Raw genomic sequence first — 63,878 nt, forward strand, 5'->3', positions numbered from 1 at the left:
GGCCTTCAACTTAGGACACGACTTGATCAAGTGATCATTGGCTTTACAATAATGGCAACGCATCTTCTTTTTGCCCTTATCGCCAGAATTACCAGATGAAGTGCTGCCACCAGAAGCATTAGGAACAGAACTTTTGCCACTCGCAGCAGAACCATAAGAAGTGGCTGCATTACTGTTACCACCCTTTCTTTGAGAAGCAATAAAAGCCTGTTCAACTGCACGCTGCCTAGTGTTGTTTTTTCTAGAAAGTGACTCTTGCAACAGCAATGTGCATAATGCATCAAACTTGACAACTTCAGGATTTCCTTGGGTCATCGGTCTCCAAGTACTAGCAAAAGTCTGGTAGGAATCTGGTAAGGCATCAAGAACAGTCTGCACAAGGGAACTGTCCGAAATGACTTCACCTGCAGAAATGAGTTGCTCATTGATATCCTTGACACTAGCAAGGAAAGTGTCCATATCATCTTCCTCATGCATAATCTTCGACTCTAGCTCTTTACGCAGCAAAGCAATTTTAGCCTCATTGCGGCTTGCATAAAGACCTGCTAGAATATCCCAAGCCTGTTTTGCAGATTTTGCTGAACGGATGTGAGGAATAATGGTGCGCTTCACAGACAATGCAATCAATGCATGAGCCTGCGCATCCTTAACATCCCAACGAGCTTGTTCTGCCGTAGGCAAAACAACTCTAACAGCTGCAATCCTTGCAGCAAGACCTGCAACATCCTCAACATCGCCTACATCTTCAGAACCAAGACGTACATCAATGCCTTGCACAATGTTCCAGACACCTTTTGACACAAGAACATGTTGCATCATATAAGCCCACATAGGGTAGTTGTCCCCATCCAACCTGTCCTCAGCAGCAAACATCTTGAACACATCTGTGTTGTTGTTGTCAGCCATGGTAAATGCTGCACCTGATGTGAAAACTGCCCGAAAATAGGAGAAATGGAGCGGGAACAACTTGTGCTATATAGCACAAACCGTAGAAGACTATAAGGCACCTGTTATGCAGAAAACGGCACTGACAGAAAATCTGCACAAAATGACGAAATAGCATGTGCAATACTGCCCGTAGTGGAAACGGAGGCCGAAATGAGCCCAAATCAAAATTCTGAGCAGATCAAGCTCTTCGAGCTTGCCCAAAATATTTGTCGACCTGCGAACGCTCGCCAAAGCTCACTGAAAACGGAGAAAGTGAGCAGGCGTGTGCTGGAGCAGCTGGCGACTAAGCCCGGGAGGACGTGACCTGCTCTGATACCAATTGTTGGAATTAGGGTTGCAGAGAAACACACACAGCTTGGAGAAGACGAAGGAAGCTCAAGGCACACAATAGAGAGTGTGTTACTTAGTGTGCAATGGAAAGATAGATAGCCCTAGAGTGATGGGCGTATATACAATGCACGGGGGAAAAAACCTCCTAAAGAGGGAAAAAATGCCCCGGCGGTCCTAGTGTGTTCACACACATCACTACCACATGTATATGGTAACAGGCTTTTGATGGGTATTACTTCTAATATAATAGTACATATCTTGACTTGGCTATATGCTTCCTATGCTACTGGTTATGATACTTACACTCTTATCTTGATATGATCATATTTATAAGATCATATCTATACCTCTATATTGCTGGTTTTGATAATATGATCCTTTTGACTTGTTACTTTGATAAATGTTTAAACTTCCTGATCCGATAAGTTTTACAGCTCTTTTTGATTGTTTTAGACTCTGTATTAGCTTGGACATATGCTTGAAATATACATCAAGCCTACTATACTATATGATCTTGATTTATGCTTGGCTTCGGGAGGATTTGCTGAGTTGATGACTCGTTCCTTTCTGTTGTGAGACCGAATTTATCTTTTGCTTCATAAGTTAAGGTTTTGGGATTTGGCTACTACAACTTTTTTGCCATATGTTCGTGAAAATTGGCTTTCTGCTAACCTATATAGGCTTGGCATGCTCTGCTTGGTGTGCTTTATGATCTTGCTTTGACTAATGCTTCAATACTAACCCTTGTTGTGTTGAAACATTTGGGTAATCTGGGATTTCTAGGTGATTTTGTATTGGCCATTGAATTCTACTATGGTTAGCTGGTTTTGGCAGAATTTTCTCTTGCTTTTGGACTAGGGACATCAAGCTTTGAGAAGCTCATATTAGGGACATTGATGTCTACTATGGTTAGCTAGATCTGCAATAATTTTACTTTTTCTTTTTGGAATAGTGACATAAGTATCGACAAACTTGCACGACCTGGCAGTTATTTTGGAATACTTGAGACCTAATGTTACCCTACACTTTGAAATTTTGTATTCAAGTTGTGGATAGCTTAAGGTGATTAGACAGAATTTGAACTTTTAAAATAAAGTAAAAGGGTACTATCAATGAATGTTTTCAAAATCATGTATGTACTACTTAATATATGCAGTTTTGGCTTGGATACTGCAACTTTGGAAGAAGTGGAAATTACTTAAGTTTTGCTCATACTTTTAAGTACTATTTAGGACAATAGCTAGTTTAATAGTTTTTAAGTTTGACATGGATAACAACTGATAGGTTCTTTGAAGCTTTCCATACGTAGCCAAGTCTAACATATCTATTGACTTGTCTATATGGATGTAGGTGAGAATTCTATCTTGACTTAAAAAGGTTTAGCGTGTTGCAGTCCGACTCTAAAGAGTTCTGATGATTCAATTGGGATGCCCTCAACAACTCTACTACTTTTGTATAAAATCATTAGAATGATACCTCATTCTTATTATGTTGTACATTAATGAATCAAAGACCGAGTCATTTCCGTACAAATCTTTGTTAAGCTAATTAAAGTCAGTTGTCTTTTGAACGCTACGTTCTTCTGTGTATATGTATATAGTTTAATACAACAACACACACACAGGGTGAAGCCCACACCCGATATTGGATACAATTTAGCCTCCAATCTCAAACCCAATTTTTGTGATGAAAATAGTTATGATGTTGTACTTGGAAGGAAAATTCAAGTCATCAAGGGTTAAGGACAACATAGAAAGAAAAAGTGAATCATTTTTTGTTGTCTAACCTTTTGCCTAAGATAAATGCACAGTGAAATCCATTGAGGAGCTTGCAAAGCTAGTCAATGTATTTGTCACAAAGTAGTAAAAAGATGAAGCTCATAAAGACCTTAAATGCAAAGGTAAAACCTTACAGGTCTATTGTTACCCAAGCTGGCAATGCAACCACATGCTAAGAAGAATCCCAAGGATGGTACTACTAGGACTATCCCAAGCTCAACAAAAGCTCGACAACATTGTGGGAAGAAGTCAAGATTGAAACTCTCAAATGTGAGTGCCCAAGAACTCTGTACCAACTCAAGAGGAGTAGCTACTGAACAAAGTTCAAAGACTTCATAGCCATAGGTCCCTTCTCAATTCAAGGCCCAAGGCACAACAAAAGTAGCACTCCCTAATGCTTGTAAAGTTGAGATCCCATATGCATCTACATAAGTGCGTGTCAGATCATGCCCTTGGAGGGGTGGGGTGGGGTGGGGGGGGGGGGGGGGGGGATGACACCCCCTTTTGACGAGGGACGGTATGGGCCGTTCATTGCTTCAAGGAATCAAACGAGAGTCTCTCATGGCTTGGACTCAATTATTCCTCTCCCAACTTGAGGGCCCTACCATCAGGCTATCGCGTGCTAAGTGTAAGGATCATGCGAACATACAACTATAAAAAAAAACCCCAAACAGAGAGAGCTCATTTTGAGTCTACAGGTGAATACATGCACTTCCCATGCTAATCGTACGGTTCATCTGAAGTTCGTTTGCAAACACATGGAGCATGCAAATTTTCAATTCACTTTGGGATTGCTTGCAATTTAATCAGTGGCCACTTGAAGTTCAGTTTGCAACGGATGAGTGGTGTTCCCTAGGAGTTTGATCCCATCTATACGTTTTCTATAATAGTAGTTCGAGTACCCTTTACACGTGTCAATGTCTGCAAGCTGAAGGCTAAATGCCAAGCACGAGATAAAGAGGGGCAACGAAAGAGAGATAGAGAGGCGCCTTCGACAGCCGGCCGTACTCGTATATGACAGTGGGCATTGATTCCCGCGTGTGGCTTGCATCGCCTATTGACCCCACTTGAGAGGTAAGGTGTCAAATAGTCACGAGGCCCCAATCTATGTGCGCTAGTAGGGAATTGGGATGCATGCCCTTCTCCTCCCACAACACTAATTGACACCTCCTTTTATTAGAGGGGATCTACGGTCCCTGATCATCGTTGATCATGGACCGTTCGATCCCATTTGGAGGAAAAATATGGATTGGTCTTGGCTTGACCTCATGACCCCCTTGTCCACGAAGCGGATGTCTTACCACTATGCTAGCACACGCGTTTTGTTATGTTACAACATGCGATGCCGATTTTAATTTTTCAACCATACATCCCTCTTAAATGAGGTGCCATTTAGTGACGAGGCTTCTCCTCTCCTCAATTATTATGGTTTGATAGCTTTTAGGGGAAATTACCAAAATACCCCTCTAATTTGAGGAAATTCCCAAAATACCCCTCAAATTTCAAAAATTCCCAAAATGCCCCTAATATTTTGTCATAAATTCCCAGAATGCCCTTCAAATTTTCCAAAATTCCCAAAATACCCCTGGTTGTGAGACTAAATTTCTCGAAAAATAAATTTTTCTGTAGGTGTTCACAAGAAGAGTGATTGTCTATCGTACAAGATGCTAAAACTACAATTTGAGTTGGTTACGTAGGCTTTGGAGATGAATTGCTTCATTATTTTTAGACATAATTGCCTTTTTTGCGATGGTAACTGGTGACAAATTACATGCTGAGCACTCAAAAACGGATCTCAATTGTCAAAAACAAATGAAGATTAGAAAATCTTGAACATTCCAACCAAAATAGATGCAAGGGTATTTTGGGAATTTCCTCAAATTAGAGGGGTATTTTGATAATTTTCCCTAGCTTTTATTATGTTACGGCACCCATGTCAACCATAGATCCCTTTTAAAATTGAGGTGTCATTTAAGTGACGAGGCTTCTGTTTTGCGCACTAACTATGGTTCGATAGCTTTTAGTGAGAACTGCCAGAAATTGTCATTGCCAAAATTTTATATTTGACTTGAGCGCGGGAGTTTTTCAAAAGTGGGCAGCTAGCCGGTCAGTAACCGGGAATAGCCAGCGCTCCCGCCATGACTGTTCGCTTCTAGCTTACTAGGCCTAGGGCCTCTTCCTTCTCGGCTCCAGCGCCTTCATTTCACTTCACTTCACTACTTTCACTTCCCCAACGTCTGATTAAGCTGGCCCGCGGCGCTGCTACTCATCGCCATCTTCTGCTCAGAAAACGCTCGATCAGGTTCATGCCTGCAAACCTTGCTCCTGTACATCATCACCCTGGCAGCGTTTTTGCATCTTCCCTTTGTCGCCATAACTAACCTCTACCTTCTCTTCTCAGCTGTTCTCATTCTTGACCGCCTTGATCTCAATGGCAAGTAAAAGGAAAGCTGGATCCGCCCAGAAAAAGGCAAAGAAGGCAAAACGCGGGGACATGTCCTCGTCCGCAGAAGGCATGGTTGAAGTTGCGGTCATCTGCCCCAAAACATCTCAAGGAGTCATTGATTGCGACATTGCATCCATAGAGATGGTTCGTGAGCAGTCTGCTGCAGATAATGAAGAGCAACAAGGGCAATCATCTTCTTTAAAACTCTCCGGTTCTGGAGGAGGAGATGGAGGTGATGATATCAGGCAAGTGGGTGAATCAAGGGCAAGTCTTGCTGATGGAAACACAATGGTAGTTCCACGTCGCAGAAGTTCTCGCATCCAAGACTTTGAAAAGAAGGTCCAGGTATCTTCACAAGTACTCACAGCAATCTCTCTCACACGGAAAAATGAGGAGGTGGTGGTAAAAGAAGAGCTACCTGCAGATGCAAAGGAAGTGGAATCAATCAAGCAAAGTGTCACGAGAGTAAGGGTTTCTGCCTCACAGCAACAGAAGCTGCCGGATTTGCCTTCCAATTACTCTGCTGCTCAAATTGATGACCCTGAAGCTTCTCAAAAGGTGAAGGAGACCTTGAGGTTATTCAACACCTACTATCTACGGGCTGTTCAGGTTAGTGGCCTGTTTTTGCTCTTGTTTAAGTTACTTGTAGACTGTCTTGCATATGTCCTTGTTTTCTTGTTTTGAGATAAATAGGCAACTACATTTCAAAATAAAATTTGAGTCAGAATTGCATCAGAGGTCAAAGAGAGAATGATCAATCTAGAGACAGAATTGCATCAGTATAAATCTGTTTCAGACAAATTCCTGGCTGCAATGAATTACTGGTCCCATTTGGTAGCCAGAGACTTCACTTCATGTACAGAATCAAATTAGTTTGATCATCATTTTGACATGTACTTGTTCTCTATCAAGATTGAAAAATGAAGGCAATTCAAAATGGGGGTCTTACCAACGTTTTTCTAGTTCTCAAGCAATTAACCTTAACCAATGTGAAGGCTGACCCCCTGTTTGTTCTCTTGTGGTTTTACACCCAAAGTATACGCAATGGGTTCCCAATGTTTTGTAAGTAGCTAAGAAAATGCTAGCAAGATGGTCACTGTCAGCTATGCAGCATTTAGTAACCAGCTTTGATCTTTGCGTTAAACTTTCTTAGCAATATTTCTTGTGGTCAAATATATTTTTAGGTATACTTATGGCACTACTACCTTGACATACGAACATGGAGTTCGTTATCAAAATTTGAATGTGAAATCTGTTGGGAAAGCTAAGTGCTCATAAACAATTTCTTTTATTGTAGTAATTGATTAGTGCAAACAATAATGTCACTGTAATGTAAATATCATTTTTGTGTCTCTTATAAGCACTTGGACTCTATTCACTAGAGTTGCAACCCCCGTTGGTGCATTTTGTATAAATAGCCTCTTCCAAAGCAAACTTTATGGCGACTCGGGAGGTGTCTGCATCTTCGTTTTTTGGGCAACATCTGTGTTTTTGCATTTCCATTTGAGGTTTGCAATCTGCACTCTAAAAGTGACCTCCCAAAGGCAGAATTCATTTGCCTTTTATCCAATTTATGTGCTTTTGATTGGATTCATTGGAGCGACTGTCTGTCTGCCCTAATTGCTTGCTACTTGTACATACTGCTTGTATTTCAGCTGATTCTTCACTGTGAAGCCAAAGCAGTCCCCAATTTGTTTTTTCCTCATCTAAATCAACCCCTACATGCGCACTTTGCTGGTTGTTTGGGTGAGATTGGATGCAGATCTTCTCCTTGCTTGAGTTTCTGGTTGCAAAGTTGATTTTCAGATTCTACTTATCAAGTGCGACTTTTCTACTTTGGTGGTTTTGTATGACTACTTAGTGAGGTATACTAGAATTTCAATTCTTTCAAAGTATGTGTCAATTTCTTTCTCCTCTTTGTGTCTATTTTTTGGTGGATTCTCTTGGTATTTCATCTTATGTGACAAAGATAAAAGACCCAACAAGAAACCTAATCCGCAACAACTTAGGTAATCTTCAGCAATCTGAAAATCAACATCTTCAGCATTAGGTAATCTTCCGCAAAGTCGAGGACCGTGTGACGTCCACGCTACGTGAACGACAACGACAAGAGAATATTTCCCTCAATGTTCGCATTGGCGGGCTCCCAAATGATTGGAAAGGGGAGGGGGACCTCAATTTTCACGAGTCCTTTGTCCGCATTCAAACAACAATCCACATGGTACAATGGGATCCAACAACAATTAGTTCTCTTACACACGAACATTGCACCAACCATGCAATCCTCACCTTCAAGACCAAGGCAGACCGAATTAAACTCCTCGAGCACTCGAGGCTCCTCAAGGACACTAAAATATGGTTTGCAGAAGATCTTACACCAACTCAACTCAAACAAAAGAAGATAGAACTCCATAAGATGCGAGAAGTGCGCTCAACAAGGAAATGGGTAGTTTACTGAGGAGGTAAAGCCATTATCCAAGAGTTTTGAATTCCCAAACCGGCTCCCTCTAAACCTACCCCTCAAAATCCTTCTACTAAAAAACTTTCAAAAAAGATTAGACTCATGGTATGACAATTGGTTTATTTGACCAAGCAACCAAACTATGGATGATTGGATTGATTTGGAGGTTTTGCACAATTATTTGCATTATTCTTATCCTTGTGTTACTCCTACCTCTCAACAAATTATAGAGATTCACTCTTCTCTTCCTCTTGTCCTTTCTTAGGATCCTTGTGCTCCCTCTTCACAATAGAGCTTTGAAAATGTATTTGAAATTCTTGGGAGGTGTCTTTGAGCGTATGGCATTTGGAGAATGACCTTATGTTACTCTTGAAGTGCAACCATCCTTGCCTTTTAGACTCTCATCTTTGGCTCCATCACCACTCCTTGCTACTTGTCATGCGCACATTTAACTCTGTGGATGTAGACAAGTTGCAACTCCTATTTCTAGGGTTTAGGATAGCCTAGGAAGTGTTTTGGCCTCCTTGTGAGCTTGTACGTAGGACATGCATGTTTAGGCACTCTAGAGTAGTTGCATATTTTGTAATTCCACACGAGCACAACAAATGTCTACTAGGTGTACACATTGGGGAGTGTTCCCTCACAACACCATTAGTACCAAGCCTAGGTAATAACCGCATACGAAGCACTTCTTATTAGTAGTTCGTCAACTTATTAATAAGTGACATGTTAGCATCATTTAATAAAGTCATGGGGCTTCAATCTGACATTGTTCGACCCAAACTTTTGCACCTATATAGTAGACCCTAGGGGTCATCTCCAATCATCCAACCTTAGTACAAGTACTCCTAGCATAAGCATCTTCAATGTTTATCAGCCATCAGTCCATCGCCAGCTTTGGCAACAAAATCAAACCAATGTTTTCAGATTTCAGCCGTAGCCTCACCATTAGATCGCAATTCCAAGCTAGATCAGCCCTAGCTTTTTCAGCTTCTAGGCCTTATCGTCTCATATACAAAAATCTATCCCAAGATCCCATCAACATCTAAGCATTTAGGTCTTTTATATCAACCTTTGTGTAATCTAAAGCAAATACCTCTTTAGTGATTGAGAGGGGTGGGTCCTTGGAGGGGTTTCTGGGACCCCATCTGGTGTTAGTCTTCTCTCTCTCTCTCTTCACTTAGAACCTTTACTCACAATATGATTCTCTCTTCTATCTCTAGTCTTTGCACTTCATGAAGTAAAATACACTCTCTTATTTAGTAAAAGGAACCTTTTTGCACGGAGCACTTGTCTTGAGTATTCACTTTACATCACTTTTGTTGCACATTACTTTGCTCCTTTGGCTTTCTCTGATGCACAACATCATCACTATTATTAGTATTATCTGGCACCTTCTATTGATTTGGGGTAAAAAATCTTTTGATCCTTATGTAAAATTCTTAACATTTTTGGGTGTCCTAGTTTCTTGACATGCCCTCAAAATATTGCATTGGTTTGACGTTTTCTTCCACATTGACAATTTGATTGACGAATTTAGTAACGTCTTTCCTCGAGGAAAGCACAATGACACGATGGCTACCTTATTAGCTCGATTTGATGGTCTTAAAGCTCTGCATGATTTTGAAGTTGCTTTCCACTCTAGTTTCCTTGATAAAACCTTTAAGTAGAGGTTATTTCAGCTTTGTCTACCTTAAAAGTATATTCCCAAGAACCCTCGTCATACAACCAAAGATTCTTGGGTACTCTTTTGCAAGTTTCTACATTTCTTTCTTAGATCAAATAGAGAATACATAACATGCTTGTCTTTTCCTTTATGTGGTTATTGCATTGGGCAATGGTTTTCAACATACGTCGGCATAGTGTCAATCCAAAGGAACATGTTACAAGTGTAGACCTAAAGGTCATATTTTTTGGGACTATCCGATAACTCCAAATAACAAACGACCACTTATATTCGATAATGAAGACACCAAGAAGCCTCGACCTTCAATTGGATTCATTTCTAGCTTGTAAGGCTTCCCTATGAAGCATGTAAAGCACTTACTGTCTTTGATGGAGGATCGATGCAAAATTTATAGTTAGTTGCAAGATTTTTGTCAAGGAGATTCACATTGAATCGCAAATGGCTAATGGAACTTACACATCATTGACACCATCGATTGGATCACTTTGGATGATTTTCGAGATGGCTTTAGTTAACAGGATGATTGTGATACAGGATTGCAGACCTACACTACAACCAGCCATAGAGATCATCCCCCAAGAGTGGAGCAGGGATAGAGGTGTTGGGAGCTCATTTGAAGTCTGACACTTTGGTTCATTTGGAGAGCCTATTGATTTTGCATTTTTGAGGCTCATCGTGTACCTCCGGTGAAGATTGTTCGCGACCTTTGGCTAGAGTTGGTCCACACGCTCAAGGGCCAATGCGAGCGGCTCCAAGGTAGCTCTGATCGCATGCGGTAGCATTGGGAGGCTTTTTTGAGATTGTGGCAGCTTGGACCATTTTTCACCATGGTTCAGGGTGCGCCTCGATGGCAGTACAAACCACCAATGTGGCTTTCCCCCTCACCTATCTCTTGATTTAGCCTTTGTATATATATTTTTTTGTTGGGAGAGTCTCCCCATTTGCTGATGTAGTCGGCAGGTTTGTTAACTAATGAAGGATCTTTTTCTGTAAAAAAAAAGGAGTGGAAGAGTCAATTGAAACATAGAAACAAGGAGCTATTATTGGAGTATACTAGTAGATTGAAAAGTGACGATGACTTAGGAATGAATTTGTAGTTCTCAAATTAAAGAAAAATTATGAGTTTTGTTTTTAAGCTCTAGAATTCGTATGCATGACGTCTGAGTGAATGTATGAATGATGACATGATATTTGTCCGTCATACTATGAGGAGGACCTTCACTAGGTTTACTGTCCATCAACTTTGAATGGATGATGGCATGCAACTTGAGAACTTTCCCTTTAATGAGATGCAATGTCATTTGCATATACATTGCAACAATGTACATATTTTTGGCATTGGTATGTACTATGAAATTTTGGCCAGCACCCCTGTCTTTTTTTTCTATTGTATCTAGCAAAATTGAGAGAATAGATGTCACGTGACACATCCAACCCTACGTGTCCGTGGACAAGCTACAACATGACAAGGGTTCAGTCAATCTAGTCAATCTAGCTTAGAAAGTGTTTTGGCACTTTTGTGAGTCTGTTCGCAGACCGTGCGTACCTAGCACTTAGAGTAGATGCATATCCTCTGGTTGCACACCGCATGATCATTAGCATTACCATCAGAATCCATTAGGAGCTTTTTCTAGTGCATTAGACCTATTTTCCCTATTTTTGACATTTTTCAATTATTATTTTAAGTGACTTTTGTTGGGAATTGAGTAGGGCAATTTGGGTAAGATAATATATAAGCAAACCTAGGCTAGCACTATTTGGCAGAAGGGCAAGGAGAACACAAGCCAAAGGTAGCAGGTTCCCCCATCTTTCTCTCAAGCAAGATTCCCCCCCTTGGGTGGCTTTTTTCCTCCAAGCAAGCGACTCCCACTCTACTGGCGTTTTTCATCAATAGCTCATCACCATAGACTCCCACTTTGTTGGCTATTTTCAGCCAGCCATTATCGCTCCCCTTTCCCTAGCATTTTCAGCAGTACCATAGTCTCAGCAATTCAGTGATAAGACCTCAGGAATTCAGCGTTTAAAGACCAGCCAAAACAGCGTTTTCGGAGGACTTCAAAGGGCAGCAAATCAGCGTTTTTTAGGGCAGCCGAAGGCACGGAAATTTTGCAGCAAACCAGTGTTTTACTTGCTCCAGCACTTGCGTTTTTGCAGCAACAGATTTCAGCCTTGGCGTTTTTGGACAGCAGAGCAAGCCTACCAGTTTTCAGCCACCGATTCGGTCTCGTCATCCACGTCGTCGACATCGACATAGCTCTAGACTTGCATCAGTTCTCATTCATCCACTTTGTATCCGTTTGTGCAATCAATAGTAGACCACTCTCGCCAACGAGAGTGGGGCCTTCGGAGGAGGGTTTTACGACGTCTCTGGTGTCATATTCTCTTCTCTTTCTATCTCTCAGTCTCATACACCTTCACGCATAGTGTCCATTCACTTTTGTTGTGTACATTGCACTCTCTCATTAAGAACGGAAGGCTCTCCCTTCCATAAGAACAAAAGGAACCTTGAGCACAGTTCAGAGCACTCATTTTCAGCAAAGTTCCAACATTCATTCTGTTGCACCTTACAAGATAGAATTAAGCAATCATACTTTCAAAACCCTTTGTTCTTTCCTTGCATTATTGAATGTAACTTTGGTAGTGATGGTTCCTTTTAGAGACTTCAAAGAGAGATGGGAAGAAAGATGCATCAATGGGGTCCCAACCAACCCACTCAAGGCCCCCCTCTACACTATCATCGATATGGTGGTATTTACTTCAGATTGTACACAGATCCAATATCTCAATGCAAGACTCAACTCGGCTCGCATGGATTATCAAGTATTATCAGGTGCAACGGAATTGAAATGGTGAAGATCTAGGTTTTGTATATTCAAAAATTCTTTACTTCTTCCCCTTGCAGTAATGATTCCTTTTAGCTTGAATGATGGTCCTTTTTACTTTTCCTTGAATAGATGGAATGAGTGCGGTAGCGATGTGTAGGTGGAGAAAGAGAGAGAAGAGGAGAATGACACTTGCTGGGGTCCTAATCAACCCTCTCAAGGGCCCCCAACACTGAGGTGGATGTGGTATTTACTCTTGATTGCATGAATGGAATGTACACACATGCAATACCTCAAGTGCAGACTTTATTGACTCGAATGGGGAACATCGCCATGGTAACTCCTCAAGACGAGGCACCTCTGGGGCTGATTTGATGCTCCTTTGGATCCTTCTCGATGTGGGTTTGCGAATGGCCACCAAGGGTAGATCTGGGGCTGAATTGTGCTCTTGATATGAGAGGAATGAAAGGATGAAAACATAGATCTTGATGATGCCCGATGATGGATAGCAACGGAGCACTCAATGCCTCTGCGAAGGAACGACCGAGGGGAGGCTCAATGGGTTGCACCGCATCTGGGAGAGGCTAGCGTTAGCAAATTTGACACATTCTGACGATAGAATGGGTTGAAAATGAAAACGTTGGCTGATTTGTTGTTGGAGAAGGAGCGCTCGGTTGCACATTCCGACGACAGAATGGGCTGAAAATGAAAACATTGGTTGATCTGCTGTTGGAGAAGGTAGCCTCGGTTGAGATTTGCAAAACGCTAGGGCTGAGAATGATCTGTAGAAAATGCTCTTTGATCTATGGGCCAAAATGTTGGGGTTGCTCTGCTCCTTTTGCTAGCGTTCCCCAAATTTGAGATGATGTGCTAGGTTGAGTGCTCCTTTTATAGGGCGGAATTTTGAGTGAAACTCCTTTGGGTTTCGATAGGGCAAACTGTCCACTATGCCCAATAAAATAAATCATAAAAATGATTTATTAATAAGTTTGGCTAGGGGGTTAGTTTTTGGGTGAATCTGTCGCACATCTGCCACTCGAGAATCTGATCGACAGGGGGAGTGGTTCGTTGGATTTCTTTAACCTAAAACTATATGCACTCGAGAATCTGATTGACGTGGGTAGTGGTTCGTTACGAAGATCGGCACACCACAGATACAAGTCTATGCACTTGGAGACGCACATTCCTCGAATATAGTACGACTTTTGAGATCCCACCACAAATGAATCCTGTTTACAAAGGTTGGTGGTTATTGGTTGCTCGGATTAGTATCTCATGTGTCATCAAATTGGGCACGTGGTCAAAGATTGTTCTACCCATCCTCATCGCCTCGAGCCATATCCCCCCCCCCACACACACACACACACACACACACACACACACACACACAGAGAGAGAGAGAGAGAGAGAGAGAGAGAGAGAGAGAGAGAGAGAGAGAGAGAGAGAGAGAGAGAGAGAGAGAGAGAGAGAGAGTGAAATGAAATGAAATGATATATTAATGTCTTCAAAAGGCCAAAATGACCTATAAGACCATCAGATACAAAGTGGTGAATCTAATACAATGTCTGAAGTACAAGTACAAAAAGTATTGAAAGTAAACTGAAAATGAAGTGTGAAATGTGAAATGTGAAATCTAAAAATGTAGAATAGGCCCTCAATGACAATCTGGGTGTCGTGCTAGAATGCCTCTGATCCTTTGCTGGAGTCTCCGTCGATGTAGTGTGCTCCTGTGTCTCGGTTGTGGTTGTCTCGATCTCTCGAGCTCAATCGCCCTGTCAATGAGGGTGCCTCTCGTATGAATGCGGGTACAACCCTGTGCTGGTGGTTGGTCTCTTGGCTCCCTCGATCCAAAGAAGTCTGTGATCTGTCTTTGCGACTGTCGTACTCCATGTCTCCTCAACAGACTATCTCTATGTCGGTCTAGCTCAAGTACATATAGGGCCTAGGCCAAGGCATCTCTGATCCTGATACCTCATGACTATCTAGGGGTCCAAAACCCTCCCTGAATAAGCAATGGAAGCGCCCTCGTATCTCATAATACACAGTGCAGTGGCATATGTAATGTAGCTTTGTCTCTGGCTCTCTACCGCATAGTTGACATATCCTAGACTCCGGCGGTATCCCTCTGAATCTACCCGTCTCAGTCTCCAGCTGGTGTGAGGATGTGCGAATCTGACCAATAGCACATTGCAGACCATGAGACAAATGAGTGTATGTAGCTTGGACGAGTCACAAACCCATCTCTTGGACGAGAGAGAGAGAGAGAGAGAGAGAGAGAGAGAGAGAGAGAGAGAGAGAGAGAGAGAATGAAATGAAGTGCCTTGTTATATTAAACCTCTTGAAAAGGCCAAAAGAACCTATGAGACCAAAATTTACATCCCAATATAATTTGCTACTTTGTTTGAAAAGCTATTAAAATAGAAAATGAATAAAAAGTCTAAAATCTAGGTCTTCATACATTGATGGGTAGGTGGGAGGGGTAATTGAGTAAACATGGTGAGCAAGGCAGACAAGGTTGACACGTACGGTCACGTATGACGGGTATACGTACGAAGACATGTGGTACTAATCGAACTTAAAAAAATTAGGCATACGTTGACGTAACGTATGATGCAAAAAATAAATAAATCCTTAAAATCTACAAGAGAGACTAAATCAAGAAGTTCTCAAACTCTAAAGGTAGAACATGATAGGTCGTATGAGTCATGACATAGACCTTAGTACTTAGTACTAAGTACTTACAACTTAAGTCTTACAAGTTAGGAAATGAAAGATTTGTCCATGGACATTGGAATCGGCAATGTTTGAAAAAAAAAGAATCATGATTACATTACATAAGTAGAGAGATACAAGTGACAAAAAGTAGAACCAAAAAGTAGTGATACAACTCATGGCCCATGGGTGCAAACTTTAAAGCATAAAGAGAGATTCCTAAGTGCTCATATTGCTCTCATCATCGAAGTTGTGATTCGAGCTTGAGCTTGAGCTTGAGGTTCATCAATACATGAATCAGATGCACTAGATGCAAGACCATAATCTCGCTCACTAAGGATGTTGTCCTCATCATCAAACTTTGGCTCTCTAGGATCCGTAGGCCTAGAAATGGGCACATTCTTCAAAGTGGGCCGCCAAAGTAGATCCGCTACCTGAGCCTTGTCGCACCTAGGTCTTGGGTTTGTGCCAATGCTCTACCACTCCCACGAGCAACTGGAGTCGAACCTCCTTTACCTCTAGTTGCCGAAGCTCGCACAACTATCTTCTTGCAGGACCGTGTGTGAGAGAGACGATGATCAATCTCCTCCGACTCCAAGTAGAGGTCTCGAAATATTTCCTCCTCTAATTCGCGCTCTTTGTTGAGACTCGTAAGAGTCAATGGAGAGCTTGCATGTATCTACATTGATCTATTTTTCATTTACAACATGCAAGAAGGTAAATGGAGTTAGCAATTTGGCATGGCAAAAATATGAGCACATCATACATGTGAAATCATAAATAGAGAGTAGGTTGTAGCCAACTTGATTTGCGGATCTTGGTGTGTATGAGAGAATATGTTCACACGCACTCGATGAGCAATCCTAGAGATTATAGAAGAGGCATGAGAGAATATGTTCACGCACTCGATGAGCAATCCTAGAGATTATAGAAGAGGCATGAGATTTGAATTATGGGAATTGAGAGATGATTCATGACATGAGTGAGATTATAAACTTAAAATTTATGGTGTATCGTATACCTATCCAAGAACCCTCAATTGAAGTTGAGGCAATTGATAGCCAAAACATTCCCACCAAAAAAGAGGCCTCACTCGGAGGAAGCAAATGCGGTATCCCTTTGGTCTCCATAGTTTATGAGCTCTTTGAGAAACTCTCCATGGTGCTCTTTGACTATATTTGGAAGGTACTTGTCCCACTTCTCTCAAAGTGCTTGATCCACATAGATGGACAACTTTTTAAAAGCCGGATGCAAGAGGGTGGCAAAGCCATGGATTGGTCGCCTTATCCAATCCCACCGCTCTTTAACAAGAAAGAGGATGTTATCTCTCTTTTGAGAGTCCTCCAACACGTCACTATAAAGAGAGAGAAACAGAGAACAATTAGAGTTGTCATTGGTCAAGCATGGAAGGGTAGGTGGAACAAATTACAATGTAGATAAATCATTGCACTGGGTAGTTATTGTTATATAGAAAATAGTATAGGATTGTAATTGTTTACCATGATCCATAGGGTGCTCCATCAAGAATGGTGTACCTCTCAATCTCCTTGTAAGCCTCCTTTATGAAGTGGTAAAGGAGATCTATGATAGACCCTTCTATGTTGGTCATCCGAAGCACCTTGTACAATGGCAAGAACACAATGACAAGGCCCTTAACGTCTTGCCAAAACTCCTCCTCAAGCACAGTTGTAGGATGACCTTTGCACCTTGTTGGACCGAGGGTGTGTCTCCTTCCATCCATGCTTTGGATTCATCCGAGACCATTGTCTTTTGCACCTTGGTTTGCACGTCATAAGAGGCGCTCAAGTAGGAGCCACATAGTGGCAAAGCGTGTTGTTGAAGGCTTCTTCAACTCCAAGTCAGAGTAAGTGCGATATATGCAAGTACTCTCATCTTTTTGTTGATGAAGTTGACAATTGAGAGGGCTTGGGTTAGAATGTCCTTCACCCAAGGTAGGTTACCAATGTCTTCCATGAGAAGGTCAATGCAATGAGATGCACATGGAGTCCATACTATGGATGGAAACTTGGTTACTAGCTTTTTGGCCATGGGAGCACAATTGGAGGCATTATCGGTGATTGCTTGAATGACGTTGCTTGCATCGATCTACATATGGAGAAAAAGGGAAAGTGAGAAGGGCCAAGGCAAAAGACAAAAGAGATAAAGATAGTAGATACACGAAATTTGACCTCTTTTATGGCTTGACGGATGTGGCAATATATAAAGGCACCCGTGACCTTCTTCCTCTTGCTTAAGCAATGCATGCAAGAAGTAGGTGCCAAGAAGGCATGAGACAAGGATATTAATGATGCCGCTTTTCTTGGGGTCACTCCATCCATCGCACAGAATAGAGCATCCATACTTTTCCCATCCGGCACGCACGGGCTCAAGAGACTTGTTGATTCACACCCTCTCTTCATCCGGCACGCACAAGCTCAAGAGACTTTGATTCACACCCTCTCTTCATCAAGCTTCTTGGTGCGCATGTCATGGTATGACACTCCGGTCCACCCCTCACATGGACCAACCGCAACAATAGCCTTCACCATGCATTTCCAACGGTCTACCCAAAGAATATGGAAAGAGAAATTGCACTCAATGATGGTGCGTGCAATCTCTATCTCCGTTTGTCGTTGCCTCTCTTTGAGGAAAGACAATGGACCGGAAGTTTCACCCACCGCTTGTGCAAGAGTAGCTTGCTTTGGAGGCCGTCCACCATGACTTTTCGTTGCTCTTCTTTGAGACGCTACCTCTGTCGATGGATGCCACGATAGCGGCGTTGGATGCAACGGACATTCATGGAGAAGCTTACTCTCCTAAGTCGGAGACATCATAGTTGGGCGGCACCACCTCCTTCAATGCCTTTGCAACCCCCTTGTGTGTCTCCAAGGGGAGACGCTCTGGTTTGCACTCTTTGAAGATGTCGTTGGGGATATTCCGACATGGGCCCGCTTGCCCTCCCTTCTTGGTCAAGTGGATGATAAGGCGCGTGGCACTTGAGGTCATGGTCTTGGGACAATATTTGCAATACCAATGGCAAACGTTTTGCTTACTCTTCACCCTTTCAAAGTAGCAACAATGCTTCGTGAAGGCTTCATGAAGAGCGAGCGGCATTATGGAGAGCTTGAAAGTTAAGAGTGATGGAGAGTTTGAAGGAGATGGGTAGTGAGGAGAGAACTTGAGAGTGATGAAGAGCTTGAAGGAGATGGGGGTGAGGAGAGAACTTAAGAGTGATGAAGAGCTTGAAGGAGATGGATAGTGAGGAGAGTGATGGAGGGCTTGAAGGAGAGGAAGGAAGGATGATGGAGATGAAGGGAGCTTGATGGAATGATGGAGAGCTTGAAGGAAATGAAGGGAGCTTGGTGCTTGACTCTTGAGGGGGTAGAGAGAGCTTGATGGAGACGGACTTTGAAGGGAGCTTGATGGAGTAGGGGACTTGATGAACGGAGAGAGCTTAAGGGAGATAAGGGAGGTGGTAACTTGTAAATTGATGGAGAAGAAGAGAGTTGATGGAGAAGTGGGCATCCTTGTTTCACCCCTATATTGGAGTGAATTGGTTGTGATAAACCTTTTGAGGTCTATACTCATTCACCCCTATATTGGAGTGAATTGGTTGTGATAAACCTTTTGAGGTCTATACTCATCCGACCACAATTTAATAGAGTGCCATAATACACCATATCAGCTCACAGGATATTCCTAATGTAATGTGCAACGGAAGTGATTTATGGTGAATGCTTATATGCAAGACCATAAATCAGTTACAACAATAGGAGTTTAGGCTCACAAGGGTGCTAGAACACTTCCTAGGTTGTCCTAAACCCTAGAAATGGGAGTTAACCTGTCCACATGTAACTAATCTAAAGTGCTTGGACATGTAGGTCTTGCATATAGGCTCACAAGGGTGCTAGAACACTTCCTAGGTTGTCCTAAACCCTAGAAATGGGAGTTAACTTATCCACATGCACTTGGGTTGAATGTGCACGTGACACCTAAAGCTTGTGGTCTATGCATCAATCTAGTTCTTCGTATCATGTCAAAGGCTTGCAAAAATTCACAAAGCCGCAACATGCCCTTCTATCATGTGCTCTACCCTCGATGATAGCTCTGCGAGTAAATTTACGATCTAGAGTGAAAAATCTTCTCGGAAACCTTGCTTGTTTCAGGGCACGAATCCCCTCTCTTTGTCCATTTGTTCAACTCATGTTCCAAGATAGATTTATAGAGTTTGGACAATGAGTGTTCTGCCATAATAGTACGATAGTTATTCGGAAAATTGGGATCTCCAGATTTGAAAATCGGTACGATTGTGGACATACACTAGGTGTCAGGAAATCCCTCATACAATTGTGTTAAACATGAGAGCTAATAGCTCTGTTACTATGTCTTTAACATGTATGAAATGTTGTGCTACTAGTCCATCATGGTCCTGTGCTCTTCCTGTACTCATCTTGTCAATGGCTTTTTTAAACCTTTATGTGGTAAAGAAGGTACAAGTGCATGGGCATGGTTGTGGGGAATGGGCAAAGGGGCTTGATGTGGCATGATGTATAGTGAGGTTGCGTACTCCATAGTCTCCGGAGAGGTAATATCAATAGGTGTGGAATGCTCCCGAAGTATCCTCTAGGTCTCCCTCGAATCTTGACTCAAGAACAATTAGTACATGTCGTAGGATAGTCTCCTACGACGTTAAAATTCTCTTCTTCTTCTTCAAGCTGGGTCTAGAATGCTCGCTTCTTCCTTCGCACAAGGTGCCAAAAGATGGTACTGTATGTGAGTGGTCAATCCAATAGCAACCTCTCTTTGTAACTAAGCATTCATCTGTTTGCATTCCTCATCATACCAACTATTCCATGGCATGTTCCCATAATGTTGTTGCACCCTAGGCTGTTGGCTATGTGTGGAAGATGTTGCCATTGTTACGTGTAGAGTCTCAGTGAAGATTTGCATGAGCTCTACCAAAGACTGCCATGGATCCTCCGTACTTAGAAGTCTATATCTTTGATGTGTAGACTCCAAGATACACATGATTTGCATGATGATAAGTATGATGATGAGCAGCATGATGATTTGCATGATGATCACAGTGTGATTTCTCACGATTATGATGGTTTGCATAATCAAGATGTCATTACTCATGAGCATGATGAGTTATATGATCAAGATGTGATTGTTCACAAGGATGATGGTTTACTGCATACTTTTTCTAGTAAAGCTAACCTCATTGCCGATTCGATCACTCACGAAGAACCGATATTGGCTCTCAAGTGGAGGTCCAAAGAACCCCCACAGGAAGATTCGATCAATCACGAAGAACCGATCTTGGCTCTGGAGCCTAGGTCTAAAGAACCCCACAAGAAGTATTTTGTGTTCGAATGATTAGTCAGCATGCATTGTTCAAGTGTTTCATTCGTGATGCTTTCTTGTATTTTAGTCACCGTCCTTATGTGATCCCTTTTCACAGGCATGACATATTGTACGTTGAGCACGATTCACTCATGAATGAGCACGAATGTATGTAGATTATTCATGAAAAGATGAAATGTTTGCATTCAAGGAATTCACATTCCATGTCTCTTCCTTGGCATGACACAATATCCGAAAGAGCACAAGAAGGATTGAGCATAAAGCAACGACATTTCCATTGTGTTTTGCCACAATTGATTGATTTAGATCAAAAAGTCGAGATTTGACCCCATTGTTTGCGTGTGTTTGATGAACGGTTTGGCACTCCGTCTATTTGTTCATCTACATTGCACACAATTTTTTAAGAAAACTAGAATTTTTCCAATCACTTTACATGGAATGGGTATGCAAGTATCGTACGATCCACACATCAGAGTGGGCCGGCGAAGAGTCCTTCCCAGGATTCAAGACGTTGTTGGCGATCTCCCTCGACGCCATATAGTTCGGTACCAGAACCTCACTTTGAAAAGGAGTGGATGTCACGTGATACATCTAACCCTATGTGTACGTGGACAAGCTACAGCATGACCAGGGTTCAGTTCGATCAAATCAGTCTAAAATAGGAAGTGATATGACACCTTTGTGAGTCTATTCGTAGATCGTGCATGTCCACACACGTAGAATAGATGCATATCCTTAGGTTGCACATAGCATGATCATCAAATTTCCATCAGGACCCATCAGGAGCATTTTTACAGTGCATAGACTTATTTTCTCTATTTTTGACATTTTTCACTTATTATTTTTAAGTGACTTTTGTTGGAAACTAGGTAGAGCAATTTTGCTAAGTTTGTATATATAGAAACCTAGCACTAGCACTTTTTGGTAGAAGAGGCAACAGGAGCACTTGCTCAATACGCAACCTCTCAGCAAGACCAACCCTCGCAATTGACCTAGCGTTTTCAGCCCATTTGAGAAGCTAGCATTTTTGCAAGACATATCAGCCTTGGCGTTTTGTACAGCAGATCAGTCCCGGCGAGAACAAAAGATAGCAGATTCCACAGCCACAGAGTAGATCAGCCCAGCATTAGCAAATTTCCATTGCAGGAAGACATTCAGCCCTAGCGTTTTGCAGTTCCATCGCGACAAGATCAACAAGTAGATCAGCGTTTTCAGTTTTCAGCAGTCAAGCATCGCAGTAGAAACCCCAAACCTCGCAGATCTCACCTTCCTATAGCAGATCCTCGCCACATGGTGAGATACATCAAGGTTTTACAGTTTTCAGTGTGTCGTCGTCGCATCATAACCATCGACATAGAGTCAAAATTCAACAGATAAAGATTTGTAGATTTCAATCATTAGCGTTTTCAGATTTCAGCTTGTCTCGTCGTCTTCCTCATCATCGTCGACATCGTCGGCACGTCCAAGCATTGTAGAGATTTGTGCAATCAATAGTAGACCGCTCTCGCCATAGAGAGTGGGGTCTTCGGAGGAGGGTTTGACAACATTCTGGTGTCGTATTCTTCTCTCTCTATCTCTCAGTCTCAGCATCTTCATTCACAGTGTTCACCACTTTGTTTGTGTTCATTGCACTCTCTCACTAAAGGAACGGAAGGCTCTCCCTTCCGTAAGTAAAAGGAACCTTGAGCACAATTCGGAGCACTCAGCTTGAGCAAAGTTCAACATTCACTTCCGTTGCACTTTACACCTCTCCTCAATCGTGGCACAGAGAGAGAGAGAGAGAGAGAGAGAGAGAGAGAGAGAGAGAGAGAGAGAGAGAGAGAGATATGTTTTTTGAAGGAAGAGGAAGCTCGATGCCAGAAGGAGGCAACAAAGGAAAATGCCGCTGCAAAAAGAAAAGATAAAAAACAAGATGACAGCGAGGGGCCTCGAAAGTCTAGACGGCCTGACTTAAAAGCAATATCTCAGGTTCTGATTGACTTTCAACACTTAATCTTAGGATCTTTTCTTTGATTGTGATCTTTGGTGGGTGTTTACAATCATCTTGAATATATATACTCACAATGAGCTTTTGTTTATGACAGATGAAGAATGATAATAAAGTGTATAATAGTGGGAAAGGGTTGGGCCATGTTCGAGGTAACACTGCATGGAGTGCTCCCTGTGCTCAGAAGTAAATGCAGATTATTGATTACATTCATAAATGCAGGTGTCCACGTTGGAGATCACTTTTTCTCACGATGTGAGATGATGGCTGTTGGACTCCATTTCCATTGGCTTGCTGGGATTGATTACTTAGGAGCTGCCTATAAAAAATCAATGGTATAGACATTACAGCTTATGCTTATCATGTCTTTCCCTATAACGCATTGTGCAAATTTATGATGACCTTCTTTTTTTGCTGAAGCCAAACTGGACTTTCCCAGTTGCAAGCTCCATTGTTTTGTCAGGCTGTTATGAAGATGATGTAGACAATGCCATGGATGTAGTATACACTGGCCAAGGAGGTAACGACCTTCTTGGGAAAAAGCATCAGATTGCAGATCAAGTAATGGAAAAAGGGAATCTAGCACTGAAGGTAGGTTTTTACTTTGCATCTACACATTGCATTGATGCGTATGAAGCTCTTCCCTTCACTCTCCACTTTCCTTGCTAGAAATGTTCAATTATTTTTGTAGCTGTTCAATATTTTAGATTCTACCGCTTTTTATCACATTAGTCCCCTTTTTGTTCGCACTGAATGACACTGAATGAAAGATGCAGTTCTATTCCTCAGTCACTGTGTTTTGTTAAGCAACATATCCGCACATTGCAAGAAGACTCCCATCACATTTTTGATTTGTTTTTCGTTTTGCAGAACAACATGGAGCAAAATTTACCTGTAAGGCTCATCAGAGGAAACAAGACAAAAAAGAGCTACACTGGAAAAGTATATACGTATGATGGCTTATACAAGGTGCTGTATTTGCTTTACAGTAAGTAAAGCTGCATGTGGTTATTTGAAACAAAATAGTGAAGTTGGCATTTTGTTGCACAAATTACCTACAATCACCATGTTGCCATAGTTGGAACTTGGATTTATGGTTATCTGGCTCCTCATACCATGCTTATATATTTTCCAATTAGTTGCAGTGTAAGAGTGCAAAGTTTAAGAATCAAGGTCTGCATTGTTTCTTTTCCTTGACCTGTTTGATGTTAAAGTTGTGGTTTTGTAAAGGTAGATAAATTTCAGTCAAGTAGGCTTCTCGTTTATTTACCTATCTCTTTTGACAATTTATTTGTATAGTGTATGAATATGGCTTTTTAAAGTCTAGTTGATCAACTTAATTGAATAGACCTCTCTAGTATGGGGCATTTGTGCCTCTCTTGTTGTGCATGGGTTTTATCCCTTTATATTTTTCATTTGTTGACCTTTCACATGCTATGAAGGCTTTAGCTCATCTTGAGCACCATTTGAAGTATCTAACTTTATGCTTTGCCCTCCTTCTAAATTGCTTTTTGGCCTTCTATTGGGAGTCGTCTGAAAGGTGTATGTCTTGCTTTAAAGGCGGAATCAAAAGATAGTGCCATCTCTCCACCAATTATCCATCGGCATCTCATCAACAACTTAATGTTATCGTATGTCTTGCATCATGTCAGAAACTCCCTCCAAAGCATCCCGGAGCTAATCTTTGACACGGTGTCACACTCAACTTCCAAAACCTCTAGGTCGGATCTAGGAAAAATCCTTTCTTGCAAGCCCAATCAATGTGGGAATTCGACTCACAATTCATAGAAATTTAGGTTTCTTGCCAACTACTGCCGCCATCTATTGTTGTGACGATTGATTTCGTATATTGATGGATGCCTTGGAGTCTTAAATTGATCCCTTAATCTTAAAATTTATAAGATTCTTCTACTCTCTCCATTGTTTATTATCTTCAAGGCCTTTTATTCTTATGCTTAGCCTATTTGGGATCTTTGATATCCTCAAAAAAGAGATTGTAAAACCTTCATTTGCCTCCTATCTTGGAGTCGTTAATAACGAGGTTCTCCAATTTGCCATTTGCAAATTGGAGTACCATCCATGTTCTCAATCGCCTCCTCATGGTGCGTCTTCCTCCTCTACTCCTCATCTACCTCAACCTCTCGAAGTACCCCTTTTCAACATGGTATCTCCATCAAGGGTCATTGATTCGTCATGCATGACCTATGATGGCTCATTGTTGCTGATGGTCAGTGAGCTATAGCGAGCTCCTTGTGGTCATAGAGGCATCATGTGTTATGAGCGTGTATAGAGCTAGAAGAGAGCAAGTGGAGGCGTTCACAATGTATAAGAACTTGGGACTTGATGATAAGCTTAATCTTGATTACAAGACTTAATACTTTACTAAGAGAGCTAGATACAAGACTTTGATTACATGATTTGAGTACAAGACAAGGCTTGATTGCAAGGACAAGACTTGAACATAAGACAAGAACTAGAAGAGGGATTTCCTCATAGGAGGCTCACAATTGGTGTTGGCAAGATTGAGGGGCTTGTGGCCCAAGACCCCTATTTATACTAGTGGTTGAGGAGGTTACTTGAGGAGGTTAGGACTTTCTAGGTTCTTCTTGAGGAGGTTAGAATCTTCTAGAACCTTCTTGATCCTTCTAGTTCTTTTAAAACCTTCTGGATCCTTCTTCAACTTTCTAAAGCTTTCTAGAAACTTCTAGATTCTTCCGGAATCTTCTCCAAGCTTCTAGAAACTTCTTGATCCTTCTAGTTCTTTTAGAACCTTCTTGATCCTTCTTCAACTTTCTAGAGCTTTCCAGGAACTTCTAGATGGTTCCGGATTCTTCTCCATGCTCCTATAAACTTCTAGAATCTCCTTGATACTTTTAGAACCTTCTAGAATCTTCTAGATCCTTCTAGATTCTTCTAAAGCCTTCTAGTGATGATGTAGGCGATGACACAGGCGATGATGCAAGTAGCGATTGACTCAAGCATCCATGACATTACCCCCTCCTAGCAACGAGTTCCACGAGGAGCAGTGGTGTTCCTTGACTGGGGCTTCCATGGATGCTGTTGATAGAACTCATGAATTTTGGACCAATGACAAGGCTTCAACACTGAAACACAAAAGACTGGATAAATTTGCATAGACTGTGGAAACTGGAGATAATATGTGAGTGGATTCACTTGGCCAACTATCTTGAATGGTCTAAGTCTTTGATAATTCAGCTTTTGGAAAGGGCAAAACGTATGTAGATCATGGCAGAGAGGCCACACTCGATCCTTAACCTTGCATGATAGTTGTTGCATTTTGTGTTCCTCTGTGTTGACCGTATATCTTTGTTGAGCTCTTCTAATATTTATCGTCAATTCTTTATGATTGCTTTGGAGGTGTATGGCTAGATCTGTGGCAGTTCGATTCTTCACTTGATGATTCATGTGGACATCCATCCTTAGGTGTTGATGGTAGTTGATTGTGCATCGATGATATTGTTCTATGGCTTGATTCACCTCCTTTGTTTGTCCATCACTCTGTGGATGATTGGATAGAGAAAGATTAATCTTTACAACTTGAAGCTTGAACAAGCCTCTCCAAAAGCTTGATATTAACTCTGGTCCTTGGTTTGAAACAATGTCACATGGAAGCTCATGATAGCGGTAAATATCCTCAAAGAAAATTTTTTCCATTCCTTCCCCAATGAATGAAGAAGGATGATAGCCTTGGTGTAGCTTGCTAAGCTTGGTTTCAAATACTACTTCTCCAAAGCATGTTGAGAGAAGTGTGGCAATGAGATTAATTTGAGAAGCACCATCCGAATAAATTGGTTGTATGCATATAAACAGCTCCGCTTGTTGGAAGAAGCCTCTAAACTTTGATCCTCTCCCATCATACTTTAGGTAGGTTGTCCTCATGCTCCTTCCTTTGTTGTGGTGAACGAGATGAAACCACGAGCAAATTTTGGCACATATTGGCTTCTTGGATTGGTGGTTGAGGCTCTTGCACCACTGGACTTGGAAAGCGTGGTTTCTCTACTTGACCCATTGGGCTAGCCAAAATCATGGGTGGATTTTGACACATAGTGGCTTTATGGAGTTCTTGCATTGGGAGTTGAACCTAGTGTAACAGGGAACGGGGGGTACATAGCCCAAACGTTCCAAAACGGCGTTTTGGACGAGTCCCATTTTCAAAACGGAGATGGGAACGGAATGCCGTTCCGAAACGGGGTATAATCGGAACAATGTTCCGGCGGTGTTTCGGAATGAGGGGAACGGGGCGGAACATGAGGCGGAACGGGCAAAAGTAGGCATTTGGGGGAAAAAAAGTGGGCTTTTGGGGGCAGATTTAGGGTTGTTTGGGGAACATTTTTGGTGCAGTTTGAGGGCAGGGGGCAGATTTGGGGGCGTTTTTCCCATCCCGTTCCGGACCCTCCCGTTCTCGTTCATCGTTCCCGTTCCGGGTAACTATGAAACTTGAACCTCTTGGGAATGGGATTTTTGAAGCTCTTGCACCACTAGACTTGAAAAGTGTGATTTCTCTTCTTTCCGTTGTGCGTGTAGCTCTTGAATTTGTTGTTGCACCTTTTGCAAGGTGGATGCAATGCTTTCTGAAATAGATTGTTGCATGGCTAGGTAAGCCATGATGTTGGTGTTGCCAAACTGTTATGAGCGCGTATAGAGCTAGAAGAGAGCAAGAGGAGGCGCTCACAATGTACAAGAACTTGGACTTGATGATAAGCTTAATATTGATTATAAGACTTGGTAGTTTATTAAGAGAGCTAGATACAAGACTTTGATTACATGACTTGAGTACAAGACAAGGCTTGATTGCAAGGACAAGACTTGAACATAAGAACTAGAAGAGGGATTTCCTCATAGGAGTCTCACAAATGGTGTTGGCAAGATTGAGGGGCTTGTGGCCCAAGATCCCTATTTATACTAGTGCTTCAGGAGGTTACTTGAGGAGGTTAGGACTTTCTAGGTTCTTCTTGAGGAGGTTAGAATCTTCTAGAACCTTCTTGATCCTTCTAGAACACCTTCTTGATCCTTCTAGTTCTTCTAGAACCTTCTAGATCCTTCTTCAACTCTCTAGAGCTTTTCAGAAACTTTTAGATTCTTCCAAAATCTTCTCCATGCTTCTAGAAACTTCTAAAATCTCCTTGATGCTTTTAGAACCTTCTAGAATCTTCTAGATCCTTCTAGATTCTTCTAAAGCCTTCTAGTGATGATGTAGGTGATGACACAAGCGATGATGCAGGCAGCGATTGACAAAGTGAATAGGAAAAATAAGTTAAATGCACTGAAAAATTCCCAAGAAGGATTTTGATGGGAATGCTTATGATCATGTTGTGTGCAACCAAAGGATATGCATCTACACTAAGTGTTTGGACATGCACGGTTTGTGAACAGACTCACAAAAGTATCAGATCACTCCTAAATCTAGATTGACTGGACTGACTGAACCCTTGTCGTGCTGTTGCTTGTCCACGGACACATAGGGTTGGATGTGTCACGTGACATCCCCTCCTATTCAAAGTGAGGTATTGGTATCGAACTGTATGGCGTCGAGGGAGATCGCCAATAGTATCCAGAATCTTGGAAGGGACTTTTCGCCTGCCCACTCTGATGTGTAGGCCGTGCGGTACTTGAACTTCATAAAGGTCTGCAACGCTTGCTTCTCTGGGCCGCGTTGAAAGCGACACAAAGTCTTCTGTGGCTCCTTCCATGCTTCAACTTCGTCAAGAGTCATGATTCTTTCTTCTTCAAGAATCTCCATGGCTGAAAATTCTTGAAACCATTTCCAACACAAAACCATGAACATACCTATTGCATGTAAAGCGAGTGAAAAAAATCTTGTCGTCCTAATAGACTGTGCATGCAATGTAGATGAACAAAGAGACGGAGTGCCAAACCGTCCGCCACACATACACAAACAATGAGATCGTATCTTTTGCTTCTGATCTAAAGTAATCAACTGTGGCAATTCACAACGGAAATGCCCATGCTTGGTGTTCATACTTTCATGTGCTCTTTCTACAAATGTGTCATGCCAAGGAAGAGACATGGAATGTGACTTCCTTGAATGCATACTTTTCAGTTTTTCATGAACAATCCGCATACACTCGTGCTCAATCAAGAACAAAATCAGCTCAACGTACAATATATCATGCCTAGGAAAAGGGATCACATAAAGACGTTGACTAAAATACAGGAAACGATCACGAATGAAACACTCGTACAATGCATGCGTACTAATCATGCGAACACATAATACTTCCTGTGAAGGTTCTTTGGACCGAGGCTCGAGAGCCAAGATCGGTTCTTCTTGAAGGGGTGCTTTGGACCTAGGCTCGAGAGCCAAGATCGATCCTTCGTGATTGATTGAATCTGCAACGAGGTTAGCTTCGCTAGAAAAAGCATCAACTAACTCATCATCCTTGTTGACAATCACGTCTTCTTCATGTAACTCATCATGCTTGTGAGAAATCACATCTTGATCATGCAAATCATCATGCTTGTCATTGTCATCCAAATCATCATGCTCATCAGTATCATTCAAATCATCGTGTGTATCGTCATGCAAATCTTGTGTGTCATACTTTGGAGAAGAAGAGACTGAGAGAGTCTTCTTCTCCTGAATCTCTTGCATCTCTGCTTGCTCTTGAGAAAAGAGTCGCAAGAACTCTTTCATGTGTTGGTCGCTCTTTTCTTTTCTTGCTTGGTTCTCGCGATCAAATTTGGCTTGACTTTATTTTTCTGCCAAGTCGTACTTACGCTAGATGGTTGCCATTTCTTTTTCGTAGGCCTTTCTGTCTGCTTCTCTTTTTGCTTTTCGTGCTTCACGGTCTAACTTCATGTCCATCACCATCTTGTCGAAAGCCTCCATAGGAGTTAGTGCAATCTTTGATGTAGATGAGGAAGGGGGAGGGTCGGAAAAACCTCCTGGTGGGGAAAATTCTTCTTCGCCTCTCTCATGCTCATCACCTCCAAGCGAAGTATCCATTCCGCTTCGAGTGATGACCATTTTGAAGTCGTGGGTTCTTGTGGTCTTGGGTTCTTAAGTTCGGGAGGAACTTGGGTTCTTGGGGGTCTTGGTTCTTGGTTCTTGGGGTTCTTGCGGGTCTTGAGGTTCTTCTTTCGCTTGCAATCTGTGGTAGAGAAGGATCTTCTCTTCACCCGAGTTTTGCTCTTTTTCGCGGGCGCAGCCTTGTGCTCACACCAAGGTTGTTTTTTCCCACCTCACGTCGATTGGTTGCTAAGTGCACAGTCTGTCCTCAATGAGTGAAAAGAGGCACAAGGGGAGGTTGGACAAGTCCTTCTTTTGGAGGTTGGACAAGCCTTGCTTTTTTGGGATTCTTGTCACTCTTCAAAAACACGATTAGGAATCGACACGCCCAAGCGAACTTTGGTTCGTGCAATCGGAACAAGCAAAAAATTTTTTGTGATTCTTTCCTTGAGTGATACAGAACTCTGCCAAAGATTTGATACCAATGTTAGGTGCAATGGAATGAATGTTTGAACTTGGCTCAAGATGAGTGCTCCGAATTGTGCTCAAGGTTTCTTTTTGTTCTTATGGAAGGGAGAGCCTTCCGTTCTTAATGAGAGAGTGCAATGATCACAAGAAAAAGAATGGACACTGTGCGTGAAAGTGTATGACATTGAGAGATAGAGAGAGAAGAGAAATACGACACCAGAGGCGTTGTAAAACCCTCCTCCGAAGGCCCCACTCTCGTCGGCGAGAGTGGTCTACTATTGATTGCACAAACTGGTACAAAGTGAATGCATGTGACTGATGCAAGTCTAGGCTAGATCGACGACGACGGCGGGGATGGCGAGACCGACCTAAGGGTTGAAATTTGACGCTTATGTACTGCTGTCCAAAAACGTTGTTGGCTGAATTCTGCGGCTGAATTGCTACTGTCCCAAAAACGCTACTGGCTGAATATCATTTGGACCAAAACTGCTGATGGGTGCTGATCTCGGATGGCTGAAAACTGCTGGTCTTTATGGTGGTCAAGGCTGAAATCTATTGATCCCTTATCTGCTCAAAAACGTTGTGGGTTGAGGGTGCAAATCCGGAAACGCTAGGGGTTCTAGCGATGATTTGCTGAGCTTGGTGGCGATGGTTTGCTGAGTGCTGAAAACGCCAGCAAAGGGGGACTTTTGGCGATGGGGCTTCTTGATGAAAACGCTAGGGAAGGGAAGTCTTGCTTTCTTGGAGGAGAAAACGCCACCAACGTTCTTGCTGAGAAGTTGCCTATTGAGCGATGGTGCTCCTGTTGCCTCTTCTGCCAATTAGTTCTAGTTTAGGTTTGCTTATATACAAACTTACTCAATTTGCCGTACCTACTTTCCAACAAAAGTCTAGGCTCAATGTCACACAGGGGGCATGTCCGCATAGGATGGACCGACGGCCACAATAGCTTTCACCATCCTCTTCCACCGCTCTAGTCGAAGGATGTTGAAAGCAAGATTACACTCAATGATGGTGCGTGCAATCTCAATGTCAGCAAGCATTTGTCTCTCTTTGAGGAAAGACAATGGACCGGAGCTCAAACCCACCGATTGTGAGAGAGAGGCTTGCCTTGCTTGCTTTGGAGCACGGCCACTAGCACTTGTCGATGCCTTCTTCTTATTGGTAGTCATTGAGCTTGCCGTCGCGTCACCGCTTGCAATGGAGGTAGAGGGAGAAGGGCCGCTTGTAGTTGTATCCTCCTTCGAGTCGGTAACATCAATGTCGAGCGCCACTATCTCCTCTTGGGCTCTCTTCATCCCCACCTTGCGCTTTTTCAAAGGGAGATACTTCTTCTTGCACTCTTCCAAAATGTCATCGGGTATATTGGGACATGGACCGGTTTCACCTTCCATCTTCGTCAAGTGGATGATGAGTCGAGTGGAGGAGGAGGTCATGATCTTGGGAAAATACTTGCATGTCCACCTACAAACGTTTCGTTTGTCCCTCATTAAATAAACTTCTTAGGAGCATTCTGGGTGTTTGACTAGAATGCTTCTAATCCTTTGTTGTAGTCTCCTCCGATGAAGTGTGCTTTTGCATCTCGGTCGTGGTCGTCTCGATTTCCTAAGCTCCAATCGTCCTATCAATGAGGGTGTCTTTGGTATGAATGTAGGTACTCCTTTGTGTTGGCTGCTTACCTCTATCTTCTCCTTCCACTCTTGCTTCTCTCGATTCGAAGAAATCTGTGATTTGCCTTTGAGGTTGTAGTGCTCTTTGTCTTCTCATTGGATTATCCTTGTGCCGGTGTAGTTCTAGTAGATACAAGCCTAAGCATCTTTGATCTTGGTATTGCATCACTCTATCTAGAGGTCCAAAGCCTTCTTTAAATAGGCAATGGAAACGCCCACGTATCTCATAGTATACGGTGCAACGGCATATGTAGTGTAATTCTGTCTCCCGCTCCATTCCGCATAACTTGCAAATTTTGCTCTCAGGTGGGATTTCCCTAAATCTGCCAAATTAGATTTTCCAGCTGGTGTGAGGATGTACGAATCTAACCAATAGCACATCTCAAACCATGAGACAGGTGGGTATCCATGTAGCTCGGGCGAGTCACAAATCCATCTTCAAATAGTTGTAGGAAGTTTTCTTAGTAGTCGGCCATCTTCATGCCCGATTCTTGTGTAGGGTCTACACTTGTCCTCTTAGTATCCAACTGTATAAGATCTTGACGGATGATTTTATTAATCTATGTTCGTGTAATTGCCAGTGATGGAGCCTCAAGAGAGTATTGGAAGGGGGGTAATCTTTCCATACTGAACCCGTGTCTCTGAAACCACGAGGACAGTTGCGCATACAAGCATGATGTATCCCCTTTCATTGCTAATTGTTGAGAGGATTCGAGGGCCAGTCTAGTATATCGGCAATTATTTGTATCCCACAAACCATGTATAAAGGACATTGACCTAGTAAGACCTTCAATTTCTATCGGAGGGGCAACTAGTTCCGCTTGGGTAATCGCGTGGTACGGAGGCCTTGGCTCTAATCATTCGGGAAATCATAGATACCAAAGGTCTCTCCATTGACTTCCAATTATCCTGATCCACAGATGGTCCCCAAATCTGGACCCCATAAAGCATAGCCGAAGCCACCACAGTTTCAAAGAGCCAAAGTTTTGTTCGTGGTTCTTGAAACTGCACTTGTGAGCACATCCTCTCCAACCCTCCCAAGGCCGCAGAGGCTCTGGACAATCTAGCATCCGTTGCTTTCTTAAGAGTAAACATCAGTCTTGCAAATACCACACCAAGGTATGTGTATGCATCTTTGTACTCTATTGTAACCTGGCCATATGCAAATGTAGGTGCCGATCTCCGAACCCACTGAGGTGTAGTGTTAAACACCATAACTTTGGTTTTATCCAAGTTTACCGACAGTCCACTGTCCTCCGCGAATTTATGTAATGCATCTAGCTACTTCTGCATTCCATCTGGTGATTCTGCTATCAATACAATATCATCTGCATACAACAACAAAGGGATCCATGACCCTACAAGTTGAGCACCCCTGTCACCCTCTCTATCAATGTAATCTGATACCTCATCAATGTACATACCAAATAAAGTAGGGGACAGTGGGCATCCCTGCTTTACTCCAACCGTGGAATGAACAATGTCGGAATCCCCTTCTGAAGTATGTACATAACCAGTTATTGACCCGTATAAGGCCATGATTCCCCAAATAATCTCTTCGGGGACCCCTAACTCTTGCATCCTGCGCATCAATCTGGCCCTTGATACTGTTTCAAAAGCTTTCCGAAAGTCCACAAAGCAACAATACATTCTTCTCCCGCTTGCTCTCCCTTCCTCAATAATGGCTCTGAGCGTAAGAATATGATCTAAAGTGGAATAACCCCTATTGAATCCAGGTTGGCATGTTGCCCTTATGCCCTCATTCTCTGCCCATCTACTCAATTTTTGTTCAAGAATGGATGCGTACAGTCGGGTCAATGTGTGACCTACCATAATGGTACGGTAGTTCCCAGGTATCATAGCATCCCCTGACTTGAAAATAGGTAGGATAGTAGATAATTTCCAAGATTCAGGTAATCCTTCACACATGACCCGATTAAACAAACGAGCAAGGACTTCTGAAAGTAGATCCCTGGCATGGATCAGATGTTTTGCTACTAAACCATCATGATCATATGCTCTTCTTGTCTTCATCTTATCAATGGCTTTTTTCACCACTTTCGTAGTAAAGAAAGTACTAGTAGCAGGGCATGGCTCTAGCGGATCTAGTAATGGAGGCTATCCAGATACCATATATAATGATGTTAAATATTGACCCCAAATCTCAGGAGAAGTAATCGTCAGAGGCGGTGAGTGCGGTAATCTCCTCCACAGTATATATTGGCTCGGCTGCCCACATCCTATTGTAGATCTTTTCCACATAAACTGAATCAGTCTCTGGCGTGAAAGTATATCTTGTGTGTGTCTTCTTCCTTTGTACTTGAGAGGCATTGTATTGGAAGGAGATTGATAAGGTCAAGAGAGCATGATCCATTGCAATCCCAACCGGTTTGGGTCCCACCTTAAAGTCCTCGATACTAGAAATAAAGCTTGGTGAAGTCATGACATAATCCACTGTACTGGTCCCATGCTCGTGCGGGAAGCATGTGAATCCCCGAGATAAAGGGAAATTCTCCAGACCATTAAGTATGGCCCAACCATGTATAGTTGCCATCTCCATGAGATGTCTCCCATATTCAGTGTGTTCTTTATCCTGTGAGATTCTAGTAAGCTCCCGCTGTGATAAATCTACTTCTATGAGCATTTTCTGAAGTATCATAGAATACTGCTTGAGAGTTGGCCGTTCTGGCATTAAAGTCTCCTAAGAGACGATGTCTCCATCTCTAGAGAACTCCCATATGTCATTATTCAATATGGAGAAAGGGGACTGTCCTTTAGGTGAGGAGTAGACTGATGTACTTGGAGGGAAGTAGCATATAGCGATATATAGAAATCTACCTGTCTCGGCTCTCATTCTCACCCACATATACCTTGCTTGCTCATCTTTCCTGATAATCTGTAGTAATGGTTTCAGCTCCTCTTTAAATAAGATTGCTACTCCTCCTGAACCCCGGCTACCCCGTAGAGATCTCTTGTTTGGTCGACCAGCTGTTTCCCATAGATAACCCTTCACATATGGCATAAGCTGTCCCGGCATTTGGTGTGTCTCCGAGTAAAAACTATGTCTCTGTCCCTAAAGCTGTCTTCAAAGGCACCTACTTCTATCCTATATGATCCATGACAATTAAACGCCGCTATCCGGAGCGTCGCCCCATAGGTCTCGCACGGGCCTTGTGGGGCATAAACTTTGCAAACAAGAGAGTACAAGGCTCTAGACACAATACAATTAACCCCCCCCCCCCCCCCCCCCCCCCCCCCCCCCCCCCCCCCCCCAAAACACAATCCTTAATAGATAGAAGCAGGAAGATAAGCATCTCAAAATTTTGGTTGTAGTCATCAAGGGTTTCCGTAGGGTTTATCATTAGCTGGCTTCAAGCAAAGAGAATTTTTAATATCATGTGAAATAAAGTTCTTATGTTTCCCACGTGATATCTTTATACAGGTAAAGGAATATTGGGCAGAGAAAGGTAGAAGTGGATTCACAGTGTACAAATTTCGTCTAAGCCGGATGGAGGGACAGCCTGTTTTGACTACAGATCAGGTTAAGAGTGTCATAATTATAGCAGTTACTGTACCCCAAACACGCAGATTTTTGAGTTTAAATTGCCATTTGTAACAGGTTCATTTTGTCTCTGGTGACATCCCATCCAAGCCCTCTGAATTGAGAGGGTAAGCCAAAACCTTATATGATGCTCTTAATACAGGACTTTGCAGACCTTTTGGAGCTGCTTGTTTCTTGAGCTGCTTTGAGTTTATTTCTTTGTGACAAGAAACTCGTCTTATTATTTGGAACAGTAAGAGTAGATGATAATCAGTGAGTGGTACATTTCGGAGATAGGAGCCGCTAAGGTCATGCATGCTCCTAAATGGACTCATCTCCGCAAGTTTTGCACATGTGAAGCATGTGCCTATGAAGTGCACTTGTCTTCTTCCTTACTGATATTGACTAAGTAGTCCATAGTCACAAGGAAACGGGCATGCTTTGGGGAAATGGACAACTTTTAGAATAGGGCACAAAGAACTAAAGTAAAAGGAAATGAAATTAGGAATACCCCATCATTGCATAAACGTCAATAAATTTGCTTCCTGACAAAGTTAGACAAAAAAGTTGAATAATGTATGTGTGTGCTATACATGTAACCAGTCCACAAATATCTGTCTCACTTTTTTTTTGGTATTATTTCTGCATTGTTTTCCCATATTTAAGAGCTTGGAACGGCATTGCACTCGATTGTTGACTGGATTATGGAATTAAATTTTCAGATTTATGTGTGGAAATGTTGAATGTTGGAAAACCGAATTTCCAAAATTTTAAGACTGAATCGTTGAATTTCAAACCTTCTATGCTTGTCTACCCAAACCAGCGTCAAAAAAATTGATATTTGATGCAAGGCTTCCTACAGAATGTGACACACTCCCTCTAACAGTAGCTGCACGTGGATTGTATTGTGAGAGAGAGAGAGAGAGAGAGAGAGAGAGAGAGAGAGAGAGAGAGAGAGAGAGAGAGAGAAAGAAAAGAAAGAAAAGAAAGAAAGATTTTTAACGTCTATGTCAAGCCGAAATCGGCCTATGAGACAAATCAAATGTACATGGTGTGTATGTCATCCGTCTATCGGAAAGACAAATGAAACAAAACTGATATAAAACTGAACTGAATGTAGGTAGTGGAGTATCTGAGGAGGGATGGAGCTCTATCTCTAGGGGTATATGCATGTCTATATGCTCAATGTAGTACAATCATGAGAATGCATCAAGCTATCTAGCTCCATCCTGTACTAATGGGGGGATGTAAGATGTGGTACATGGGCGGGTCTGGTGCCAAGGCTACCCGGATGAAAGCTGTCGGGTCGGCCCTCATCTGAGCCAGTCGCTCCTCAGTGGCACGGCGCTCCCGAGCTCGGATCTCCTCGATCTGTCGGTGGTGGGAGCTCGCGCCCCTGTAGCCTGTGACTCGTGGTCGTCGTCTAGCTCGGCTCACCTCCGCCTGTGGGAGTGTCACTCCCCTCTGAGTGTCTGGTGAGGGAGGGGCGGCAATCCTCTGAAAGAAGTCTGTGAGCTGCGACTGTCTCCCCTCTGTCTGTGTAGCTGTGTGTGGCTGTAGTAGTGTGTCCCGATGGCTCTGTATCTCTAGTAAGAAACGTCCGAGCTGTCTCTGATCTCGAGAGTCCATGATCTCTCGGAGAGTGGGCTGTCCTTTGAATAAGGCCTCATACCTGCCTCTGATCTCAGTGTATGCTCTGCATCTACATACAAAGTGCTCCTCACTCTCCACCTCCTCTGTGTAGGCTCTGCAGACTCGCTCCTCCCTGGGAACACCAGTATGTCTCCCGATCTCAATCTCTAACCTGTGTGAAGCCACTCTCAGCTGACCAATCGCCACCCGTGAGCTATGTGGCATATATGTGTCCATGTAGCGTGGTCTTTGTATGAACCCCCCAGACAATATGGTGAGAAACTGGTCTCTGTAATCTGACATCCTCGTCCCCAAGCCAAGTGACTCCCAGACTCTCCTAGTGTATAGCTGCCACAGATCCTGTCTCAATACCAAGTTCCTCTCACTGCGAGAGAGGCGAACATATGGTGAGTGGGGGTCGTACTGGAATGGTGGTAGGCTCTCCATGTCAAGACCATGTCCCTCAAACCATGCTTTGACCTGTGAGTACCATGCTCTCTCATGCCCACTCTCTGATAGCTGTATAGCTGCCTCAAATGCTCTACGAGTAAGTCTGTCAGGAGGTAGCTCTCTCATCCTCTGGATGAAGCAGAGAGAGAGAGAGAGAGAGAGAGAGAGAGAGAGAGAGAGAGAGAGAGAGAGAGAGAGAGAGAGAGAGAGAGAGAGAGAGAGAGAGTTATGATGAAATGAAATGTTATATTAACGTCTTCAAAAGGCCAAAATGACCTATGAGACCAAACTATTACAAAATTGTGAATTTGATACCACGTTTGGGTACAAAGAGAGAGAGAGAGAGAGAGAGAGAGAGAGAGAGAGAGAGAGAGAGAGAGAGAGAGAGAGAGAGAGAGAGAGAGAGATGATGATGAAATGAAATGTTATATTAACGTCTTCAAAAGGCCAAAATGACCTATGAGACCAAACTGTTACAAAATTGTGAATTTGATACCACGTTTGGGTACAAAGAGAGAGAGAGAGAGAGAGAGAGAGAGAGAGAGAGAGAGATGAAATGTTATATTAACGTCTTCAAAAGGCCAGAATGACCTATGAGACCAAACTGATACAAAAGTGGTGAATCTGTTACAATGTTTGGGTACCTTAGTACTAAAGTACTAAGTGTGAAAAGTAAGAAAGTTTGAAAATAAATGTGAAAAAACTAAATACAAAGTATTAAATAAACTTCTTAGGAGCATTCTGGGTGTCTGGCTAGAATGCTTCTAATCCTTTGTTGTAGTCTCCTCCGGTGAAGTGTGCTTCTGCATCTCATTCGTGGTCGTCTCGATTTCCTAAGCTCAATCGCCCTGTCAATGAGGGTGCCTTTGGTATGAATGTGGGTACTCCTTTGTGCTGGCTGCTGGCCTGTTGCTTCTCCTTCCACTCCTGCTTCTCTCGATCTGAAGAAATCTGTGATCTGCCTAGGAGGTTGTAGTGCTCTTTGTCTTCTCATTAGATTATCCTTGTGCCGATGTAGTTCCAGTAGGTACAAGCCTAAGCATCTTTGATCTTGGTATTGCATGACTCTATCTAGACGTCCAAAGCCTTCTTTAAATAGGCAATGGAAACGCCCACGTATCTCATAGTATACGGTGCAATGGCATATGTAGTGTAATTCTCTCTTCGGCTCCATTCCGCATAACTTGCAAATTCTGCTCTCAGGTGGGATTCCCCTAAATCTGCCAAATTCAATTTCCAGTTGGTGTGAGGATGTACGAATCTAACCAAAAGCACATCTCAAACCATGAGACAGGTGGGTATCCATGTAGCTCGTGCGAATCACAAATCCATCTTCAGATAGTTGTAGGAAGTTTTCTTTGTAGTCGGGCCCAATTCTTGTGTAGGGTGTATCCATGTCCTCTTAGTATCCAACTGTATAAGATCCTGACGAATGATTTTATTAATCTCCGTTCGTGTAATTGCCAGTGATGGAGCCTCAAGAGAGTATTGGAAGGGGGGTAATCTTTCCATACTGAACCTACGTCTTTGAAACCACGAGGACAGTTGCGCATACAAGCATGATGTATCCCCTTTCATTGCTAATTGTTGAGAGGATTCGAGGGCCAATCTAGTATATTAGTACTTATTTGTATCCCACAAACCATGTATAAAGGACATTGATCTGGTAAGAGCTTCAATTTCTATCGGAGGGGCAGCTAGTTCCGCTCGGGTAATCGCGTGTGGTACGAAGGCCTTGGCTCCAATCATTCTGGAAATCATAGATACCAAAGGTCTCTCCATTGACTTCTAATTATCCTGATCCACAGATGGTCCCCAAATCTGGACCCCATAAAGCATAGCCGAAGCCACCACAGTATCAAAGAGCCAATGTTTTGTTCGGTGTTCCTGAAACTGCACTTGTGAACACATCCTCTCCAACCCTCCCAAGGCCGTAGAGGCTTTGGACAATCTAGCATCCGTTGCTTTCTTAAGAGTAAACTTCGGTCCTGCAAATACCACACCAAGGTATGTGTATGCATCTGTGTACTCTACTGTATCCTGGCCATATGCAAATGTACGTGCCGATCTCCTAACCCACTGCTGTGTGGTGTTAAACACCGTAACTTTGGTTTTACCCAAGTTTACCTACAATCCACTGTCCTCTGCGAATTTATGTAATTCATGTAGCTACTTCTGCATTCCATTTGGTGATTTTGCTATCAATACAATATCATCTGCATACAACAACAAAGGGATCCATGACCCTGCAAGTTGAGCACCTTTCTCACCCTGTGTATCAATGTAATGTGATACCTCATTGATGTACATACCAAATAAAGTAGGGGACATTGGGCATCCCTGCTTTACTTCAACCGTGGAATGAACAATGTCGGAATCCCCTTTTTAAGTACGTACATAACCAGTTACTAACCCGTATAAGGCCATGATTCCCCTAATAATCTCTTTGGGGACCCCTAACTCTTGCATCCTGCGCATCAATTTGGCCCTTGGTATTGTATCAAAAGCTTTCTGAAAATCCACAAAGCAACAATACATTCTTCTCCCGCTTGCTCTTCCTTCCTCAATAATGGCTCTGAGCGTAATAATATGATCTAAAGTGGAATAACCCCTTATGAATCCAGCTTGGCCTATTGCTCTTATGCCCTTTGCCCATCTACTCAATTTTTGTTCAAGAATGGGTGCGTACAGCCGGGTCAATGTGTGACCTACCATAATGGTACGGTAGTTCCCGTGTATCATAGGATCCCCTGACTTGAAAATAGATAGGATAGTAGATAATTTCCAATATTCAGGTAATCCTTCACACATGACTCGATTAAGCAGAGGAGCAAGGACTTCTAAAAGTAGATCCCTGGCATGGATCAGATGTTTTGCTACTAAACCATCATGATCATATGCTCTTCTTGTCTTCATCTTATCAATGGCTTTTTTCACCACTTTCGTAGTAAAGAAAGTACTAGTAGCAGGGCATGGCTCTAGCGGATCTAGTAATGGAGGCTATCCAGATACCATATATAATGATGTTAAATATTGACCCCAAATCTCAGGAGAAGTAATCGTCAGAGGCGGTGAGTGCTTGTGAAATAAACGCCAGGCCTCATGTGAGTCCTGACTCAAGAAGAGCTGATATAAATCCTTCTCCAGTTTGGCTAAAAATGCCCTTTTCTTGCGACGTACTATACGCCGAAGAGCAATCCGAGAGTGGTTATATGTGTTGATCCCAAGTGTAAGCTCTTTCTAGACCTGGGTTCTCGTCTTTCTCTGCATTCGTCGTCATACCAATTGTTTTGAGGCATGTTTCCAGATCCTTTCTTTTGATCAGGTTGAGTGTGTGGGTATGCCTCTTGTGCTGCTCCATGTAGTATCTCTGTTAACTGAGAAGTAATCTCCTCCACAGTATATATTGGCTCGGCTGCCCACATCCTATTGTAGATCTTTTCCACATAAACTGAATCAGTCTCTGGCGTGAAAGTATATCTTGTGTGTGTCTTCTTCCTTTGTACTTGAGAGGCATTGTATTGGAAGGAGATTGATAAGGTCAAGAGAGCATGATCCATTGCAATCCCAACCGGTTTGGGTCCCACCTTAAAGTCCTCGATACTAGAAATAAAGCTTGGTGAAGTCATGACATAATCCACTGTATTGGCCCCATGCCTTTGCGGGAAGCATGTGAAACCCCTAGATAAAGGGAAATTCTCTAGACCATTAAGTATGGCCAGACCATGTATAGTTGCCGTCTCCATGAGATGTCTCCCATATTCAATGTGTTCTTTATCCTGTGAGTTTCTAGTAAGCCCCCTCTGTGCTAAATCCACTTCTTTGAGCATTTCCTCAGAAGTATCATAGAATACTGCTTGAGAGTTGGCCGTTCTGGCATTAAAGTCTTCTAAGAGAACGATGTCTCCATCTCTAGAGAACTCCCGTATGTCATTATTCAATATGGAGAAAGGGGATTGTCCTTAAGGTGAGGAGTAGATTGATGTACTTGGAGGGAAGTAGCATATAGCGATATATAGAAATCTACATGTCTCGGTCTCATTCTCACCCACATATACCTTGCTTGCTCATCTCTCCTAATAATTTGTAGTAATGGTTTCAGCTCCTCTCTAAATAAGACTGCTACTTCTCCTGAACCTTGGCTACCCGTAGAGATCTCTTGTTTGATCGACCAACTGTTTCCCATAAATACCGCTTCACATGTGGCATAAGATGTTCCGGTATCTGGTGTGTCTTTGAGTAGAAAACTATGTCTCTGTCCCTAAAGCTGTCTTCAAAGGCACCTACATCTAGCCTATATGATCCATTACAATTCCACGCCGCTATCCGGAGCGTCGCCCCATATGTCTCGCACCGTTATGATGAGCGCTTTTCTAGAACCACTAGTTTCCCTCGTCTATAAAAGGCGATTTTCCCCTTTTCTCTTGTTCCCCTGATCTCTAGCATCAACTGTTGCATGTGTGCCACTTGTGCCAATGTAAGGTCATCTCCTTGGAAAATACCGGTTTTCTTAAGAGTTGGCCTCCTCTCTAGAAATTCTTTCCTTATTTCTATATTCGGGAAGCGGAGAATAAGTGCCCTATCCCTTACGTTTCCGTTCTCGTCGATTCCTTTCTTGCCCACTCTCCATGCACTTGTGTGAGTAGGCTCTGTGATGCCCATGTGTTGTAGTAGTTCCCTCACTTCTTCTTCTTGGAGAGAGAGAGAGAGAGAGAGAGAGAGAGAGAGAGAGAGAGAGAGAGAGAGAGAGAGAGAGAGAGAGAGAGAAGCTTCCTGTCTTGATCATCTCTTCGAACTATGTGCAGTAGTGGTTGGAGCTCTTCTCTGAAAAGAACTGCTACACCTCTTGATCCTCTAGTCCCATGCTCAGATCTGGTGCATGTTCGGCATGTTGTCTCCCATCTGTATCGTGATATATGCGGCATCAATTGTCCCGGAGCTTGATGAGTCTCTGAGTAGAAAACAATGTATCTGTCTCTGAAGCTGTCCTCAAGGCCCCCACATGAAGTCTATACAAACCATCACAGTTCCAAACTGCCATCCTGAGAGTGGTCCCATAGGTCTCGCACCGTCATGTAGAGCGGTGCTCTGTAATCAGTACACGCCCATCTGTGTAAAAGGTTAACTTTTCCTTCTCCCTTGCTGCTGTAATCTCCGGCATGACCTCTCTCATATATGCAAGTTGTGAGAGGGTAAGGTCATCTCCTAAAAAGATACCTGTTTTCTTGAGGGTTGGCCTCTTCTTTAAAAAGTCTTTCTTTTCTTCCATGGAGGGAAAGCGCAAAATGAGAGCCCGTTCTTTTGAACTCTCCCCATTACCTTCATTCTTCTTGCCCACTCTGGAATCTCGTATGTGCGAGGGCTTCTCCACCCCCATCATTGACATGAGGCTCTTCACCTCTTGGTCCACCTTATTTGAATCTTTTAGGCCGGTCACTCTCACGTGTAGAGCGCGTACCGTTCTTCGTTGTTCCTCGTCAAGTGTCTTGTTGATGATGTCGAGGTGTAGCCGGAATGTCCTTGCCCTTCTCCTTCTTGACAACTTCAATCCACTTTTCAGCCTCTTCCACCTTCTTTTGCGCTTTGGAGAGAACCTCCACTCATGAGGTCTTCTTTTCTCCTTCCTCCTTTATCTCTCTAACTTTCGCTCGTATAATATTCAGCTCATCTATCATTGATGGCTGAATTTCTCCATCTTCAAGGGGTCCTCTCTCTTTAGTTTCGGCAAGTTCCTTTTGAATGGCGGAGATGTTACCTTTTAGAGCTTGAATTTCAGCCCGGAACTCTTTGCGCTCTAGTTCCCTCGCCTTTCCTCCCTCTTTTTCTATTCAAGAAGTGAGCTCTTCTCTTTCTTCCACTCTTCCATGTGAACTTTGCAATCTTTCAACTCTCTTTCAATGGCTGTCATCCTCTTGCTTGTGACCATGAAGTGCGCCGCCATCTTTCTTGCTTGTTTGTTTCACTTCCTTGTGTCATTCACTTCAGCTGAATCATGGCAGGTATCTTCTGTGAGTGTCTCTCTATATGTATTTTTCTCTGCACTTTCTCTTGCTCTGTGTGCATTGCACTGTAGCTATCAGCAGCACATAGGTAGGTAGTGGGCAGCAGTACAACAGGGGCCAATTGCAGCAGCAGCAGGTCGTGGGATTATTGCAGCAACGGGTGGGGAAAGGCAGTAGGTACATGGGGTGGAGCAGCAGCAAGTACGCAGGAGGGAGCTGCAGTTGGTCACAAACCTACAGCAGCAGCAACATGTACGTGGGGGGGAAGAGCAGGAGATACGAGAGAGAAATGAAATGAAATGAAATGTTATATTAACGTCTTCAAAAGGCCAGAGTGACCTATGAGACCAAACTGATACAAAAGTGGTGAATCTGTTACAATGTCTGAAAAGTGTGAAAATAAATGCGAAAAACTAAATACAAAGTATTAGATAAACTTCTTAGGAGCATTCTTGGTGTCTGGCTAGAATACTTCTAATCCTTTGTTGTAGTCTCCTCCGATGAAGTGTACTTTTGCATCTCGGTTGTGGTCGTCTCGATTTCCTAAGCTCAATCACCCTGTCAATGAGGGTGCCTTTGGTATGAATGTGGGTACTCCTTTGTGCTTGCTGCTGGCCACTCGCTTCTCCTTCCATTCCTGCTTCTCTCGATCCGAAGAAATCTGTGATCTGCCTCTGAGGCTGTAGTGCTCTTTGTCTTCTCATTAGATTATCCCTGTGCCGATGTAGTTCCAGTAGGTACAGGCCTAAGCACCTTTGATCTTGGTATTGCATGACTCTATCTAGAGGTCCAAAGCCTTCTTTAAATAGGCAATGGAAACGCCCACGTATCTCATAGTATACGGTGCAATGGCAGAGAGAGAGAGAGAGAGAGAGAGAGAGAGAGAGAGAGAGAGAGAGAGAGAGAGAGAGAGAGAGAGAGAGAGAGAGAGAGAGACGGTTGATGTATGCTTTTGAGGTTTCAGATTCATTATTGGTTGATACATGAATTTACATATTGTCTCTTGGAATGTCAATGGCTTGCATCACACTAGCATCAGTGGTCCCAGACAGAATTTACTTCGTAGAGATTTGCGCTCTCGTGTAGATCGAGATGTGGATATACTTCTTCTGCAAGAGCACAAGTTATGTATAGAGTACCAAAATGCGTTCCTCTAGCTGGGTCGTTCGAGACGGCCGAGGCCTCACAGATCTATGCATAGGGGGCGTGCACACATGAGGATACATGGTATCATTGCTTGAGACCGAATGAGACCTTCCCGGCCCCCCCCCCCCCCCCCCCCCCCCCCCCCCCCCCCCCCCCCCCCCCCCGCGCCGCGCGCACACACAAATTCAATCATCAAGAGATATTGGTTGGCAGTCCACAACCCCTTCTTCCTTCAATATCTACCGGGGCAACAAGAGTTTCCAAAAAATGATGAGTCAAATATTAGTTTGGTAGACAGTGAGTGGAAGGAGTAGTCACTTGCAAACTGGCTCCTTTTGATTATATATAATAGTAAATGCATGCTGATAGCAGAAAGTTAGGGTACTCTGTATTTGACTATAAAGTAATAAACATTTATGTGGAAAGAAGCCAGTCATTATGATATGACCGTCTCTATTTGACTTTTTGTGTTTTGTGAATCCAAATTTGTAGCTTAGTGTCTGCGGCCTAGCCATTTTAAGTCATTAGGGTATGGCTATCTGAAGCTTTCTTTAGGTGTTTTGAACTTGAAAGAATGTTGACATGTAATTGTTTGCTCAAAAGGAATAATAATGAGAGGTGGTGTACGGTTTGCTTGCAAGAGATAGCAATTGTAGTCATGTTGGTGGTAATCATATCGAACTGGATAAGAATATAATACGTTAAAGTTTACTTGCTGCTTCCTTTATGTGTGCTGTACTTATTCTTGTTACAGGCTTGTTTGTGCCGATATAAGCAATGGCTCAGAGAGGATTCCCGTGCCAGCTTCAAACGGGGTGGATGCAATACCATGTGCTCCTGGTAAGAGAAATTGTTTCCACATTGTTCCACTCTTTGTATCTATTAGAACTTGGAAGCACTACTTTAGTGATTATAGACACTAAAAGTTTTTTGTTTTTAAAACAAAGGTGTTCGATATCTGGCCACGAATGAAGTTGACAAGAATGTACCGAATCCTATTCCTGCAAAGGGGTGTAAATGCAAGGGTGAGTGCTATGATGTGGCAAAGTGCTCATGTGCTGCACTCAATGGGAAGAAGTTTCCTTATGTCTCCTTAAATGGTGGACGGTAAGAACTCACAACATTTTCTTTCTTTGAAGATTGTTGTTCTTGGTGTTCCATTAGGTCTCCCCAATCTCGGAAAAATGAAAAGTCTTTCAAAACATCTTAAGTGCATAATTGCAGGGTGAGTTTAGGAAATGAAAAGACCCATGAAAATGGAAAGTCAAAAGACTTTTGTTCTCATATAATGAGATGGTCGAGTGCACATTGATACGTATGTGTTTTTCTTTTGCTTATTTTCCCTTTAGTGTTTTCTTCTCTTTAGAGTGTGTCCTTGCACTATATAGGTACTGATTATATATTTTTTGAAGCCATTAGGAGAGCCATTGTTCTTGGTGTTCCATTATTGCATGTATGCCATTCAATTCCCTCGCCAAGGGAACTGTCAATGATAACCTTTTTGTATTGTATGCGCATTGAACAAAGTCTATCATCTCTACTTCAATTGGGGCCGGTAAAGACCTGGATTTTTCTTGTATTATCCCTTGGATTTTTCTCTTTTCCCTTTTTTTATATAAGAAATAATGAAGCCAGAAATTTGTTCATTGTATTTAACATTTATACGAATTCGCTGGTGGTAACTCTTTGATATGTATTAGTCTTGCTGCTGAACATCAGTGCACACCTTGCATGTCAGTGGCGAATTGCCACTGCCTAAATGCATCATTGGTGACCAGATCTGGGGTAAGTTGGCCTCCTTTATTAGCATTTTAAGGATGTAGCACTACATATGACAACTGCTTTTTGGAAGGCAGTTTGCAGCCTCAGGTGTCAGTCCAAACATCTTCCAAGCTCTCTGTCAAAGCTCAGAAGCAGTCCCTAAGCCCTCAAAATAAGATCAGTCCCTTAGATCTGCATTTTCAGCTTACTGCGGGCCATATTCAGCTTAGTACAAACTAAACAAATCTAGCCTCCCTAATCAAGTAGACAACAGACCCAAAAAGAGCCTCTCTTGAGAAGTAACTTGGAGGGGAGTTTTGCAAGCAAATACGAGTCTCACAAAGAGCAGACAGTTGGTGCCAAGTTGTCTATTAGTTGGATCCTCACCTATAACTCCGTCGTCATTGCATGGACATCAAGCCACGGTCCTCATGGTTTATGCAATAAAGAGCCAAGTATCACTTTGGCAACGAGTGCGGCGGTATAATAATGTGGGACGGGGATGGGGTTCAGGAACTAGGTGGTGAATGGGGTCAAGATGATGAAAGTTAAGGAACAAGGTTAGGGAAAAAAGGGCTTTTTTTTTCTTTCCCTTTTGAAATTATTGAGCTAATGTAGAGCATAGTTCATCTTCTCCTTAAACACTTAAAAGAATGGATGATCGGTGGAGCTTAAAAAATGGATACTTGGAAGCCTTGGAGAGCACGCTCGATACTTGGATGCTTGGAGACGTTCAGGTTCTTGCACTTAAGTTGGCTCAAAACCCCTTGGTGCCCCCAAAACAAGTACAAAGCATTTGTTAGTGTTTAATTGATTGACTAAGAGAGTCGTGTGACAAGACGGTAAAATATTGCAACCAGGCCACATTGGCACACTCTAGTCAAGAGACTTAGTGGCAGTTCACTCTTAAGAGAGATTGGTCCCTCAACAAGCGGCATTTGCTTTAAGAAAAATGATAATAATATTGATGGGCTATAATTGTGCTTGGAGCCACTCACATAATCTGAGGGGCTAATGACACCTTAGCTTCTTACCCCATAGACACTTGATCCCAAAGAGAAACTCTAGTGATTTGCATTTTAGGATTGTGTCTAAAAGCTCATAAAAACATTTATTTTAAAATAATTGGCGTCCAAAGTCAAGCTAGCCATGTCAAGCCATGGCCAATCTAGCAAAGCAAGTCTCGTAAAGGTTGCCCGAGTGGAATTCATGTATAGCCCTCTCTTGGAGACCAATCAGGCGCAGATGACTAAGCAATCCAAAATAGAATTGTCTTGTCAATTGATCAACACTTAGAAAGCCACACAAATTCTCAAGAGCTTGCTTTCCCTTCTCTAGGTTGGCGTCATGGTACAACGGAGTGTCATCGGCAAACACCACATCCAAAAGCTCCTCATGAATAGACATATGGAGTCTTTTAGAGCTCCACCTTTGGAGCCGTGATATACCTACTATAACCGGCCTATACAACGTAGAGGGCCGTACTATTTGAATTACCTATTAACTTTACACAGAGCACTGAGAAGGGAAGAGAACACAGTTGCGTCCAGCGACTAGAATGTCATTGCGCACACAAGACCGACACCTTGTAGGCCCCAAAGACTGGTGTCACTAGCGTGTGACTACTATCTATCCTTTTTGTTGATTTCTTTCTTATTATTTATTTACTTTCACTTTTTGGAAACACCTCTCGGGAAATCTAACTACCTTGCATTGCATAGCTAGTGTGGAACTGTTCAGAGGAGTCCAGGCTTGAGGGCAAGAGAGCACTAAGGTTGGACAAGGACTATGGTTAGCCAAAGTGGGGTCATTGACTAGCCAAAGTGGAATCCTTTGCTACAGAGGCTACATTTCAATTTTGGGTGTGGTTGCAGTGTACGAAGGGGGTCAGATGACCTAGAAAGATACAATGGCAACATCTCCTAAAATTTAGGGAACTGCTATTTTGGAACCTGAAAATATGTTCGCGTCATTACCTCCGGAGAGACAAGGGGAACATTTTATTACTTTGCAGTGAAGTCAACCAAGCAACCGGTCGGGAGATTTTTAGATGGCAACCCCGAAACGGGAAATAGCTTGTAAATCCGCCAAGTGGCACATTTCTGTGCACTTTCCTCATGCAACAAGAAGTGGCGCTGAATTTATAGCTGGGAGGCTCATTTTGCAAGTTCCTGTCACAGGTTAAGAGCTATGGAGTGTTTCCTTTTCCTCCTATGTACAGTGCGGTGTGCCAGGAGTGATGCCTTGCACGCTACGCACTGCCCTCTCTCTCCCCTATGGCAGTATGTTATGCCCCTCTAGTGGGCTTTTCAATTGACCAATGTACAGTTGTGTGGGTTCATACGCGATTGCCGAGGCAAGAGCCTCTTGCACATGTATTGGATTAGCTAGCGGCTAATCCTCCTAGGTACAGGTGATTCGGAGAGGTTTCACGTCCGAAATCTCGTCCGATTCAAAGGGCAAGTAGCCCTACAGGTGCGGAGCTCGAGGAATTGCTACGGATGCGACCGGCATGCGAAACGGAGCTCGAAACAGTAAATTACAGCATGTTGTGTATTTTTGCAGGTTTAGGGGTTAGGCCCTAAACGGACCCTAATACCCCCAGGAGGTTCGGGGACGCGAGGAGACCACTGTACAGGTGATCTGGCGCATTTTCGGGGCTGAAAACAGAGAATTCAGCGTGCTGCAGATTCTCGCCAGGTTTTGCAAAGTGCTCGTATGCGTCGGGAAAGTCATTCAATGCGTGGGAATATTGACTGTGAAGGGTCCTAGTACAATTATGCTATCGAAATCGGGCCGGAACAGTTGAAATTCAACCAAGCTTGTGCGGGGCAACTTGTAGGGAACCACAACGTTTATTCTCTCTTTTAAACAATAAAGAAATACCGAAAGGGGCACCTAAGTTAGGGGCCAATTTGGTGTCGGTCTTCTCATACAGGTGCATTCTAGCAGCTTGTATCCCTTTCCCCTTTGTTGTGTCTTGAAAGTACAGGTAAAGTGGGCGACAAATTAAATGGGTGAAAGCAAATAAGGTTTAAGTCTAAGGTCTACTGCCCTTTTTGAAAGTACAGGCCGGTTTCAACTGGCGTCCCTTTCGGTATTTCTTTTTTCAAATTGAGGTAGACGATCCGACCACTTAGCACAAGCTTTCACAAAGCTGTCCAAACCTGGCGAGGGTTGAAAACGCAGGTTTTCGATCGGATTTCGGCAGCATAATGGCGCAAAAACCCTTGTAGGTCAAAAGTACCTGTCTAGGACGGATTCTCTCGCTATCTGGAAGCTTTCTGGTGAGCTGTCACAAAAATTCAGCGGGCTGTAATTCTCTGTTTTTCACTGTCGGGTGCCCAAAAGCTTGTACACACATCCCAAGGCTCTCACGAGGCTCTCCCGAAGTTCCCTTGCAATTTAGGTGCGAAACCCTTAACTTGCAAAAAAACACAGCAGGCTGTAATTTGTTGTTTCGGATTGTTTTTAGCGGAGCGAATACCCCTACGCGTGTCCCAAGGGCTCTCGCACACAATGGGATAGTTCCCTTGTGAATTGGACGAATTTTCACACGAGAAAACTCTCCAAACTCGCAATCTTTCGCGATGGAACTGTGCGTACTTATGGGGGATTAGCAATTAGCTAATCCGGTTCTTGTTCAGAAGGCTCTTGCCTTGGCAAACGTGCATAAACCCCCAGAACTGTACATGTTCATCTGAGTAGCCCAACTAGTGGGGCATTACCATATGTGCCAAAGGGGAGAGAGAGATGCACGAGAGCAAATCATCGCGCTACATGAGACAGAGGAGAAGGCAAGCTTTCCATTAAAGCTGTAGACCTACGCACGCGCACACACACACACACACACACACACACACACACACACACACACACACACACACACATTGTAGGTCACTTATTGAGCAAAAAACAGCCCCCAGCCTCAAATAGGTGCCTCCTCTTGCTGAGGTGTCCTGCAGGCTGCTCTTCTCCTGCCAAGTGTCTTGTTTGCCCCTTTGAGTTAATTTCCTAGTTCCCACTGACTTAAAAAGTTGTAAGTGACTTTCCGAGTGGTTCAGACTTCATTTGGCGCACACAGGCTTCCATACTCATCATAATTCAGTGCTAATTGGCTTGACCAAACCCAGACTGACCGGCTCAGACTCTCGATGTGAAAACCTATTCGGCCACAGTCGTTTCACACTGGCCATGCAATGTCCACTTGCACCTTTTCAAGGGTTCCGGAGAAAACAAGTAGAAATAAAAATAAATAAAAATATCTAGTGCTTATTTACGGAAGGCAATAGGAAAAATACACCTCCTGGTGACACCTACTCAAAGCCTTTGTGAAAAACATGAACAACAATGGCGTAAGAGGGCATGGTTGTCTAAGTGATTTGATCTTTGTTCTTTGCCTCCGGAAATCAATACTTGGATGTGGTCAACAAAGTACAACGTTGTAACCACTCTGATCCAAGTCTTTGAGAAGCTCATCCATACCATAGTCCCCTCAAGAAAGTTCTAATCCATCAGATCATAGGTTTCTTAAAGTCGAGGAACAGAATCATAACTTCTCATCTCCAATATTGGCCTTGGTTGCGGCCTCCCAAAATGTAAAGATGTTGTCAAGGATGCTATACTCCTTGAAAAAACTTGTTTATGGCGTGAATCGAATCACAAGTTGTTGGATTCTCATACTTAAAAGAGATTTCGCTAGAATCTTCTTTGTTGAGTTTAACGATTGTGGTAGATCTCCATTGTTTGATATCATCTAGCGACCCTTTCTCCATAGGCATGAGATAAATGATTTCCTTTGCGACATCACACCCGTGTCCACATGCTAAAAGCCATTGCATGAACTATAACCAAGAAGCTTTCAATGTCTCGAAAAGATACCAGGGGTAAGGCCATCCTCACTTTGTCGTGACAAAGCCTCAAAACATGTGATCTCTCAAACTTTGAGAGGGGTTGCGGTCGCTCCATCTTAGCATGCAAATCCTTGTTGACCCTTTGTCTAGCTAGAGCCCACAACAAGCATCCTTGCGTGCATTGAAGGCTCATTCATTGAAAAGAGGGCATTGCAAAATGTTGTAGCAATCTCTTTGATCTCCCTCAGCTCCTAACCTAGTGTATTGGCTTGTCTTTAAAGCAAGCACATTACAATTTGAAGTGAAGTGATCGTAAATAAATCTCTTAAGACTCCATCCCCAACTTGGATACATTGAGCTGCTTGTCTATGGAAAGCAATTCAATGCCTTGGCTCATCAAGCTTTGCAATCTTTTCTCTACCTTGGCAAGCTTGGTCTCAATCCATTCGCTAACGGATTGTCTCTCTTACATATGATGAAGGGAGGCCAAGCTTCACCTTAGAAAACTTCAAGATAAATGTTGGCATCTATACAAGTTTATGCATATTGCTCATAAACTCAAAGTAAGACATAATTAGGTATAACATGTGCTAAAGAATGCAGGCTTACTTGAAATGGGAAATGTCAAATAGAATAGATGTGAATCACACGAGTGAAAAGCTTGGTCTTCAAAGGAACAATTTTTTTTAAAAAAACGTTTCCTCAAGATCTTTTGAGGAAGAAACAAGTTTCTTGGCAACCATGCTTGCATCTCTCTCTCCATGCTCATTATTGATTGCTAAATCTCGTTCATCCTCCGACAAGCTCTCATCTTGGAGCAAAGTCTTAGAAATCTCAAGTGATTGGCTCACCTTCCTCTTTCCGTCCTCAATATCCAAGAGAACAGGAGCATGGTCCTAGGATGAGCAACCAACTAAGATGGTTGTGGAGCCCCCTCGCGTACCAAGCAAATCACCCCGATAGAAATTCCAAAGGGTGCATCAAATTGCGAGAACTCCAAAACTCCCTTGTCTAACAAAAGCCTCAGTGAATGGCATAGTCGTGCATCCCTCCTAAGCTGCAAGCTCATTGTCATGAATAGTAGTGTGGTTGTCTTTCACCCTATCAAGTGGATCCTCAAGCACTTGGAAGTTCCACAAACAAGCTAGTGCTTGACGATTGGTAGTGCATAAGGGATTGCCATCGGACTCATGATTGAACTCGCATGATTGAAAGTATAGACATTCAACAAGGCAATCAACTTGTCTTAGAAGAGTAGTGAGCCATTGAGCCCTCACAGGGCCAATGGCACCCTTGTCCACAAGGGCATGCACCAAGAATCCCCAATACATATACATTCTACCCCTTGGGCACCCATGCATCCATAGAACCAAAACACCAAAACGCCCCATAATGTATGCCAAGCAAGTGTCTCTATCGCCAAATATGACTCTCACACACGCTCTTGTAATATCAATAATTCAACACGACTCTTGTCTCAATTGAACATGATATGGCATAATCTACAATCCCCCAAGCCCTTGTATTTTCCACGAGACAATTCTTATCAAGAACCTAGGAAGATTGAGGCTTTTTTTGTCATGATTGTGACTACGTTACATATTACTTTCTTTGTACAATTCTTGATGGATGCAGAAGCAAAGAGTGACACATCAAGGAGGAACCTTATAATTGATGGTCACGAAGCTTTGCCCTAGAGACATGCCTCTTCATAAAAAACCATACCCTTTCGACGACTAGCCATGTCCCTTTACCCCATGGTTGTGGTAAAGACATGTTTATTCGTCCAAAGAACGTGCTTGTTTGTGATTGGTAATGACTAATCATTCATGTCTCTTGATCTCCTCTAAAAGGAGTCTTTTGTACTCAATTTCAATCAATCAATTAAGTAATAATGTTCTAGTTTCTTGAGTTCAAGTTTACATTTCAGTTTAGTTTTAATCACACAGATTCAATATGATAACAGACTAGTAACAATCAATGTTGCATTGTAAACTCGTACTTATCATTCTTCCCATATTGTATGATAATTGTGCGTATTAATATCAGTACTTAACGTATTGGTTGTTACTTGTAAGCACTCATCAATACACATACATGTGTGGATGCATGCATGTATATTAGGTTGTAGTGTGACAGGTTTAGGATTAGGGTTTTTGCGTCAAGATCATAGATGCCATAGTTGACACGTACGGTCACGTACGATGACATGCAGTACTAATCGAACAAAAAACATAGACGCACATCGACATAACGTACGATGCAAAAAAATTAAAATGACTCATCTTTAAAGCCTACTCTAAACCAGGAAGTTCTCAAACTCAAGAGTCAAAAGTTAGAACATGATAGATCAATCATCATATGTATTTACTATTATGAGTCATGACATAGACCATAGTACTAAGTACTTACAACTTAAGTCTTATGAGATGTGAGGTGATGGATAGTGAGGAGAGTGATGGAGGGCTTGAAGGAGATGAAGGGAGAGTGATGGAGATGAAGGAAGCATGATGGAATAATGGAGAGCTCGAAGGAGATGAAGGGAGCTTGATGAATGGAGAGAGCTTGAGGGAGATAGGGGAGGTGGTAACTTGTAAGTTGATAGAGAAGAAGAGGGTGGGCAAGCCTTATAGATTTTTGGGGCCTAAACCCTTAGTAGAGAATAAAGAGATTTAAATTGATGATGTAGTTGGTTGTATGTATCTTCCGTGCTGTACGGACCTGTTGTACATAGGGTTGACTCGTACGGTCACGTACGAAGACGTGCAGAGTACTAATCGAACTAAAAAAAATTAGACGTACGTTGATGTAACGCACGATGCAAAAAAAAATCATACGTCTTACACACTACAAGAGAGACTAACCAAGAAGTTTTCAAACTCAAATGTTAGAACATGATAGATCATGAGTCATGACATAGACCTTAGTACTTAGTACTAAATACTTGCAACTTAAGTCTTACAAGTTAGAACATGAAAGATCTGTCCATGGACATTGGCAATGGTAATGTTCTAAAAAAGAAGAATCATGATCTCCAAAGTGGTGGCGGCCATAGTAGATCCGCTACTCGAGCCTCGTTGCACTTAGGTCATGGTTGTTTGAGCCAATGCAGCCATTGGGCTCTTGATCAAATGCAATCGAAATTGCGAAACGATCCCCCTCCCCCGGGCCAAATATAATAATAATAATAATTTCCAGACAAGTCATGTACGGAATGTACGAGTCGTACCTAAAGTAAAATTCACTTGCAAATGCAGATTTTGTAGTCATCATTAGGATGGTTACTGGGTGGCTTGCATTAGAGCTCATAGGCTTGGGTCGATAGGCTATGGTGTTTTCTATCCACTCATGAGCATAGGTTTTCCATACATCAACCATACGTCCAGATATGGACGAGTACGGAATGATTACGAATTAGACCCTATGAGGATTCCATACTGCTTATTAAAAGCAGTCTATATATGACACTTAAGCCCATAGGATGAAGTGAAACATCATAGAGACTTCAAGAACTAGCTCAATCCAAAATCATTTATCATTTATCATTTATCTCACAGGATCACAATTATCATTGAAACAAAAGTGATTACCTATTAGTAATGATGTCTTTGTGTGGAAACCAACTCAAGGGAATAATCAATATGCATAAGTAGACTTTTCTGCTCTTTAATCTCGGGCACTTGGGACTTATTCTGTTAAATCTTTACATTTTCATAAAGGTTGGTTGAAGCAATGGATGTGGTTTACGAATGCGGTCCACATTGTGGATGTGGGCCTAACTGCTCAAACCGTGTGACGCAAAAAGGAATGCGTTATCGCCTTGAGGTAGGCTCCCGATGTAGAAATCGCGAATGATTACAGACATAAATGTAATGCTCAATTCAAATCTGATTCTCTCAGGTTTTCAAGACAGCAAGTAAAGGGTGGGCAGTAAGGTCTTGGGACACCATTCCATCAGGTGCTCCTGTTTGTGAATATACGGGCATTTTAATGAGGACTGCGGATGCTGATAACATTGGTAACAATGAGTATCTATTTGAGTTGGATTGCCTGCAAACTATGAGCAGCATAGGCGATCGGCAGGTGTGCTACAGTAGACAATCCTACACAAAATGGCTTGCTGGATTGAATGATGTCTAATTTTGACCATGTGTTGAGTTCCATTTTCCAGAGAAGAGCACTGTCGATAGAAAACAGTTCAAATACCCAAGGGGACACCAACAAAGCGGATCAGGGGAAGGAAGTCCCTGATCAGCCGGAATATTGCATTGATGCCGGAACTTCTGGAAATGTGGCTCGCTTCATCAACCATAGCTGCGAGCCAAATTTGTTTGTTCAATGTGTGCTTAATGAGCACCACGATCTTAGCAGGCCACGTGCGTGGTTGTTCGCTGCCGACACAATCTCTCCTCTACAGGTGACCCCCGTGTTTATTCTGAAGTCTTTAATTACAACAATTAGAAGTAAAAGCTAAGAGCTCCAATCATGCAGGAGTTGAGCTATGACTATGGTTACGAGTTAAACAGCGTTGTCAAGGATGGGCAAGTTAAGGTGCTCCCATGCTATTGTGGAGCACACACTTGTAGAAAAAGGCTTCACTGATGAAACACGGAATTCAGGCATTTTTTGAGGGGCCAATGTTGGGAATTTGGCACAGCAAACAGCAATCTATGGTGGGTTTTTGGCACTTAAAAATCAGTTGCAAGCAGAGGATATGAAAGCTAGCAAAAGCTGCATAAGGTGGAAAACAGCTAAAGAGCATCCACCATGTCAGCTATGCATCGCTTTTGTTTCTTTCAACGGTAACCGACAAGCAAGATGGTGTAATATTACTGCAACTGCTATCCTATTCCAAGGACAATCTCCAAGGGGAAAGTCGTCAGGATGGACAACATTGACTCTTGCTGGTGTTGCCAGATACATTCACGAAATTTTTTGTAAAGCTTCATAATTATTTCCTGGCAAGCTGAGTAATTGCGCTACAAAGAAAAAGCAGACTTACAGTTTGAAATGAAAGGCCTGTGTATCAGCAATTCGAGCTCCTCTCCTCTCTTTGAGGTCTCTTGGGATAGTTTCCCACGAAGTTAAAAATTCTCTTCTTCTTCTTCTTTTCTCTCTCTCTCTCTCTCTCTCTCTCTCTCTCTCTCTCTCTCTCTCTCTGGGGATTTGAAGAATCAGTAAATTGAAGACAAGGCAGGTCCATAAAGTACCCCGCAGAGAATCATCCTTTAAATACTTGAAATGTTGCATATTGTCCAAACTACAACCTTCACGTGTTCCGGAAAGGGGCACAATACAATGGACAAATTTAAATGACCTAAATGTGCATGCCAAAGGTTTCCATTTGAAATAGCTTTTAGAAACCGGAGTTGTGCATGCTGAATATTCCAAAGTTTTCGTGATTGAGCATTGCTCTTATGTCTCTTAAGTGAAGTACTAGATGTCACAATTGTATCACCAAAGGTTGAGAATATATACAATGCTTTTGTCATCCACTTGATGACAGGACCTAATTTGCAAGTATAAAAATCCAGAGTTTTTGTTTAATAAATCTTTGGCACATTAAAAGCCTAAGTAAATGTGAAAGAGGAGTCACTTGCGACATACAACATTTTCAACTTGCTCGATTGGAAACGAAACATTGTTTGCATGTGATAGTATACTCATTAGTGCCTCTCTCGACAAGTGGAGTTTAACATGCGGTGCATTGTTGCACCAATGTTGCAGTATCATGTGGATCCACAACTTTTGTGATATATGTATTGTCAAATCATGGTTATGACACAATACATTAAGCACATTTTGTGCACAATGTTTGATCAATTTGCATTTGTTTGATGCTCAAAAAAGGAACAGAGTAGTAGCATTTGAATTTGTCTTTCATTGTGCAATAATATTGTGCGTTTCAAAGATGCCTAGCCTTGTTTTTCCTAGACAACACCTTAGCAACAGTACATAGATGAGACTACCCAACTTCATATCTTCAAACTCATTTAAAGTGGAATTTATTTTTGATAATAATCTAAGTCTTTCTACATAATGGAACAATCACGTATGGCATCAATCGATGGAAATTAATTGCTTCATAGAATGTTAGAATGTTCTATCTCCACAAGAAATTGATTAATATCACCTTGTGTATAACCTTTAACTTTACTTCTTTACTTAGATATGCAATATGTACCCACATAAACCAATCTTACATCATAACCTTGCACATTGTTCCAAACACCCTTTACAACAAGGACATTGCATCATGTATGCCTAAAATGGATAGTTATCTTCCTTCAGATTATCCTCTCGAGAGACTACATTGAAAACGTCTTTGTTTTTCAGCGATGGTTATTGGGCTTGATGTTACAATTGATTGTGTAGTGGTAAAATTGTACAAAACCAACTTGTGCAATGGAGCACAATCAATAGAGCTATGCAGTGTTACCAAACCATTACAGATGGACAAAATTGCTTGCATAGTATTACTAGTGATGAAAACAAATGTCAAAATGCGTCCAAATAAAATTTTGATGACATAGAGGTGGGTGTACAACCTTGGTTGAAGGATTTTGCCTTGCAAGCTCACCAAGTATCATGTCACTTATATGCTTGCATAGTATTGTTGGTAGTAGAAATGGATGCCAAAGAGAGACGAAAACCAAGTACCACCTCAATTTTAGATAGTGAGCCAAGAGTGTTGATCACACTACCTAGGTGCCAATGCTTGATTTGATATGAATTGTTAAAAAATACGATTGCAAATGTGCACACGAAGATGGAAGAATGAAGGAGAAGCTCAAGGACACATGACATAGGTAGTCCTATTGTTGAGTGTGCTAATACAAAGATAAAGCTTGCCAAGAATGATGGACATATATAAAAGCAAATGCAAAATATCCTCCATGCAACAGGAAAAAAATTGCCAAAATGGTTCTATGTGCATTCACAGACGTTGCTACCAAGTAGGAGATGAACCTCGCAAAGGTATTATTCCAATAGTAATAGAAACCTCCCAAAGGTATTATTGATTATTCTTAACACAATTTTCATTTGTACACATGTAGCTTGTATAGGAACATATGAAACATATGGTCGAACATAATTGCCTATTAGGCTTTTGGAATGAGGTTTTTGGAGAGATTAAATAGATTTCTTAACAAACCATGTATTGCCATCTCAAATTGGTTTAGTGATGGTGAGTGAGGTGCCTTGAGCTATCAATAATCTTGCCATCCAATCGAACCGATGCCCTACATTGGCACCGACTTAGAAATTTGAATTCACTTGCTCTATAGTCGATTCATAAGCATTTGCATTAAACATGAACATATTCCTTGACACATACTCTCTATAGTCTATTCAGAAGCATTTGCATCAAACACGAACATATTCCTTGACACATACTCTCTGTAGAATGGCTAAATATCATAGTGGGAGCGATCTAAATGCAAAGACAATACTCGAGATCCTAAAAGCTATCCTGTCAAACTTCTTTAGCTAATTCATTACATAACAATGGCTCTAAATCCTTTGCTTATGCATAAAAATATGCATATAGCTTTCAAGAAGAATATTGGGACTTATGATATGCATACAAACCTTTTCCAATTACCATGTACGAATGTATTCTTTGTATCCATTTGATCGTAGAATTAGTCCTTTCATGTTTTCTTTGTTATCATACCTTTAAAAATTTTGATCTTTGTAAGGGTAGAAAAATGCTTTCTCATCGTCAAAGCCATAGGTTTGCATTTAAGGTTTGGCAATCTATATTATTTTGTACTTGCTTATAGTATCATGCTTTACCTTCTAGATCCATTACTTTCTATAATCTTTGTTCTCATAAGGTTTCGAGATTGATTTACACACAATGCAATCATGTTCTTGTCCATAACTTCTTGCATTAAACATTTCAAATTTTTTATATTGAAACAACTTTCCTTAATGGCTCTAAAAAAAATTACATTCACTACCTACATAGTACATATACAAAGTGCATGTGAAAAGAGACTCTAAAGAGCAAAGAAAACGCTAGAGGAAATAAGAATAAGAAGAAAAAATGTATAAGGTGCACTCGACCATTTTTATTTATATGGACACAAAAATTCTTTTGACTTTCCACTTCCATGGGTCTTTTCATTTCCTAAACTCGCCCTCGACTTATGCACTTGAGATGTTTTGAAAGGATTTTTATTTTTTTCGAGATTGGGAAGACTTAATGGCCTTGCTGATGAAAGAATGTGGATTCAATAGCTTGATTTACAAACAATGCAATCATGTTCTTGTCCATAACTTTCTTGCATTAGACATTTCCACTGGCCTTGCTAATGAAAGAACGTGGATTCAATAGCTTGAAAAGACTTTGCTATAAATGCATAATCGTGTGCCATATACTCATCACAAACCAATTTGTCTATATCATTTTAAACCTTTAAGACTTGCACAATTGAGAATTTAACAACATGTACTTGCTCAAAGAAATGTCCAATAACATCATTTGGATCCAATCGAGTTATAATTTGCCCCACATGTCTATAATCGTAGTACGCTTAGAAGATGTCAAACATGAGAAATTCAGTTTCTTACTAGTAGTGTCTTCCTAAGGGTGTCACATCATAATATTTGTAAAGTAGGTAACTGTTGAAATAGCCGCAAAGAAATGATTGTGGCTCATTTTCCTTATCAACACAAATGAGACTCTTGCCACCTTTGACTATGTTGTTGCCTATTATGGAGAGAGAGAGAGAGAGAGAGAGAGAGAGAGATATTATAGTATCATCCTCGAAGGTCAAATATGACCTATGGGTCTGAAAGAAACATATCATGTGGGGTGTGTGGAGCTGATAAATGGCTCGATGCTTAAGAATTGTGGAAACAAGCATCTCAATAAAGAGTCTATATCATCGCTAGGAGAGGAATGTCTATACAGAGAGCTCATGGCTGAAAATGCAATGAAAGCAAGCTATTATAAAAAGCTGAGCACTCAAGTAGGGTGTGATGCTTAGGCGCACACACTATATGGGGGCGTAAAGTGCATAGTCAATAAGATTCCTACATTGTAGAGAATGAGAGCTAAGACGGATGGAGGTAATAGTGTGGATCACACTCAAGAGGATATGTTTGACCATGTAAGGGTAAGTGTGGTTCCCTGGTTGAAGAAAAAATTGTTTTGTAGTGAGAGACAACACCCTTGGATTTATAGCAAGACGTGATACATTCGTGTTGTACAAAACCCTCAGTCCTCACTGTGAAGTCTATTGAAACTTCATGAAGCAAAAGTGATGTATTCCATCTTCCAAAACACTTCTTGTAGCCATCCCAAACCTAAGATTTTTCTTTTCTATGTCTTTTGGAAAAATTTTCTTGCTTCCCATGGAATTTGTGGAAGTTGATGTGAAGGTTTTTGCCGCATGTTACCATGTACATCATGACTCTGTCCATATCCCTAGAAAGGGGAAGTAATCTAGACTTGAGAAGTGAGAATATATGGTATTTGTGCCTTGACTTGGAGGAAGTTTGTGAGAAACATTTTTGGAAATTCTCAAACTCTTTCCAAGTAGGATTAGAGATGTTTCCACCCCATACTTCAGCTGCATAAAGAACCATCGATGTCACCAAGATGTCATAGAGGTATTTCTTGAGAACCCAAAATTTAATCTCTCTTGCATTGCACACGCTCTCAAATCCATAGTATCTCTTCCCAGCTTCCAAGCATTGAATAACCCAAGCATTCCATATATGATTGGCGGAACCTCAAGGCCAATGTACTTGAAACTCTCTACCAATTAAAGTGGCTCTTTATTGTACAATGTACATGGCTTCTCCTTGTTGAGAGTTTTCACAAGCTTACCCTTACTTTTGGATCCATTCACAATCATCCCACTATGCAAGCAAAATATTTCCAAGAGAAGCATACGCTTTTGTACATCTTCCAAAGTATTGGCCAAAAGCACACCATCATCAACTTACAACAAAAGCATGATAATCACATTTCCAATTGTAACCTCTTCAACTCTCTTGTTACATAAACTCAAGTCCCTTGTGTTCCAATTCATTAATGAGTAGGCTAATTAGAGTTAGTTAAAGTGGGCATCCTCCAATAGTACTTGTAAACAATTCTAAATTCCCTCTCCCATATGCACTTGACACATCACCTTCTCTTAAATAAGAGAAATTGGAAGCATTTATTTACTTAGCACTTGGAGTTCATTCAAATGTCCTCAAAGATTCTCCTCAGGAACCATTTCAAAATCTTTCTTGAACTCTAGAAAGTTACAATAAAATATTTTACCTTTCAATCGGCTTCCCTCCATGAGAGCTCAAGAAATCCTTATCTCTGAGCGAGTATTTTTGAATGAAAGAAAATTCGAGCGACCAAAGATGAAAAAATTGACAGCTATAATATGGATCAATCAATCCATTTCTTGACTATGCAAACACATCTCTCACATCAAAGAGTGTACTAGATTGGCAAGTGTCTTTTGCAATTGAAAACATTGGATGGTTGGCTGAAGAATCTCTTTCCAAAAGTCATGAATTCCAAGTTCACTTGAAGTCCTGACACACAAGGTAAGCATCATTCTTTACAATTTGAATTTCCATTGCATTTTATGCCCCAAATGCCTCCTTGTAACCAATAGATACCCACATGTAATATGTTTAGTTTTTGAAAATTTTGTGCTCAGCATAAAATTACTAGATTCATCTTGAATCACAAATATCTTTCCCTAGTGTGACAATGAATGGGGAGAATACTTTCCTCAGAGTTTGAAGGAGGCAGCTCGAAATGGTATTACCATTACCCAACATAGCAACTGAAATTGTCACTCAGGAATATGTATAAAAGATCAAGGAATTGACTAGGCAACTTCAAGAGCCTCCCTTTGAGAAGAAAATGAGAGCTTGGTTTCTAAATGGTTTTCAGAGCAAGAAACTAAGAGAGCAGGAAGTACCAATGCCAACTAAGAAATTCAATGATCTAGTATAGCACGCATTCAAACTGGAGAAACAAGGCAAGAAGGAAAAGGGCCATAAAAGAAGACATAGCAGGGATAATGAGTCTTCGACTGAGGAAAGTTGGGGGTCCGCTTCCAGTGCTAGTTCTTTTGACAGTGAATCAGATGAGAAAGCTAAAGCCAAGAAGAAGGGGTTCTGGACCAGGAAGATTGAAGAAATGTCCAGAAAGATTGTTGAGATAGCAAAGACAAGACCATCGGTGAGGAAAGCAAAGATCTGGTGTTCCAAATGTCGACCAAAAGATCACATGTCGAATGAATGCTCCCAATTTACATATTGTAAGGCCTTCAAACATGTTTGGAACAATTGCTGGATCAAATCCACCATTTTAAGAGGGAAAAGAACATGTCGATGATCACACTCACCAATTCAAAAGTGCCCAAGGATGATGGGGCCAGTGGGTCTAAAGAAATAAGCCAATATGAGCACTGGAGTGGGTCAAGAATGCTAGTAGAATCGAGTTGGCAGGGGTAGGGGTAGAGGAGACTTCTCCAAGAGGAACATGAACTGTTATGATTGTGGCAAGTATGGCCACTTTGGAGCTCAATGTCCAGCCTCGGCGAAGCCAGATGTAGGTGACTAGAAACCACCAGAGCTAGTACCAGTGAGAGTGGTCACCAGAAGCAAGGGGGTAGTGGTTGAAGAGCTTCCTAGTGAAGAAGAGAATCAGACTGCTGAAGCCAAAAAGTGGGAACAACAGAGAAAGGTACATAAGGCTAAGGGTAAAGAGAAGATTGTAGATAAATGGCACGAGCAGAGGAAGCTTGCAACAAAACTTACTAAGAATTTGTCAAGTAAGTTGCCAGAAAAACGAGAAGGTTTAAAATCTCAAACCATTCAAAAGTTACCGCCTGAATCTTTGCAACCAAGAAAGAAGAAGGCAGTAGATAGTCTCAAGGAGTCTATGATTGCTGCAGTACAATGTTTGGTAGATGAAACAAGGCAGGTCAGAGTAGACTTGGCCGAAGCTGGAAATACTGACCTGAGGAAGAATCAAGTGGATTAATCACAGAGCCAACCAACAACCAGAAGCGAAACAATGAATTGGAACTATGAAGACACTCAAGAGGAGAAGTCTTCTGGTTCAGACAGTGGAAGCTCTGGCAATGAGCAAGATGAAATTTATGTGAAGGTTTGTGAATGAATCCAAAAATTAACTTTGGAATTAGACAATATCAGATGCACATGCCTTAGGCATCCACCTTCATTAGACAAAAGAGACAAGCCGAGGCATAGGCCAAAACAATGGATTTGGTAGCAATCCAAGACGATGAAGTTTCGGTAATCTAGATAGATTATAAGCTAAGAAAGCAATGGGAACCATTGTCTAGTGTCATTCTAGATAGAGGACCTAGAGTGAATATTGAAGGCGAGCATCTTAGATGGAATAACAAAGATGAAGCCAACTCCATTGAGAATAAGGATGGCAGATCATAGAGTAGTCCAAGCCGCTGAACTTATTGAGAACATGCATATAAGGGTGGAGAAAGAAAAGTTCAAAACCAACTTTTTGGTTTTAGACGTTCAAGAAGCCTATGGTATGTTACTGGGAAGACCATGACTATGCAAAAGAAACCTTAACTATCCAAGGCTCCAGTAGAAGAATTCAAATAAAGACAAACAACACCAAAACATGGAGAAAAGCTATGAGACCACAGTAATTGTGTAAGAAGTATGGAAGGAAGAAGATTGAGTGGATGCTTGCCTCCATGAACATCTTTTCCTTAATAGAGATTGATCTCAGTGTAGTACTGATGGACAAGGAACAAGCTGAACGATAGAAGTAGCAATATCCAAAACAATTTACTGAGCTAAA

At 42.1% G+C, this 63,878-nt stretch overlaps 1 protein-coding gene across 2 annotated transcripts; it reads left to right on the top strand.

Annotated features, from left to right (window-relative positions):
• The first annotated feature begins 5,155 nt into the window (after positions 1 to 5,155).
• Positions 5,156 to 56,527, top strand: LOC147419487 (histone-lysine N-methyltransferase, H3 lysine-9 specific SUVH4-like). Of its 2 annotated transcripts, XM_086505423.1 has the most exons (15): positions 5,156 to 5,358; positions 5,458 to 6,111; positions 22,391 to 22,519; positions 22,636 to 22,690; positions 22,761 to 22,873; positions 22,959 to 23,129; positions 23,409 to 23,507; positions 35,110 to 35,208; positions 35,287 to 35,336; positions 45,193 to 45,278; positions 45,386 to 45,545; positions 54,772 to 54,877; positions 54,953 to 55,135; positions 55,224 to 55,469; positions 55,544 to 56,527. In XM_086505423.1, the coding sequence occupies exons 2-15, from the start codon at positions 5,488 to 5,490 to the stop codon at positions 55,652 to 55,654; spliced, it is 2,232 nt and encodes a 743-aa protein (XP_086361549.1). In that variant the 5' UTR covers positions 5,156 to 5,358; positions 5,458 to 5,487; the 3' UTR covers positions 55,655 to 56,527. The 2 variants fall into 2 exon arrangements, with proteins under 2 accessions (XP_086361549.1, XP_086361548.1); XM_086505422.1 differs by having other exon boundaries at positions 5,156 to 6,111.
• The last annotated feature ends 7,351 nt before the right edge of the window (positions 56,528 to 63,878 follow it).

Source organism: Adiantum capillus-veneris, chromosome 29 (assembly GCF_014529385.1).
Source record: "Adiantum capillus-veneris isolate H3 chromosome 29, ASM1452938v2, whole genome shotgun sequence".
Lineage (NCBI taxonomy): Eukaryota > Viridiplantae > Streptophyta > Polypodiopsida > Polypodiales > Pteridaceae > Adiantum > Adiantum capillus-veneris.

What these genes read in the sequence shown, in the direction of transcription:
- LOC147419487 (XM_086505422.1), top strand. Translation starts at nt 5,488, where the DNA reads ATGGCAAGTAAAAGGAAAGCTGGATCCGCCCAGAAAAAGGCAAAGAAG. An exon ending in ACTATCTACGGGCTGTTCAG is followed by an intron (nt 6,112 to 22,390) that starts GTTAGTGGCCTG and finishes TGTTTTTTGAAG; the next exon opens with GAAGAGGAAGCTCGATGCCA. An exon ending in CTGCCTATAAAAAATCAATG is followed by an intron (nt 22,874 to 22,958) that starts GTATAGACATTA and finishes TTTTTGCTGAAG; the next exon opens with CCAAACTGGACTTTCCCAGT.